Source organism: Parasteatoda tepidariorum, chromosome 1 (genome assembly GCF_043381705.1).
Source record: "Parasteatoda tepidariorum isolate YZ-2023 chromosome 1, CAS_Ptep_4.0, whole genome shotgun sequence".
Classification (NCBI taxonomy): Eukaryota; Metazoa; Arthropoda; class Arachnida; order Araneae; family Theridiidae; genus Parasteatoda; species Parasteatoda tepidariorum.
In genome coordinates, this window is record NC_092204.1 from 86,185,594 (window position 1) to 86,245,910 (window position 60,317).

At 29.4% G+C, this 60,317-nt stretch overlaps 2 protein-coding genes across 2 annotated transcripts; both read left to right on the plus strand.

The window, feature by feature from the left end:
• The first annotated feature begins 965 nt into the window (after positions 1-965).
• On the plus strand, positions 966-10,648 carry LOC107445622 (uncharacterized). The gene is made up of 4 exons (XM_016060053.3): positions 966-1,040; positions 1,119-1,281; positions 5,636-5,887; positions 7,400-10,648. Exons 1-4 carry the CDS (start codon positions 1,038-1,040, stop codon positions 10,291-10,293), a joined length of 3,312 nt encoding a protein of 1,103 aa, XP_015915539.2. The 5' UTR covers positions 966-1,037; the 3' UTR covers positions 10,294-10,648.
• A 6,208-nt stretch (positions 10,649-16,856) lies between these two features.
• On the plus strand, positions 16,857-35,936 carry LOC107445624 (transcription factor SOX-9). The gene is made up of 4 exons (XM_016060055.4): positions 16,857-17,358; positions 28,736-28,912; positions 29,703-29,842; positions 32,431-35,936. Exons 1-4 carry the CDS (start codon positions 17,075-17,077, stop codon positions 32,673-32,675), a joined length of 846 nt encoding a protein of 281 aa, XP_015915541.1. The 5' UTR covers positions 16,857-17,074; the 3' UTR covers positions 32,676-35,936.
• The last annotated feature ends 24,381 nt before the right edge of the window (positions 35,937-60,317 follow it).

Genomic DNA, 60,317 nt, shown 5'->3' on the forward strand with positions numbered 1-60,317 from the left:
TTTTTTGCGGACTGTACATGGTGTTTTCCCAACAAGTTTCACAGTTGTTCACAATGTGTTGTTTTAATTTTAGAACATATTATATCGAATAGTATACTTTTTTTAATTCCATCGTAATTCCTAAACACTTTTCTACACACCTTAGTAAGTTCCAAGTTTCTAAATCTTATAGTTTTTGTTCAGGAAAAGAAAATGTAACGTTTTAAGTTAAACACCCAAAGCGGCTTCAGCTTCGGCCCTTACGATTTTTTAATCTAAACAGATTATTACATATTAATATATTTATATATACAATTATATTTCTATTTATAATTATATTTTTATTTATTATGTATCGAGTTGAATCACTCATAAAGATATTATTAACAGATATGAAGAAGTTAACAATATTAAAAATAACAATATTAAGAATTAAAATTAAGTTTTTTTTTCCTTGAAAAGAAAAAAAAATCAGTAGTCTTTCAAATAATCAAATATTTTTCATTTTAAATATTTTTCATTGATTTGTGTCGAATCAAGGCCTGGAAAAAAAACTTTCAAAATTTGTCATATTTTTTCTTAAGTTTCCATTAATAATACCAAATTTGTTATTTTTTAATATTGGTGAAATTTGATTACATTAATGCCCACATTCTCTAAAAGCATTTGTCCTTTAAGCTAAAATAATGTTTTAGATGAATAATTATGTAATAAAATATCACAGGAACGAAAATCCGCAATTTTCAAGCTTTAATCACGTGGCATCGGAAATAAACTTTAGGTGGAAAACGATGAGCATCTTTTTAGCAATTTTACTTGAATTAATTATCTTATACATTTCTCAGGACGGTATCAATACTGTTTTGCTGGATTTACACAAGATCTATTTTATCGTCTTTTCATTCTTTAGAAGATTTTTAAATTAATGATACGACGTAAGCATTATCATTTTGTGAATATATTCTGAAAACTTGTTTGTATTTTACAAATCTGGCAACCTTCATTTTAAAAACATATAAAAAAATGGAATAAAAACAAAACGAAATAAACGTTTGGAAATGGTAATTATGCATTTAAAATCAAAGCAAACACGCAACTTATTTAATTTTTGAACTGTTGTATTCAATTTGTTCTTTTAGGAGGAAGAATGTAAAGATAGTTTAATCCCGAAGAAACTACGAAGTCTGTTGGTTCCTTTTGTATTAAGTTTCCTTAAGGATCGACCGACGGATTATGTAGATTACTGCGCAGATTACTTCAGTAATCTCTCTGAGGAATGCAAAAAACTAAACCAATCAACAAGTAATATAAAATTGTTTTCCTTAAAATTTAAAATCTTTCAAGTGTTTCTTATTCAAGGAATTTATGTAAAAAGCTGAGAGTGAAATACAGAATTAGGTAACTTTTGATCGATGGCAAATTTTGTTTAATGTTTCTGATACCTGTTCACGATGTTCTAAAACGAAATAATAAATTTGTCTGTTAAATTAACAGCAAAATTAAATGTTTTAATATGCTTTAAAAAAGATATGTAAAAAAATATAACAAAATTTTTTTACTGTTTGACCCTAATTTTGGCGCTAATAAATCGCCAAAAATAAGAGGAGCATCCAATCGTAGATTTGTCTTTAATAAATTTGAATTACTTAATGAATTTCTATTGGCGTAAATGCTTTTGAGGTATTGACAAGAAAGAAAAACTATGTAGTTACCTTACCTTATTATTTAAAGGAAAAAATTATTTGAAGGTCAAAATATTCAACAATAGTGCCGTAATTCCTTGAAACACTTTATTCTTCGTCATATCGCCATTTTTAATAACTTATAAGAGAATTATTTCATAATAGAATTTTATTATATTTATTTTTATATTGTTACATTCATTTTTATGTTATTATATTTATTTTTATATTATTATACTTAATTCTATATTATGATATAAATTTTTATAATATTATTATAGTAATAGGTATATATTTATATATTATAATCATCCATTAGAACTTTTATAGTAGAAACATTGAAACTTATTTTTGGTATCTTTTTATCAGTAAATACATTTAAACATTAACGTTAGCATGAAAAATAAAAAATTTAAATGCGTATTTTCAAAAAAAAATTATAAAGTTTGAGATGAAAAGTGATTTTGTATTTTTATTTTTATGTTTGTGCTACTTACAACAAATTTTAAAAACGTCGAAGCAAGTTTGATTGTCTTAAGAAATTTGATAATTGCCTTTTAACTATTCTCAATTTCCACTATTTATCAAACAAGTTTTGATCTTTTTAATCTCAACTTCCTCAATAGTAATTCTCCACTTTTTGATAATGTATTTTTTTCCTTGCTTACATATTAGTTTGTCCCATCTAATGTACATATTGTTTTAAATTCTATTTTTAAAACGATTTTGAAAACATACATTAAGATCACCTTATAAATCTCTGTAATCAACACTGGGTCAAAATCAAGGTTCTCTCTTTCTATGTTATCCTTTTTTCTTTTCTTTAGAAACCTATAAAAAGAACACTTGAGTTAGACTAAAAAATTAAGAACAAAATCGGCTTAATTCCTAGCAGTTAAAGTTTAAGAAGTATAATAAGTCATATCCTTTGATAAATTTTCTTATAATTCATGTTTGTTTTTTTTTAAGAATTTTATTATATTAATCTTCTTGCGTTAGGAACACTTTCCTGAGCAATAAACTTCGAACACAAATCTGCAAGCTCGAAGACTTGTATGCATTGCTATATTTAATTTAGTAACCTAGTCATTATTCACATGTTGCTTTCATAATGTATAATTTCAACTGCTACGCAGAACCCTAGGGTTCCGTTGAAGAGTTAAAGGGGCTCCGTGATGCAGTACTTTTTATAAGCAGTTTTGAAACCACCGATTATATTTAGATCCAACAATTATTGGTTTAATGTTTCAGTATCCTTTAAGAAATTATTTCAAGTAAAATGCCAATAAAATAGGAAGGACATATTTTAAAATAAAATGTAATATTGAATATATTATGAAAAGAAGAAGGATTTATAAAATATTGCATTAGTATTCCCTACCGCGCTTTACAAATCAAAATAAAATAATTAAATTCGTTAATAAAAGATATGTTTCCCAAATAACCATTTTCAAAGATTATAGCACTTCGTTTAAGTTTTTCTTACGAACAATATCATAATTCGTCTTATTTTATTCATTTTCAGCTTATGTATATACTCTAAAAGCAACTTTATAACTGGACTAGATATAGAACGAGGACTGGAAATTTAACTGTTGGACAGAAAACCTGTTTTAAGTTTACTAATGATAAAAAAAAAATCTTCATTCATCTAATTAAAAAATTTTTAAATAGTCTTCTAGAGGTTTTAACTTTCACAATTACTTTAATTTATTTTATTTATGAAGTAATGATTTCGCTGAAAAAGGGATAATCATGTATGGTTCCGTTGCCGAAAAAAGATTGGGAACCGTTGGATTAGCATGTATTGTTCACGTGATTGTTCCAGTATCACCGTATTGATGGCGAATTATATAGTTGGATTTTTAACACGTTAAATGACGCACGCGTTTACAGTGAAATCTCCATCAGGCCACAATTACCGCTGTATGAAGCGTATTCTGCTAAGTACTCCCCAGGGCTAAAGAGAATAGAAGGGCTGGTTCACTCCTAGTGACGTCACTTTGGCGCAAAGCTCGCACTTTTACTTCAAGAACGGAGCGTTTGGCCTTACTAGCTCTAACTAATATTGGATCATTTCTTTTTGCGAGATATTCTAAGACATTTGTTATTTTCTATAATGACTTTCCTCAGTTTTTGCAGTGAATTTACAAGAATTTAAAACTATTATCGAAATGCCAGTTTGCGCGATTGCAACTTGCAAAAATTCTGATATAAAAACAAAAGGAAAAAGTATAATTTTTCGCGTGTTCCCTAAAGTAAATGAACAACTATGTAAAGAATGGATTCCGAAATGACACAGTTAATATAAAACAGCAATACGTTTATTCTGTCGTAAAGAACTTTTATAAAAATTCATTATCTAAATAGAAACCGCCTCGTTACTTCATAAAGAAAGGCAGGTGAAAAGAATTAAAAAATGGATAAAGTCAAAGAAAATTAAAATGTAAATAAAAAGTATAAATAAAATATATAGTATATAGTTGAAATTCTCCTAATTTCATAACATATTTTTTAATGTAGTTATTCTAAATATTTATGATTTTTTTTAAAAATTATATTCTCTTCAATTTAAATATCTATAAATTATATCATCGTAAATTTAAATGTCTATAAACAATTGTAAAATTTCTAATGTCATTATGAACCTAAATTATTATTTTGTTTCAGTAATTAGCGTTTAAGGTTGATGTTTCCTAATGATTAAGTATGAACAAATTGCTATTAACGACATATTTTAAAATCAGGGATTCTAAATTTAACTTAACTTATCGTTATAAAAGAATATGTAGATAAAAAAAGTGTCGATATATGCCTTCATTTTTCTTAATAGTTAAAGTTAAAACTGAACTTTTTAAAATAAAGTATTTATCGTGTCATTTTCACCAACTAGCAAAACATTTTTATAAGTTTAAAATGGTATTTTTTTAATATAATAACCAAGAAAGTTTTTTTTGAACTATGTTTATGAACGGAAATAATGTGTTAATTACGTAAAGTTTGAAGGCTAATAACCAGAAAAAGTCTAACTTATTTTTACAAAGAGAAAGATGCAAAGTTATCATATATTTGCTTGCGATCTCCGAGATCTGTGGACACAGTGACGTCATGAGGAGGGAAATCGTAGCTTCAGCTCTAAGAGCGGAGTGAACTAGCCCTTCTATTCTCTTTAAGCCCTGGTACTCCCGCCGATATTTTAATAATGCGAGGTTTGTTCCCATGGTATCATGTCTCTTTATTTGTGTCCGCTGCTTCGCATCTGTTTCTCATCTCGCCACATAACACGATCAGTTTGAATCTTTGCCGAGTAAAGAAGAGTATAACTTCAAATTTCTACCCTAATTTCTTGAAATTTAGAAAAGAAAAATGGAAAACTTATTTCTTAGTGAGTCAACTAGCAGTGAACAAGAAAGCTTTTAAGAAGATCACAATAATATTCTTAATAAATCATTTTTATATTACTTTTATAAGAATTCAATAGTTTTGTTACTTCCAGTGAAATATATTTTCAAATGCAGACAAATGTCCTTCGCAAGTAGTGAAATAAGCGTTACCCCAATACGAGTGACGCAGTCCGATTAGAAACTTTGCTGTCACCTGAATATGGGTGACGCTGCAGTCAAAGTGTTAAAGGAAAATGTTTCATGTGACAATTGTTCAATATTTATCAGAGATGGAAATAGGGCTTGTTAATTTAAAAATCTTTAATTTTTTTCGGAAAAAATTTTACATTTTTCCAATTCTGAAACTATTCGGTTACAATTGTTATTATTGTTGTTGTGGTTATTATTATTGCTAATATCATTCTTGTTATCATTATTATTATTATTATTAAATATTAATTTAATACAAACCCATAATTTAAGAAGTTTTAGATTACTCTGTTGCTTGAGATGACGATGAATTATAGCCTAATACAACTTCGATTGTTTTAGATGTGTTAATAAATATTGTTGCATGTTCTATAATTTTAGATTACGCTGTAGAACTTGGTGATGGTGGTTTTACTCAGGGTAGAACACCGCCTTTGCAAGAATCAGATGGTTTATCCGCAGATGAGAATGACAAAATACCATGTGTGAAAGAAACAAGTTCTTCGAATCATTCATTAGAGTCTAAAAATCTGCAGAAACCCATAAGGAATGTGATTTACAACAAGGCGGATTTTTCTCCTCAAATCGGAGACCAACCAGAAGTTACAGCACAAACAAATCAAGATCAGAAAGGTTACCTAATTTTGTGAATTTTTTTTTTTTTTTTTTTTTTTTTTTTTTTTTTTTTTTTTTTTTTTTTTTTTNTTTTTTTTTTGTATTTTCGATGTACAATTTGTATTGAGAAGTGATTACAAATCCACTCCTTCAAAAGAAAATTTTGTGAATGTGGAAACTTAAAAATTGAAGTGAAAAAAGTCGACATATTTTGATCGTTCCAAGTGGTTATTATCACGACATACGTTACCAACGAAGAAATGGAAGGAAAAAAAGTAGAAGAAAATAAAGGGGAAAAGTACACAAAACAAAAAAAAACACGATAGCCGAGGGGTACGATGGTGGCAAATTGGGAAAATATTCATTTTTTTGAGGAATGGTGGGGTAGGAATAAACTGAGGCCATTGACAAGGAAATAGACATTCTAAATTAAACAAAATTCCAGAGCATCAGGGTGGAAAGAATTTTGTCATATAAAAATAAAATTGTAAATAAACAAAATTTTGAAACATAATAAAATTTACGCGACTCTAGATTATTGTAAAAAGAGAAATGAGCTGTTCAAATGAGCTATTTCAGCTCAAAGTAAGTCCTACTGTTTGAAATAAAGAGTTCCCTGTTTTTTTGTTGAAAAAAAAATGAATAACGTCACATTAAACTATCAAGGAAATGTAAAACTTAGTCTTTTTTTCCAAATTGTAAGTCTTTTCCATCTAAAAAAATACTGGCACTACCTGAGAGATTTTTAAACCATCCTCTTGTTTATACGATCAAAGCTACAAAAAACGGAAAGATTATTAACCATTTGAGAAGACATTGTACTTCCTTGAATTTTATCTAGAATATCGGCCAGCAAAATATCACTTATAAAAGCGAGACTTTCTAGACTTACTCAACTGCAAATTAATTTGAATTAGGTTTTTTGTAAGACACTTCACTGCTTTTGTAAAAAATGTCTCGAATTTGGTCTCATAACAAATACATACGTCTGTCTAAAAGAAAGTTTTCGAGGCAGAACTATAACCTTAGAATGGAAATTATTTATTAGCACAACACAAATTTTCAGGTTTATGTCCTTAATTTTGGCTTATAAACCTTTGTTAAGTAGAAGGACAGCACGAAAATACACCCAGGATAACAGCGGAATTCGAACCAGCTACCTTAACGCCAGACACAACGCTTAGGCGGATCATACCACTTAGCAAAGAAAGCTTCATTGAATTTTTTTTAAAGGGAGAAAAAACAGCTTACTTTCAAAATAATTTCTTCAAAAAAAATTTATTTTTTTGAAAAAATTATTCTTTTTAAGTTTGTTTCTTCTTTTTTTTCCATTTTTCTCTTAAATAAAAAAATAGCATTTTGTTCTTATTTTCACACCCGATTTTATGTAATAGTTTTCTTTTATATGAATATTCTAATCTATCAATATTCTTATCAATATTCAGTATTCTTAAATCCTCATTGAAAATTGTTAAAAACATGTTAAATTTTTGTTTTCCTTTTTTAGCTAATTATCAACTTTATTCTTAGATGTCATCAAATTTATCAACGAAGATTTAGAATACATTGAAGACAAGAATGATCATTTAATTTTGAATGATAAAATAATTGAAAATGCTTTAGTTCCTCCACGAAAGGATTCATGTGCTGACCTTTCAAATGAGGAATTAGATTCATATGTTCAAGGATACATAACAGAATTAATATCTTCCCAAACTTCCACTTTTAAGCCAGAGTTCTCAAAAAAGCTGCGAAGGCAAGCGAAATGGCAAAACTGGATAGCTGGAAAGCGTAACTGGATAAAAAAGATGACAGATGCCATTAATAGCCCTAACAGTAGCAATTTAGAGGATTCGGATTTTATCGAATATTACCCTCTGTGCGAAGAAGAATCAGAAATGGCAAATACTCCTATTAGTTTGGAACTAGATTCAGATGTTAAAGAAGCTAGACATAAGGATGCCAGTAAGAGGGATGCAAGTACTGATAACTTATTTGACTATAACAGAATCAATTCAGTGATTGACTCTTTCTCTGCGCAGTCTGAACAGTTACTGAATGAACTAAAAACAACCGAATCACTTTTCTGTGAAACACTTCGAAAAGAATTGGGTTATTACTTTAGAAACGAGCTCGATGAATATGGCCAAAGAGATAGGACATGCGATCCAACCATACATTTTCTCTCTCGGAATAAAGATGTGTCTGCAACTGAAACCCCTGACTGTAGCTCTCCAAGTTCCTGCAATTTAGCTCGTGGTCTGAAGGTTCTTTCCGAAGAAGATACGATCGGAAAAGAGCCTAATTGTGAAGTATTGGATGAAAGATATAATGAAGACAATTACAGAGAGAGGAATGAAATTACGTCCATGAAAGCTAATACCAATAAATCAAAGCAAAGTCATTTCTTGAGATACAATCAAAACACGGTGACTGAATTAAATAGACGTTTGAGTAACGTAACAGTTAAAGACATGCCAAATCGAAATCAAAGATGTCGTAATGGAGCTGAGGAATTTTCAGAAAAATATCCATTCAAAAACTACGCCATTGAACAAGAAGGTAACGAAAATATGGATCAAAGAGTAAAACGGAAGCGATCCTCGGATAACTCTTCACGGGAAAATTTAAGATCACTCCTTAACACACAAAGATTTGCTCAACCAGTTCAGCATATTCGCCCAACAACCTCTTTGCCCACTCGTTTTGTTCGCCCTCTTAGACACACGCAACCAAAACATCCGAGCGTTGCCGCAGTGAGACCAACATTATTGTCATTAATTGGAGAACAAGGCGACGTACCTCCTCGAATGTTGTGGCAGCGACACTCTGAGAGAACTGCAGCAAATACAAGAGGGCATCATATGGTAGCTACATCAGTGCAATTAAATAGAAATAATATGGAAAACGATTCTGAATCTAGTTTTTCGAGTCACGGTAGTCAAACGTTCGAATCGCTTAATCCTCTAAATGAAACAGCTGCAAGATTTAATGGAGAAGAGGAAAATCAAACAAAAACTCTTATACGTGATACTGAAGAAACAGAAGATGAGGATAGATGTACCCCGGGTACAAATGAAGAGAAATTTGATTTAAAAGCGGAGAATTGCAAGTTAGAACTGGAATCGAGTAATAACAACGAACTGGTGATTCTTGTTTCAGTAGAGAACAACAATGATTTAGAAATTGTTACCGATGCTAATGAAGAACCAAAAAATCCCACTTTGGAATCTGTCTTAAATCATGAAGATATTTCTTCAATAGGAAAAGATTCCGAATCTACTTATGCTGACGAAAAGGTAGAGAGTGGCGAAATTTTGTTAAACGGCTGTGTATTTTTTAGCACAAAAAGTGATTTTATGTTAGAAAATGCTAATTTAAATATTGAGACAGAAAATGAAAATTTTAAAATAGAGACCAACATTGTAGAACCGTCGAATGAAACGATGAACAGCAGTACAACCTCTGAACAAAATAAGTCAATTGGCAAAAATAATGATCATGAAATAAGGGAAATTAGATTCAATCTCAATGCTAAAAACAGCAAGATAAAAGTGCAACCAGAAAATGGTAATAGAATAATAATTACCATCTCTGCAAATGATAGCAATGATTTAGAGGTAAATGGCGATTTTTCTGAAATACCAGTACGTCACAATCAGAGAAATAGATTGGAAAATGCCGAAATTATTTCCCCTAAAAATATCGTTGTTGATGGGGAAAATATAAACGGTGGACATAAAGAGAAAAACCCAGTACAGGGTCGTATAACTTTTACCACAAGAAGCAAACTTCTGTTCGAAAACGTAAACTTTCACGCCAGCATAAATGATCAATTGCTAGAAAGAAATGTTGTCCATGAAAGAAATGAAACTCTGTCGTATTCTACAGTTCGTCAAGAAGAGGCATTCAATAACTTGGATGAAGCAGAAAAATCTTTAGTAGAATCAATTTCAGGTTTTTGCGGTAAAGAAAGTCATTTGTCGAACACAGAATGTAAAGACAGTGATCAAAATGGAAAAGTAAAAAGTCTGAAAACGGATATTGATGATCCAAAAATCGCAGAAGGCGATCCATTTAAGAGGGAAATTATTACTGCTACCATCGCCAAGCAAAATATGGAACCTGGACTGACATCAGCTGGTGGTGACTTCGTGGAGGCACCATTGCCAGTTGATTCTAACTCAGAGAACGTTTCTAGAAATGGCACTTCTGATAGTGTCACCTCTCATGCTGATTCTTCATTGAGCAAAGAAAGATTCTCAGCAGAAGACGTCAAAAACGCTGTTATTAAGGCCTTTGAAGAGCAAAGTAAAGCCAATGAATCTGATGATTTTGATTATTTTTTTGATACTGATACTTCTGATTCGAATTCTAGTGAGATGTCTGATGACAGTTACTCTGAAGAAAACAGCGATTGTTAATATTATTTTGGTGAACAATACGGATTCTTCAAAAGTTGTATTTGTTTATTTACTTTTCGCTTCTTTCTAAGATTAAACTATCTATCCTAAATTATTTTATAATATTCAGAAAAGCTTTTTATTTATTGGATTTTATTCTTAAATAATTAGGTAGCCTATTCTTAACGGTTACGTTTATTATGTTATTATGTTTTCCGTTTATTATGTTATTAAAAACTTATTTTTAAGAAGTCTTTTTAAAGAAAATGCTAGTAATAATTTCAATAATTTCGATTCCCGTTTAAAGGAATTGTTATGATAATTTCGGCACTGTATTATTTGTACTAAATTCATAGAAATAAAATTTAAAAAAAAACAATTTCAAGTTAATTCAGTTATTTACAAAGTTAATATACAGCTGAAAAAACTGATAAGTTTCTATCTAAAACAAATAAAACATCACTAAAATACAAATCCTAGTCATCTATCTATTGCAGTCCATTATTCCCTTAAAATTTCTTAGATAGCAAATTTAAATAAAAATTTTCTTGAGAATTTAAATGATGTTATGATAATAACAAAATTTTAATGTTGTTATGATAATAAGAAAATTTTAATGATGTTATGATAATAACAGTATTTTAATGATATTATCATTTAAATGATAATTTCATACTTTACAGAAATACATTTGTATTTGTGTACTTAGAAACGGCACGTATTAAAATCTTGCCAAGACCTTAATTGAGTGTTTTGATGCAATCCAATTTTTTTTCTCGCCTTTACATGCTATATGAGTAATATAAAGCTTCACAAAAACAATTTTAAGTAATAAATATATTAATGAATATTAATATATTTATTACTATATTTTAAGTAATAAATATATTAATAAATATTAATATATTTATTACTATATTTTAAGTAATAAATATATTGCTGGCGTACATTTTTATAGAAGACATTTCTATCCAATTTATTATTTTCATCCATTCAGTTAGTATATAATTCATTTTGCATTTTTTTGTAGATTTGCCGGTGCTTGACCATTTAAGTAAAAATATCGATGCATTTATTAGCTCGCGTCACACCCTTAGTATTTGTGTACTAAGGGTGTGACGATTAAACTATGCTAAGCGACTATTAAACGGCGACTATTAAAACCATGCTAAGACTCCGTTCAAGATTTGACCCAGTTGAAACAAAAAAAATTCTTAATACGTTAAGTACAAACCATGTGGAAATTACAAAGCTATACAAAAAACAATTTCGAGAAAAAAATATTACTGGCGTGTGTGGAATTTATTTTTTATCCCGTAACTCAATATTTCTTTGTAGACGTGGCCCTATTCATACGAACTACTTCATTTAAGTAAGACTATCGATGTATCGATTTAACTTGAAGTTAAATTTAACACTAAAATAATCCTTACACTGAGACAGTTTAATTTCCATTTCTGCTTCTTTTAAGTATTAATTATGAGAAGTTTCACTCTAAAACTATTTAAATTAGGCCATAGGAATGACGTTCATAGTTGCTTTTTCAGAACAGGCATTAATTCTGCAGCAAAGAACTGTTCTCTCTAACACCAGAAGCCGAATTAATGTCGAAAGTGACACTAAAAACAGCAAACAGCTTCCTTGTAATTTTGTTATGCTACCAGTATCTTATAGGTTCCAGAAATTGCAATCGACATTTCTCAGCATGGAATGATGACTTTAGCTTAAATTAAAATTGCTTTTCACAGCTGCTGATCACTTCGACTGCTGTGTTTCCATTTTGTTGTCAGAATCTCTAAATCTGAATAAATTATGTTAACTAGTACATCTTTTTTTTTTTAAATCGGGGTATGTTTAAGCACTAGATGAACACTTCACAATTTTATTTTAAAATGTGTTTTCGGTATTTATCCATTATTTCGCCGGCACAGGTAAATTCAGCTCCTTTATTTATGTTCATTTTTTAATCGAAATAAATTTAAAAAGAATTTTACTTTTTTGTTTATCACTGGCCACTGCTTATGTAAAATGGAGTTTTCATATTTTGAGCATTGTTTTTAAGCAGTTTGTTTATTTAACTATCAAACAATTGTGTTAAGCCAAATCTGACTAGGCCTAATTTTACTCAATAGCTATATTAGGTACCTATATTAGGTATGTCATAGCTATATTAGGTATGTTAAGTACCAGTAACTTAATACCACAATATCAGTCTTAACTATTACCACTGTTGTCACTTGTGTCGTAAATTGTTCAACGGATTTTGATGAACCTTCTCCGAAACGAAATAGAAAGAGTTAGAACTTGCAATCAATATTCCATCCACTTTCTGGCTTGCTAGCTCCCTCAAATCTGTACTAGAACTCCATGCCTGATGACAATCCAATTTTCAATTGTTTTCTTACTACTACAACTAGAACTTATATCGCAACTTTATTGTCAATCAAACTAGCTAGAATGTTTAAATTTCCAAAGGAGCTCTGTGTCTGTTACAAATATATTATTATTCACTTAGCTACGAAGCACTACGAGCAAAATGTATTGTTAAAAGGAATTTATCGTTTATCCCACTAGCTATAGTGTGCTCAGATTTTAGATAGATTGTTTAACTGTATAATAATATATGCTTAGCCTTTTTCTGACCATTACTAGCAGAAATTAAGTCCATATTATCCACACAAAAATTTGAGGAAGATCTATACATATTAACACTTAAAATTACTTTAACATACTTATTACAAGAAGATCTATACATATTAACACTCAAAACTACCTTAACATACTTATCACAAAATATTAGTTTAGAACCAAAATTCATACTCGAAGCTGGTACTTCATAATATCTAAATTAATAGTAATAAAATGCCGTTAAAGTCAATATCATAGTGAAGCATATGTAAAATCAGATCTGGTGCCAATCAGATCTGGTGCAAAATTTCATTTCAATTTAACACGATTTAGGGTTGTTAACCAGAATTTACAGAAATTTGTAGCTCACTAACTTCAAAATGTACTTTGGCATAATAATAGCACAAATATTACAATGACTTGATTATTTTTATTTTGTTAATTTATCTTTTCACAGCAAACAAGATAAAAATAATAGTTTACCTAGTAGTTTTTTTTTGCATCAATCACTGGATAATAAACCAATAATTTTTCATGAAGCTATTTATATGTCTACTTTTTTTTTGCTCCATTATTATTTATTTCTAGTCTTATCTCCATAATTTTTTTTAAAAATAATCTTAACTTTGGGCAGCATGTCAAAAGGTTAGGGGAAAAATTAAATCTCAAACAAATTTAGATGGGGTAAACTAACCAGTGAAGGAACACTTAAGCTTTGCTAGCCTTTTAAAAAATCATATTAATTTCAAAATTCGTAATTTTAGTTAAATGACAGTGTCAACATATTTGTTACTAATTGCAAATTATGTAAAAAAATTGTAGAGAACTTACATAATATTGTTTTAAAGTTTTGGAGGTTCAAATAACAAGTAGTAAGAAGACCAAGTGAAGGAACAGCTCTTACCAGTGAATGAACACCCAGTAAAGGAACACTTAATTTTGGTTATTTTTTAATGCTCTTTATGAATTTATAAGCCATACAAATATTTAAAAACAAGCCTATTCTTGAAATTATAACATATAAATACTTGGAAAATGTTAACTTTTTTTTGTAATCATGAATTGAAAATTAAAGTGTCAACATATTAACACATACTGTTCATTCACTGGGAAATCTATGCCCAGTAAAGGAACATGCCTGTTCCGTCACTGGTTAGAGGTTGTTTTTCGTATTTTTAACATACTTTTGATGCGGAACATCACTAAAGGTACAAGAAAATTTAAGTTTATCTTTTATTCTCATTAACTTAGAAAAAAACCCAGTAAAGGAACACTAGTTCCTTCACTGGTTTTTCATCGATTGGTGATCCAGCGAATAAACACCCCCTTATCTCAGTACTTTATTATGCTATGATGCTTAAAAAAAAAAAACGTAACTTCAATAACTATATTTTGAATTCTCTTTTTCACAGTGAGAAAAATAAAACTATTACATGCAATTAATTCCACTTCAAACATATAAATACAAACACTCACCTTATAATTTTTTCAAAGAAACAAGGTGTTGCAGAGATAATAACAAATTCAAAAATTTTTCCAGAGAAGTCTATTTGACCAGGTAATCCAAAACATTGCTAGATGACTTCCTATTGTTTGGCAGCAAGCTATTGTTACCTATCAATCTACAGAAAAACTTTCAAATTCTTATTTTTAATCAATATATATGAAGTGTTGCTTCACTGGGTAGTGTTCCTTCACTGGTTAGTTTACCCTAGAACAATAGTACAAATTTTGTTTAAGGAAGCAGGCACTGAAGTTCAAACAATGTCATTTCTTCATAGCGGTGCGACATCATTATTAAATTACTTCGCAATAATTACGAAAAATAACAATGTTTTCATTAAAATGTATAATATTTGTATGAAACTAACTAGAAAAATAAATAGAAAAAGTTTGCAAAAAAATAATATTTTAACGTAAAAAGGATATTTTAATTTAAAGAACAATAGGAAAAGAGATATTAATTGATAAAATTTAATTTTTCTCAAGACTGATTTCAGTGCCCAGGACTGAAGAGTGGCACCCAAGCTGGTGCCATAGTCAAATACCGTAATCAAATGGCATAGTTTGGTGTCATAGGTAGGTGGGGTAGACTATATTTGAGGGTGCCCCTTGATTCTCGCCAAATTGTGATCGCGGTTGATCAAAAAGCTGGGCGATGTTGAGACCCAATCGTAATTTCGATTGGTTTAGATTTTAGCGTTATTTTTGTTCAACGGTATATGTAATTTCAGAGATCCGTTAGTTCTTAGATACTGGCTATAAGGTTACTTTTGTTTCTGGTCAATAAGATCGAAGGAATGTGGGCAGTCATAAAAAGGGACTTTAACAAAAAAATGTCACCAGCAGTAGTCCGGTACCACAGACGCCATTTTCGATTCGTATTTCACCGAATTTATGTGGCGATGGAGGTACACAGATTCTATTCATAATAAATTTAGACAGTATCTAACTACTATTAGAGAATTCTGTGCACCTAAATCTGAGGGTATTCAAGCTTAAATGAAGAAGTGAGTTGTTTATTTCCTCTTCTTTCTGTGCTTACTCCGTTAATTTTTCTTTCGATTCAAAATGCATTTTATTGGGTTTATAAATTTTGCTTATATTGGGTTCATTGCAATTTTATAAAGTTTTGACCGTTGTTTTGTTGAAACTTTCCAATGTTTTATTGAAAAATCATTATGTTTTGGCCGCTATTCCTGCTACCACGGTGTTCCGCACAAACAGGAATGGCGCCAAACATAAGTCACCGATTTTGCTAAGGGGCACCCTAAAGTATATTTTTACCGGTAGGTGTTATAGTCAGGTGTCATAAAAGAATATCTTAATCAAGTAAAATTATTAAACGAACCCTCATATTCAATCACCATAATCCAATCAGGCTAATTCACAACTTAGAGATTGCTATCTTGGGTTGCATTTTGTGCCAGTAACATCCTATTCATTCAGACATTTGATAAACATCAAATTGTTGTCCATCTTCTTACATGAATTCTAAAGATTCCTTGCCCCTTCTTCACGATAATTTCAAAAAGAATAACACAAATCTTCAAAAAAAAATCTTATACTTGTTTTAGTTACTCAACGTTAAATTATAGTAAAACGCTCTATAAAAGAAGATTGATTCAATCAACAATCTGGCACCGAATATTTATTTGGAACGATTGAAAAACAAATGAACAATGCGTCTTATACATTGTTACACTGCTGAACAATTAAGCAAAAATGTATTTTTTAAATTATTAAAATTAATCAAATAGTTTGCTTTGTTGAAAATAAGCTAACAGTCAAAATTATGACTATATATAAGTTCTCATTATTGAGAAAATAGAGTTTAGGGACTTTTAGGTGAGCGTTAGGGCATTCTATATGACCAGTTATAGTTTAATGAATAAATCGTAGTCAAATAAATACACTTTAAAATTAATATTTCTTTAATTGTAATGTCATTTACATTTTTATCTCTGCATACAATATTAGTGCTATTTAGGTAATTATTAATCATATTTATTGAGTAAAAGGTTATTAATTATGGCTGTACTAGTTACTGGACCAAATTTTCATAAAATGGGACTAGATGCTTGGCTATGGTTGGGTGAAGTGTGCGCCTTACGATTTTTGTTTCAGGCTCGACAAAAATAAAATTGAATTTTTTTAGCTTATTTAAAAAAACAGAGTTTAATTTTTTTTTCTTCTGAGACACAGTTTCCGAGTCACATTCAATAAATGACAAATAGCGAAAAATAAATTATTAATTAAATTAAATTAAAAAATAAATCTCTTTAATTTGAAAAGTGAATAAAACGCCATGCATTCAATAAGATTCTGTCGTAAAAACTACGCTATGCATAAAAAAACGACAAGCACTCAGAAAATAAAAAGAGAAAAACATTAAATTAAGAAAAAAAATCCACATGTCTCTCAAGTGCACAAAAATGGGGGGAGGGGGGAGATACATACACAGAAGATCAACATTCAACAACCAAACAAATCACACTTCTCCGGGTTGAAAAGATGTGAGGGGGGGATCCATCCCACCAACCACCGAGAGGAACTCTACTCCTCCTAGTATCAGTGTAATAAATCGAGAGGAAGGAGAAGAAATCTCATCATTTTACTCTTTCTACTCCTTTACAATCGGTACTCATACATCCTCCTCTTCTTTTCATTGGGAATGGATCCGTTGATGAATCCAGAAGAGCCGGACGATTCCGGAACGTATCCGGCGTCCATTCGGGCAGCTGTTAGTCGGGTGCTACGGGGTTATGACTGGAGTGTCGTACCGGCCCCGGTAAAAAGTGGTTCAAATGGAGTCGGAGGTGACCGGAGGAAACCGTATGTGAAGAGACCTATGAATGCTTTTATGGTTTGGGCTCAGGCAGCAAGACGGAAGTTAGCGGATCAGTATCCTCATCTCCATAACGCAGAGCTCAGCAAGACACTTGGAAAACTTTGGAGGTAAGAAATTTTTTTTTTTTAAGGCTACAGTGGACCTTTATATTGCCAAAAATTGATAAAAATTTCGGTTTTTTTTTTGTGGACATATTTAGACACTTGTTTCATTGCTTTTTCAACTGAATTTTTTTTTTTTTTAAATTTCGTCATTTTTTGAGAAGTTATAGGGTAGTTTCGTTTTCACATTATGAAGCCACGCCCCTTTTCTTACACAAAAAGCTGTTTTTCTCAAAATTGAAATTTTGTTATGTTTCACGTATTCAAAATGTTCCAGTCGACTTTGTTTTCATCCTATTGAGATGAAATTTTTTTCTAGTTATTTATATGTATATTAGATTAAGTTTATGCATTTGTTTCTGTTTTATAACAAGTAATAAAAGAGTTATCGGGTTTCATGTACCTAACGACCTTTATTTTGAAACAAAAATCTACATAAAATTTGTTTTTTGGTCATAAATTTAAAATAAATTTAGGAAAATTCCTATATAATGCATAAAGCTTTTAACATTTATCTCTAAAAAAAGAATATTAAAAAAAAATAAATAAAAATTTTAATTTAAGCCGCTGGGAGCATTTTAAAATTGATGAAATTTTTTTTAAGAAATTTTAAATTTCTCAAAAATGGTCCAAATATTTTTTACAAAAATTTTTGCAAGGGCATATCTTGATAGAATACATAAGTTATAAAAAAAGTTTTAGTGTAGCATAAAAACTAAAAAAAATTTTTTTGAACGTCCACTGTAGCCTTAAAGGTTTACTGCACTTCCATACCAAAACACGGGAATGGTTAGCGGACTGTGACTAGCCACAGATTTTGCAATAGTGAATTTTTAACATATAACTTTTACTTACTATTGTTTCCAGATAGATAATTTTCATTTCTCTGAAATTTCAACTAGATTATCAAACAATACACGGAAGTTTCTTACTGCCTATAGGGAAATCGTTGCTTTTTTCATCAATAATACTTTTAAAAAACACTCTTCTAAGCAATTTTATAATGCGGCTTATCATTATACCAACATGAGCTCTTCATATAAATTAGATTGAAGCACTGGTCCCAAAATACAGGTCTAATTTCCTTCATCCATTTTCAGAAATTTTATGGAAGATACCTCCACTGAATAAAATTCAGGTATAAAGTATTGGTACTTTAGGTACTTCATCCATAAAATATTACATCGTAATTTTTTATTATTCAATTAAAGTGATTCATTGATTTTACTATATTACCTTAAAAATTACAGTGTATCAGATATTTTGTTCCACAACATGTTCCTATAATAATGTATTTTAAGGTAAAAAGTACCGGCACCGTAAGGGTCGGTACTTTTTACCGTAATTTGATGCTAAATTTTTTACAATGTAAAAAAAATTATTATAGTAATTTAAATTTTGCTTCAAATAAATAAATATAGTTTTATAGTTAAAAACATTTCAGTTTTCGTGTAAATTAAAAGGGTGTAAGCTTTTAGTTTTTATTGTAAGAAGTAACTGATACGATCCAATAATTTTAGATTCATTAATTTTAGACAGTATGAACCAATTGCATCATTTAATAGTTATAATGTTAAAATGATATGACAGCAATAAAATAAGAATAAAATAAAAAGTTGTAAGTCATTACACTTTTTTTTTAAAAAGTAATTTTCTTTCATTTTCTCGTTAAAAAATTCTTTTAAAATATTTTTAGTTTTTCAGTTTCTAAAAAATACCGACTTGGTACAAAATATAAGAAAACAGTAAATTTCGAGAACGCTAAGAAGAAAAGGAGTATCTGTAATAAATGGAAATGGAAAGCGAAAGATTTTAAAACAGACTTAGGATTTGCAAAGAATTGAAATAAGTTGAGTTTGAATAAAGAATAAAAAAGATAAAGCCTATTTTGAAATCAAATATCCTAATGCTTAGTGTTTTAGATAAAAGTCATTATTTAATTATCATAATAGTGCCAATCATTATTCATTAACTCATACATTTTTTTATCTAAAGTGATCACTTTAATGGATAGTTTGATAAATTATTGCCAGCACCTATCATTTACTTAAAAGTTATGCCTAATTTTTTACGAATTCATCAATCTTAGTTTGATCGTATCATCATGTATAAAAATACTGTAATAGTTGATCCATCCTTAGACATGAAGATGACAGGTCAATTTTTTACCACTATATACGAAAATTATATCAAAACTAACAAGTTTCTAAAAAACTGTCTATTTAATAATAAATAAAGCAACTCAAAAGATATGCAAATTCCTTGAGAATTAAATGCAACTCTACAACTTTAAAAATATGGAATTTATTTAATTATTTATTAAGGCTAAGTACAAAAAGTATTTCAGTACAAAGAATATTTTGTCGCCGTAAAAAGCTTAGAATATTTTCGTTTACATGATTAAACCTGTTTAAACTGAATAGATAAGAGGCCTTATTCAAACCATGAAAGTGCTTTTAATAAAAATATTTCATATTAACTTCAAACTAAACTTGTTTCAATACCGAAATATAATGTTTTATATCTTTTAAAGCATTTATATATTTTTTTTTTCATTTTTCCTTCTAAAAGACAAACTTTTTATTGAAAAATACTCCATATTTTAAGAAATAAATGTTTTTTTTCTCTGTCCCCCTTTTTTAATTGCTTAACCATGAACTTTTTTATGAAGGACTCGCCCAGTTTCTGAATTCGCATCTCTCCATTTTGGATAATCTTCATCTGAGAAACATGTGCTATGTGTACCAGTAAAAAGTTTAAAGTTACTTTTACTGTATTTACTCATTCATGGTCTAGCCTAGCTTTACTTCTTAAATATAATTGAGAACACGTTTTGCGAGACCTTAAGTATAATTTAAAACGTCCAGCTAATCTGAGCTATTTGTTTTTGTTACAAGGAGAAGTGAAGATAAATAAGTATGCTTGCATATACTTTTATTTACATTTTAGAACACTGATAAAAAAAAATAATAGTCTAAACTACCTGTGTATGGTAAATTTTACCGTGTTTCTGGCTTTATGCAACGCCAAAAAACACGGAAATTTTTACCGAACCTATTTGGTAATCATTTTTAGTAAAATTAACAATAAAATACAGTTTTATTAACATGCTATTTAGTGGTAAAAGTGGTAAGATTTGTTAATTTTATCATGATACCTTCCTTAGAGTATGGCATAAAAACCATATATTCGGTTAAATTTCAAATTTTGTATTTTTCTTTCAAGTTTTGTATTTTTACTAAATATATGGAATACTACATATACTGAATACTATATATACTGAATATTTTAGTTTTATTACCAGAAATTTCATTCTCTTACAAGTACGGTAAACTAACCTGAATTTTTTTCACTGTGTGATATTTTTCTGAAAATAATTCAATGAAATGAAAACATGTATCAAACTTTTTAAGTTATTAGTGTGATTTATGTTTTAAACTGAGTTTATGTAATTTGCGTCAATTGTGTAATTATAGTAAAGTTACTGACTAGCACATTAACTCAATTTAGTATTCAATTTAAATTGTGAATAATAAAATTAATATTAATTATAATAAATTTAGAAAAGAATTTATTATGAAAACGTAATAATTTTTAAAAAAAACTATAGATTGCCTATCATTTTTAAAATAATTTTAGTTAAATTCCATATGAATTACAAAAATACAGCGTATTTGTATGGATGTAAGTTGACTAAAATAAGACATTTTAAAATGAAATATACGAATTTTAAACTCAGAGAATTTGTTCAAGAACAATTTAAGTAGAGATTCACAAATAACTATTTAAAGATAAATAAAATTTAAAAAATTACAATAGGTTAATATAGTTTTTTCAGCATTATTTACTCCGCAATAGCTGGCTTATGTCTCAATTGTGTCCCTGTTCTTGCACTAAACGAAACAGCTATGTTGTACACATTAAATAAAGAAAAATTGGAAAATATGGACCTGTTTTTGGATTTGCACATTCTCAAGATACAGTTAGTTTTGACTCTAGAGAAATTTCATAAGAAAATTTGTTACTATTTAATAAATAATCCCAACATACTGAAGCTGTAATATATTACTTCATTAAAAAACTTCATTCGCTTCAAAAATATACAAATTGGAAGGAACAGTCAACATATTTCAAACGTTCGAAATAATCTCCCATTTTTAAGTTTAGCCAGACGTGTGAATGAGAAGAAACTAAAGTTATAAAGTGATTGAAAATATAAAACGTTAAGTTGCCAAAAAAAAATGGAAAAATAAAGGTGAGAACAAGACAAGAAAAACTACAGTAACCAAGCGATAAAAAAAAGACAAAAAACAGAACAAGAAAAAAAAAGTGTGGCTTTCGTTTAGTGTTGAAAAGCATTGTCACTATATTGCAATTCAAAGTTATTTTAACTGCTTTAATAAAATTTTACATGCCTGTGTTAATATTCAAATATTTTGCGTGATTATAATTAAAGATATTATCTTAATTTAACATAAATATTAGCAATATCGGTGAAAGGCCAGGTAGATAATAAATCATTAATTTTGAATATTATTAAGTAATTTTGATTTGTTTTTATTATATTTATACCTTGACCTGATAACTAGTGATGTCAAATATCGTTTCTATCAGTTGTTTATGCATTTTGTCAGTAATATTTTAATATTCTTTGCTTGAGAAACTTAAAAATGCAAACAATTATAAAATTTCATAATGTGACAACACTATTGAATCTCTCAGCAATAAAACCTTTAAATTTATGAGTATTTGAAAATTGTTTAACTTAAACAAATTAACGATAATTTTGAAAAGGTTTGAATAGACTTCAATCACGTTTATACATAAAAACAGCATGTTTTAACCTTTTTCACAATATCAAAGTCTCGTCTGTTAAAAAAATTCTTATTAATTGCTATCACATTTCTAATATGCTATAAAATAAAGACCAACGAAAAAGTTATCAGTAAGATTTGCTCAACCTGATTAAGGTATAAAATATTTTCTAGAATGCTAGTAGCACCCCAAACCATTAAATTTTCTGACATGCCATTTCTATTTGAAATAAATTTGGCCTTCATTTGTAAATTCCTTCTGCCATAGGTCAGAATTGTTAAAATCATCAATATTAGCCAATACACCAAATAATTATGATATACTTTTATTGAAATTGCTGCTAAACAAAAGTAAAAGGACAATTACTTTTTTAATAAATTGCATTTATTATTGTAAAGCTTGATTCTTGATTGATTGCGTTCATGGTCAAATCATTTTAAGCTCTTTGTAACAATTTGTGTACTGCAATTTTCGTTTTTCTTTCTCACTGCTTTGCACGCCAATGCTCCCTTCTTGAGAAAATTACGACACCAGTTTTTACATAATATTATGGAATATTTGAACAACTAAAATTTGATATAGAGGTACTGGAATGCTTTATTATTACACAGAATTTTTTATTATTCAAATCACATTCTTCAAAATTCTATCTTGAAAGGTAATATACTCGTTAATTTAATATAAACAAATTTGTTTATTATTGTAATTTTTATTTGGTGAGAAGTTTTAAAATCTTTTTTTTCATACGTCATTTCGAATACTTAAACCTAGCGTCCCCATATATAAAGTCATTAGGTGCAGGGACTCAAGTGAAAAACAAGGTAGCTAACTAGGAAAATTAAAATTTTGCAAAATTTACTCTATAAAAAACAAACAAAGTTAAAATTGTGACACTGCATTCAATATTTTTCTCTCTTTAATTATACAATGTTAATTAGAATGAGTACTATACATATATAACACTATATACGTATAATGATTTGTGTACAAAATATTTAAGAGTTACTATCTTCGGTACTAAATAATAATTCAAGAGCACCTTTAGTTTGAGAAATTGGCTCGTTTTTACTGGCTTGAATTCAAAACTATAACCGGACACTATAAACCATGGGGTCGCATTGTTAATCTTGGAGATTGTAAAAAACATAGAAAGTTCTTTCATACTATGGAACATTTCGTATCAGTTTTTCAAATTTTCAAAATAATTTTTGCTTTTTTTTACAGAAATCTTTAAAAAAGTACTTAAATTATAAAACCTGGGAATATTAACAAGAAAAAATAACCTCGATGCAACATACATATTTAAAATGAGGCAAAGAAAACATTTAAATTTGTTACATCATTTCTAAAATATGACATTTCACAAAATATTGCTTTAAACTGATGCAAAGAAAGTGTGTTGACATAGCTTATAAACAATCTGGATAAATTTAATACTCGTCAAAACTTTAAGATACACAGTAAAAAATTCTGGATTAAATTACGGTAAAAAGCACCGGCACTTAGGTTGCCGGTACTTTTTAGTGTAAAATTCATTTTTAGAAAAACATGTTACGGACCAAAAAAATTTGATATGCCGTAATTTTTATAGTTGTAATTACCGTAAAATCATAGAATAACTCTAATTAAATAAATATTACAGTAAAAATTATGATATAATAATTTACTGTAAAAATAGATTTTACGGTAAAATGTATTTTACGGATGATGCCTCCACAGAGCAGGTACTTTATACCATAATTTGATACAGAATTTTTTACAGTGTAACAAATAGATTTTGCTTCTAAAAACATTAAAATAAAAAAAGAAGAGGTTTTTTTTCTTATGTTTGAACCTTTGAACGAGGCGTATTCCATGGTTATCTGAACTTCCATCGTTGCATCTAAGATGTTGACATAAGTGGATATGTATGTATATATACGCTGTGAAAATTGTTACATCTTTTTTTCTCATAATATTTAGATAATTTGCGTTAAACATGATTTTATCTAAATTATACACCGAAAATTCTTTTTCTCTAGTCCTCGTATGAATTTTTTTTATTCTGAAACAAAAAAGCAGTTTTCTAATGACCACCAATGTTTTTTTTTTTTTTCTAACTTAAATGACCACTAAGATTCACCAATGTTTTCTTCTTAATTAGAAGAATTTTGTTCTCATTTTCACTGATTTTATTTGAGAATTTTTAGTTTAAATTTTAGTGTAGTTATTTTTTGCATGTTACGCCATCTCGAGAACATTTTAAGCGAATTAAAAGAAATAGCACACAATTACAAAATTCGTTTATCCAAAGATAATTACATGCAAAAAAATTTAAGTATTTATTATTTTTTATCATTTTATTTATTAATAAGCGAAACATTTTGAATTGTAAGGTATACAGTTTTTGCAATTATTTAAAGAGAATCGAATCCTGAGAAATTGAAATTTAAACATACGACTTTTTTGTGCGTATAATTTAGCACATAGCTTTATTTTCTTGATTATTTTATTTTCACTTATTATTTCATTTTATTAAATGCATTTATTTAAAAAGGATGCTAAATCTTATATTTTTACTGTGTGAAAATACATCATGCATATAAAATTAACTAAGCGTAACACAAGAAGTAATCATACTTTAAGAGTTAATTTTAATGAACTAAACAAAAATATTGTTATAGTGTGTTCTCTATTTGAAACGTTTATGAAACTGAATTTTTACATATTTACCAGGTTTTTAAACAATCCATAAAAAAAGCTATTACTTTTATTGTTTTCAAGAATATTATATTTAGGAGAATCTTTGTTATAATTATTTTTCACTATTTTAATGAATCATTTTGAGAAGAAAAAAAACTTAAAAAGCTTTTGAAAGCACTCTAGTCATTTTGAATCAATTGTAAACAAACTAATAGCGGTAAAGGATCACCTTTTAAAAATCAAATTAAAATATCAATCTTAATATTTTAGCGAATACTATATTAACAAATAATGTCACCTTATGCAAAGTATGCAAAATGTGCTCTACTTGAACGTTTTTCTATACAAATAATTTAAATGACACTAAAATATCCTTTTTAATCGTAAATTTTTTTGAAGTCATATTACAACACTGTTTTAGAACAAATATCAAAATATTTTGAAGTTTGAAAGCGTTTATATGTGACTGCCCTGATTTTTACAAAAATGACACCTGATTAAAAACAACAATTCAACAAATATTCTTAAAACTAATTTAGTATAAAAATATATTAAAATTTAAAGTTTTGACAACTTACGCACTTTTTTTGTTAAATATGTTTTCTATGTGTGTCCTATTTTATAAAAGGATAACAGTTTAATTTGCAAAGAAAAAAATAATATTTTCTGCAAACAATTCCAATAACAATTCCATTTTTTAATCATTTTCAACTTTTATTTTTAAAACGATTCTATGAAATAGCACGTTTTGGAATTGTTTTCTGATTTTTTTTATTTTAAGCAATTATTTTAGAACAATTAACAAATTTAAAAATTATTTTATTTCTATTTTACAGGGTAGATGACGACATTTTTAAGCTAACAACTTGTACTACGAACAATAATTTGCGAATAGTGAAAAATTTTGAAAACTGAATAGATTAATAGAATAATAAAAAAAATTTAGTTCTTCTGTTCTTACTGTAAAATAAAAACTTATAAGAAAAATTTATAAAACATTCCAATTGTTCCCATCAACAAGTTCTAACCACGTTCATTCTTTTACTCAAAGCTCTATTTTAAAATTAACATTTCTTATTAAATATTCCTTACTATGTGAAATACTGCATAAGATTTTGGTTTCAAAATGGTAAATCAAGTGGGAAAACAAGAGATATTCCATAAAATAAGAACGCGTGAGTATAATAATCTATAATAACAGGATAATTAATCTAAATAATAATACGATTTGCTAACTAAATCTACACTAAAGGGTTTTACTAGACTCAAAGAAAAACATATCCATCTTTGAACTGTAATGTGAGTACCATATTACAATGTGAGAATTTGCTAACAATCTAAATATTAAATTGAATCACTTTTCCGTTAAAGTTGAGCCGTAATATCATATAATCAAGTTTAATCAGTGCGAGAATATTAAACAAGGTAACCTATAAAGGTTGAAGCCCAATTAAACGATATTGAAGTTCAACGAGAGTACTAATTTCGAATTCTGCATTTAATCAAAAAAACGTCGGTTATTTTTTAAATAATAATAATAATTTTTAATTTTCTAAGAGTCTTTGGCTTCTCGTCGCCCACCGCTGTCGCCATCGGCACAAGATTGAGTCAGGAGCCATATGTTGGGAATACTGGACATATTCGAACATTAACGCATAAGATCTCAAACCTTATTCCCGTTTATGTTTCATCCTTCAGAGTAGATTTTTACTTCAATTACTTTTACAGTGAAGGAAAAGAATGAATTTTTCTAAGAAATAGATAACTTTAATAAGATGTTACATTGAATCATATTTCTACTCAATCTGCCCCTTAGTATTATGTAATCAAATGTAAGAGGGATTATATTGCATAACAATATACACCGTAAAAATTACGGTAAAAAAAAAAAAAAAATCCGTTACTTTTAATTAACCTTAAAATATATTTTTACCGGAGATTTTGTTGTTACGGAACAAAAAATCTTATAAACCTTAATTCTTATTGTAATAATTACCGGAAAACCACTGAATTACTCTAATTAAATAAACATTACTGTAAAAATTACACTATAATAGTTTATGGTAAAAATGGATTTTACAGATGATGTACTCAAAATTCTGGTACCGTAGTTTGATCCGGTATTTTTTACCGTGTAGGCAGCTTATAAATGCTGTAGCACATTTGAACAATTTTATTGCATAATACGAACCCCAATTTCTAACAGTGAACGTGTTTAATTTTTTAAAAAAAATAGCCAATTTTGTAGAAAAAATAAAAATTTCTAAAAACTTTGACTTCTCTCCTCGAAGGAATATAAAAACCCAAGTTTGAGTTGGAAACCATATGATGGGAACCCTAAAAATAATGCGGAACATCTCAATCTTCATTCCTCATTTGTATGTCATCCCTAGATGATTATACCATACTTACTTCTACGGTGAAAAAAAAACAATTGATTTTCCTAGGAGATAGTTTTATCACCTATTTCGTTAATCGATGACAGCTGGGTGGATATTAATCTTTTATCGACGATCCCATCCTCGACTAGAATGATTTAAGAGGTCAGAACCTATACCTAATATCTGATAGAAGATAAAAAAGAACCGATTTTTCACATAGTGCATGGACACACCCGGATAAAAATTCTTTAGTGTGAACACCCTCTTATCTTAAATTCTCACTTAGCATTGTTTAAATTCTTTCAACAATGTCAGTTACACAATTTAAGTGAAACTTTAATTAGCATTTAGTTTTGCAATTTCAATTAGTTTTGCAATTTTAAATTAAGAATAAATTAACTCTTCACTGTTATTGTTAATTTTTAGTATTCTACTAAGTTCAATCTTAATATGGTACTAATAAACAAACAAAAGAAATATCAAATAGCTTTCTAATTTTTTTTATGAATTTGTAAAAATAAAAATTAATCTAAGTTATAAATGAATTAATATTTCCATGAACTGGAAAAATCAACTAAAGAATGTAAAAAAACATCAGGAAACTGCTTACGTGACATTTTTATCATTTAAAACCATTTCATTTAAAGACTTAGCAGAAAATTAGTGTTTCTTTTTGCTTACAAATGACCATAACATGTTCTAACAGATAAGAGGTTTTCAAAATATCACTTTACTTGTTATTTTGTTACGTTTTCCTAGTAATATGTATGTTAGATATCAATGTCATAGAACAAACAATTCAATTTGCTGCAGTTTGATAAATTAAGTGTAAATAATTAACATATACGTAAATAATTAACATTTCTACGTTCTTCAAATAATATTGTGAGATAGAAGTTAATGTTATGGAACAAACAATTCATTTCGTTATAGTCCACCAGATAAAGTGTAAATAATTGACATGTTTTTCTAAGTTCTCGAATTAATGTCATAGAACAAGGAACTCAATCCGTTATAACTCAACATATGGAATGTACATGGAACAAACAATTCATTCTGTTACAATCCAACGTATAAAGTGTACATAATTCACAGGTTCTACTAAGTTCTTCAAGAAATATTGGGTGACTGAAATTAAAGCTATAGAACAAGTAACTCAATCAGTTATAATCCAACATATGAAATATAAATAGTTCACATGTTCTGCTATGTATATCGATAAATATTTTGTGATAGTAATTTTTGCCCTAGAACAAACAATTCAATTCTGTACATATAAGAAGCTGTCAGATATATATGTCAGATGTATATTTTCTGAAACCAATAAACTAAGTAGAAACAAAGTTTACTTAATTCATAGGAATTCAATTAGCATTATTAACATATAACTTTGATTTCCTCAAAATCTTATTAATGAACTTGATTAAACTTAGCTCAGGACGTCTCATATTTAACATGTTATGTTTCTGATTACGATTAAATGTGTTTTTTTTTCCTTCTTTAAGATTGCTCAATGAAGATGACAAACGACCATTTGTAGAAGAGGCAGAAAGATTGAGAATTATTCACAAACGGGAACATCCTGATTACAAATACCAACCAAGAAGGAAGAAATCATCCAAATCTGGGAACGAAAAACCACAGCAGCCTGCTGGACAGGCAAACACTGCCATAGTGTTTAGGTAACTAAAAATATTTTAATCGTTGAAAAATTTAGCTGCATTTGCAAAATCTTTTCTTAAAGGGAACAGCACTATGAAATTTTCAAATTCTCTGGTAGTAAAATATTTCATTCTTCTTGGTAGGGTTCAAAATTACAATGTTACGGATATGAAAATTTGTAGCCGTAAGCTCAGAGTTGCGTCGGCTGTTTAACGATGGTTGTAAAATAAAAACCAATTCTCTGAGTTCCTAAAAATATATAAAAATTGAGAATAAGAGAATTATTCATAGAAATTTATGTTTTTCATCTGCCTGAAAAATTCTCGTTTAATTTTCGATTTTTAAAAAAAAGTTTAATGATATTTTTAATTGTTAACCTTTTTCTCCGTTTTAAAATCCAGATAATTCCTTACGGCAAGATAGTTCATGAAGTTTGAAATTATAGTTTTGCTTTGAATTTAAAGCACTTTATATGCTGCTCTTTTTTTCGATTGACGAAACAAATTGACGAAATTATCAAACCCATAGTCCTTAGTTAATACATCTCCGAAGACATATATATATATGTATTAAAAAAATATCTATTTTTTTTCTTTGAAAAATTTAGAACCTTGTGTGTTTAGTTTTTTTCCGAACTTACTACCGGTGACCGGTTAAAAATCCGATTTTTCACACATTCTTCAAAGAGAAAGTAAAGTAGTGCATAGCAAAAAAACTTCAGAACAAATTTGCATAGCTAAATGTAATAATTGATAGATTATTATTTTTATTTATGCATATAGTTAATTGCATTGTTGCATACTTTGATAGGTCATTAAAGTATAGTGATTCTTCTGATTCCAATTCTATGAAAATGGAAAATATCTCAGGAGCTCCATCAAGCCCACCAACCCCTCCCTGTAGTCCACCCCTGGAGGAACTGACTACGCTAAACAGGAGGCTGAAACTAGGTATGTATTTATGTTAAAAATTTTGTTTTCTTGTTTTTTAAAACTTCAAAGGGTAAAAAAAAAGAAGTAATCAATTTATATTATAAACGTGTCTATTCTAAGCAATTAAAAAATGCAGCTATGAATTACTCCCAAAAACAGGCTCTTAAAAATATTCTTACGCTACAGCACGAAAAAAAAAATCTTTTATTTTGTTCTAAAGTAATTTACGAATTTGGCATATAATATTATACAATTACAATTTGATTTTAATATAGGTACGTAGAGCCATAACTTTGATATTTGCTCAATAAATTTAGTATCTTACACATTCGGCAATGTAAACTTTATTTTGATTATTTTTACGCTACCGATATCACTGAAAACACGTGACGCAATATAAACATAAATTTTGAATTAATAATGAACTTTATAATTGGGTACTTACAGCTCGAGAAGAGAAGTATAATCATATTTAAATCAGATTTAATTGGATACCTGTAAGCGACGTCACGCGCGTGTGTGTCGAACCTGATTGGCTTCTGACTCGTATTCGAAATCACGGTAGTCAAAATTTCTCACAATCAAGCGATTTTCTCCTGTATTTATCCCTTGCGTAATTAAATAACCAATTGTTACAGAGCCGACAGCAGTACGATACTTATATTAGCATGCTTGGTACCAATTATAAAAAGAATCAGTTACTAGAATACCCGCAGTTTTAATTACCAAAATTAATTAAGCATCATTTTCTTCAATAAGAGTATGGCGCATTTTCCCCTAAGCTAATCGGTACATTTTCTTTCATTAACTTTGCTTTCTAGTACGTAATTTTTTTTAATTTCCATTAACGTTAATTTTAAATTAGTTAATTTTACAAAAACACGTTTTGAAATTACAGCAAAAAAACACGTGGTTTCGGAATACTTTAGGAATACTAATTTAGTGACGTAACCACGTTAATTATTTATCGTGTAAAAAATATTTAAACATTAAAGAACATGCAATAATCTAAACAGAGTTGTCTACAGTTTAAATAGCAATAACGGCTAATGCTTAAGTAATACGAATAATTGGGTATACTATAGCCTACGTCACAGATCGTGTTATTCCTACTAAATTTAACTAGTAACATTTTCTGCTAACCTGATTTCTAGTAACAAGTAAAAGCATCAAATGAAGTGTCTTGTTTATAAGTCGCTACTCGCCAGGTTGGAATTGTATTAGTCTAGTTCCTTTGGAAATAATTTATATTGTTGTTTTACCGAAGTTTATGAATTAAGTAAACATATTTAAAACTCAGTTTATTAATTAAACTAAAAGGTAAATGTTATTCCTAGTAAGTGGAAGTAGTTGTGCTTTTTTCATATTATACCCAATTCATTCTTCAAGATCTCCCTTGAACTGACAAATTGAAATTTTGAAACTATCTTTGAATCGGGGAGCACAAATGCTTCAAGCTGTTATAGGAAATTAAAGACAGCATTTCGAAACAGGGATAAACAAAAATACTGAATAAACGCAAATAAAAAGAAAAGTTGAATTAAAAAAAATAAACAAATAGTTAAACACGAATTTTTTATAATTCATTGACCTTAAGAAACAGATATTGAATTACAACTTTTAACTATCGTATAAGATAATATTTCGAAAACGAATATCCTATTTCAGCAAATAAGTGCAAAGGTATTAATTTGTATATTTTCCTCAGATGGGTGATAATTATTTAAAACTGTATCGGAAATACGATAACAGATTTATCTGATAGGCAACTCATCAAGTTAGATATTTTCCTAACAAGTCAACTTCCCCAACAAATATGCGACTATGAATATCGAATAGTTTAAGAGCTACAAACAGTCAAGAAGTTCACGATATAGCGAATATGATAAATTTCTAATTTGAATTTTTTTTTAACTCATTACATAAAATAAACCACAGGTGAAAGTAAACTTAATTTTTTCAAAATTAAAACTGTGCTTGAATTATCATTTCTTTGAAATTTAGGTAAAATATTCAAAGGGGTGCCCCTCTAATTTTGAAAGTTTTTTATGTTCTTGTAGAAAACAAGATAAATGACTTAAAATTGAGAAATCAGGGTTGAAATATTGGGTGATTTTAAATTCAGTTAAAACTCCAAATTACAGTGCACCCTATTCTACACTCTAAGTGAAATCATTCATTAGTGCCTAAGATATCATGTCTAATGTCAATGTCTAATTTCGTAATGTCTTTTTAGCGTTTAGTCTGCATACAATTCAACTCTTGCACATGCTTACGTTACATACTTATGTTGTATATTTACGCTTATATAACATTTTATATTTATAATTAATTACGTTTATTTTTAAGATATCGATATTCTTAATTAGCATTTTTTATTTACTTTTTCTTCCGCAATTCTTTTTTTTTTCTTAAATAATTTAGTAATAGTTAGTATACATTATATATAGCAAATAATTTAGTATATATAGCAACAACTGACAATAGAAGGGAAAAACTGTAAAGGTTATTTTAATATAATGCTAGAACATTTTAATTTATACATTTGCATCTTAAAGAATCTATCTTTTAGACATTAAGTTTTTAAGTATACCTATTTTTTCTAGATGGAAATGCTTTTGAACAACAACCGATAGATTTCAGCTACGTAGATGTTGGTCAGCTGACCAGAGAAGCCATGGACAATTTGGATGAATCTGAACTTGACCAATACCTCCCACCAGTCAACCTTAGACAATACACCGGACTAGTCCCACCTTTAATTGATGACTTTTTGGGCCCCTATCCTGTAAATACAGCATCATACGTTGGCGGTGGTAGCCTCATGGACGAACAGTGGACATGCTTCTAAGACTTTTTCATTACTCAAAATTTCGCCAAAAATCTATCATCCATACAGAACATATCAAAATATGTTTAGAACGTGAAATTCAGATATCACGAAGAAAACAATGAACAAAAATTATAACAATGAAATAAAAAAATAACTTATTTTTCAATAGCCAGATTTTATATAAATGTTTATTTTTTAAGGAAAAGAAGTTGCATTTTTAAAGCTGAGTCAAAGAAAACTAATAATATAGGCAGCTAAATATTAAAACAAAATTTTTAAAAAAAGTAATTATTTGTTAGATAATTTAGTTAATAAAAGCGGTTTTTACCAATTCAAGTTGGAGGATGTTATAGATTCAGGTTACATACACCGCAAAAGCAACATTTTTCTGTTTCTAAAACGCAACGTTTTACTTAATTCTCAGCATTCTGTCTATTGCAATGTCAGACTTTATAATGGTAAATGATAAGGTTAAATAAAATTTGATTTCTGTTTTAATATAGAATTAACTAAAACTGACTAAATTACTTTTCGATTACTTAAGTATCTTCAATTTTCGAGTTTTTCATTAAATTTTAAAATTTATGTTTTGAAGAAAAAATATATTTTACAAACAAACTTTATAGTAAATTCCATCAAATTTAGAACACAACATTCAGATAAATTTACAATTTCCTCGCTTCTAAGCTTATTATATTACTGCTATCATCGACTGTTGCAATTATCATTAAGAGTAGTAGTTTTGTAGATGACTTTACAAGACAGATCTATTTTCTATTTGCAATTTATATTCCACTTCCTTTTCTAATTTTAATCGGAATTCTCTGTCTTTCTTTTCTTGTTTTAATTTTAAATCTACTTTATTTAAATTTGGCGTAATCCTTTCGCCTAATAAGACTTATGAGGTTTGTCTTTTTTATTTTTTAAGAAACAAAAACAAATATCCAAAAACGATTATGCAACACTATATCAAAACGAAACTCAAAATAAGCGATATCAATTATTTTTCCATAAACCCCAACTTACAATAAAATATCTCATTATATTTCCCTAATTCATACTAAGTAAATTAGTATGTTTACTATCTTATTTTTTTTAACAGTCAAATAAACAATAATACTTTAATTATAGTAAATCGAAAATACATACAAACAAATTTAAATGAAATCGTAGATGTAATCGTAATGTATCTTTTAATTAGTTAAGTTTAAACTTTACCAATTACTATTTAATCATCCTATTAATAGAAAAGGGATCTGGTCAAATTAAACTTACTATGAGCAGGTTTTTAGTTATTTTCTTTTATTTAACATGCAACAGAATAATACACATACGTAACAACAGGACACTGTTGTATTTGTTGTAGTTCATTTACGTCGCACTAGAGCTGCACAATGGGCTATTGGCGACGTAACAACATAGCACAAAACGCAACTAACTTTTCTAATCTCTAACACAACACAATCAAATGTTTAAAATAGATCTGGCACGTAGCGCCATCTATAAAACTACCACTCTCCGTATGATAATTGCAACCCCCAAAAGATTGAAAATACACATGAAAATACAAGTACAATAATAGGTGCTGATTATTTAGGGCAGCAAAAATCTGATGCAAGATTTGATCATTTTATATGGTTAAATTGTTTCTCTTTTTTTTCAAACTTGCACCATTATTAGACGTGTTTTCTTTTTGTTATGTCTAAATGACAGTTCTGAATTAAACTCAATTTTCACCAGTAGAGATACTCGAGTTACTGCTATCTCTTAAGAGGACACTGTATACAACGGGAGAAACTTTTCGTGGAAAATTCTGTTCTCTATCAGTATTTTAAAATTTAAAGTTAAGAGAAAAGTGAGTTCAATGTAAATCTTAAGTAAACCACGAAATTTTAAATACTGGAAAATTATTTTGAAAGTATCAAAATGCAAACAAATTATTGCAGGATAACTTTCTCATTGTGTAAGTCAAGTTATCCTGCCATAATCTGTTAGTATCTAAGTTTAACCTGAACTTCTATACTTTAAATTACTTATGTATCCGGGAGCAGAAATCCTCCAGCACGGCAGCAGGTGCTTGAAGATTATCAGAGTACCCGAAGATAAATTTAAATCTCAGAATTTAAAAAAAAAATATCACAGCACTTGAAGATAATTTCTCATCTCAGATTCAAAAAAAAAAAACCTAGAAATTACAAAAAGGTATTATTTGTTTCAAGTCCTTTTACAAAACTTGTTTACCAATCTGCAGAGATACAAACAAACGAGATTTTTAAATTTTTCAAATCATTGACAGGAATTTCGAAACATAAAAAATTTAGTTGACAAGGAAAAAATTTAAAAATCAAATCTTAATTGGTGGAAACTTCAGTTGCTTGTTTTTAGACTGTATAGGAACTTAATCTACTTTTTAACTTTCATTTATTCCATTAATGTAAAAGCGTACAAACATTTTATTTAAAATAGGTTTTTCAACGACATTTTTTTGTGTACAACTTTTTTCTGCCTTATTTTGCTCTACACAGGCTTGATTAAGCCTAATGTTTACGATAATAGTCTCCAATTATGTTTTGGCATACAAATTTAAAATCATGAAGATTGCACTGCAGATTGGCTTGATAAATTCTGCTACTGGGCTTAAGAGATTAAAAAGAATTTGCCATGAAGCATCTCTCCAGTGGTTTAGCGTCCTCTTAATTTTTTCAGACGATTTTTTTTTTAAAAGAACTTTTTAGTTGATAAATAAAAATAATTAATCATAACTACTAATGGATAACTAATATCCGTTAAGATCTGCAAGCAACATGACATATGTAATGAATAGTCTGTGAATGATTTATGTCCCATGCTTAAAAGAATCTAGATTTTAAAGGTGGTGGGAAGAGAAAAAAAAAGAACTTAACGAGACAGTTTTTTCTTCTCACATTTGAATCATGGATTGAATCCTTGGTGTGTGCCAAACAATCTACGCAATTTTTTCCAGAGATTATCAAGTGGTGTCTTATATCACGTGACAATTCGAGACAGCTGTGCTGTGGGAATGTTTGTTACGATGTAGAAGAACACTGTTGCAGTGCGGTAGAATGAAAAGAGAGGTTATTTTGATATCTATTTTGTTTACACGTTTTTTTTATACCCTGTTTACAAAGTGTAGCAAATATTTTGTATATGTATTGTTTACAAAGTGTAGCAAATATTTTGTACATGCACTGTTTTATTGTCGTTTTGTTTCTTAAAGCCTGGAGCTATTTTGGAACAATAAAATTTGTATAAAATGAATTTCGTTTCTGTGTCGCTGATTTTAAAAATAACACTGGGCAACAGATTTTCAAATAGTTCCTGCTTCTCAGATGAATATATCAATCAATTCCTATTGAATTCAATGTGCTGAACACGGGGGGAAAAAACCCCAGATCAATTGGGGTTTTTTTCATAATGGTTACTTATTGTTGGGAGACGTGTATATATGTGCATATACACAGCAAAAAATTCTGGATCATATTATGGTTAAAAGTATTGGCAACCTGAGTGCAGCATTCATAAAATCTATTTTACCGTAAAATATTTTTTACCGTAAAATTTATACCTTAATTTTTCCAGTAATATTTAATTACAGTGATTCAATGTTTGTACAGTAAATATTACTGTAAAAATTAAGGTATATCAGTTTTTTTTTGTTCCATAAAATTTTACAATAAAGAGTACCGCCACTCGGGGGTCAGTACTTTTTACCGTAATTTGATCCGAAATTTTTTACACAGTATTCATTATTTAATACATCCTAGGAATACCTTTACCCGATTTGAACTTCCTACGCAAAATTTCAGAGTTCGTGCTTCCGAAATCAATCTAAACTATTCCTGTTCTAATTCAATATGTTAAACAAAAACAAAAAACCCACATAAATTAAGTTTTTTCTTCTTTTTTCATAATGCATTGTTTAGAAACGTGTATATTCTTAATGCGTATACTATAAAATATATTTTACGAATACGTTAATTTGTTTAGGACACATTCAAACTTCTGATTTTCCCCCCTTTACTTCAAATGGACAGGCGAGTATTTCTATGAACGTCTAACATCAGTTAACCCTTTGGTATAAATGAGATCAAAATTAACAAAAAAAAAATATGTTTTGGTATTTTTTAGGTATAAAAAACAGTTTAATAGTTACTAAAAAATCTGCTCGATTATCGGAATTATATTTGTACTTAGTTATATAATATCCGAAAAAAGTTTATCAATAATTGAGTTAGAATATAATTTTTAACACAATCGCGAAGGCAAGGAAACTCCTAGATCAACTATTGGGAGAAATATGCTTTCGTGGTGAAGGAAATATAATATACTTGCATTTGCATTACAAGGGGAGAAAAACCACGGAAACCTTCTACGGCTAGACTAACGGCAAGGAAACTCAAACCCATGATCCGTCTACTACTAATGATATTTTACGTCACCACTGTGGTTGGTGAAGGTTTAACTTAATACCGATTCACTTACTCAATTTATTTAACGTTTTTCATAGAATTTTTAATTATTTTCTCGCAATTTGCAACTAGGCACTTACGCAGCTTCATCAATTTAGGATTGTCATTGTAATAAATTTATTTCAAACTCGCAATTCTCTCTCTTCTTTCAGTGTGAAGTCAATATTAAATTTAATCCCCAAAAAAATATCATTTTAATATTTTGCATTTTATACTTAATAATTGGCTGTGAAACAATTATGTAATATTTTTTAAAAATAATGTTGAATTATTATATGTCCAAGGCTATCAGATTTCCCCTTTTCAACAGTTTTTATTATTTTTCTTGCTTTTACGATTAAGTTTGAAACAGTTACTAAATTTTGGTAAATTCAATTTTCACTCACTAAATTCTGATAAGTGTCGCTAGAGTAATTTTTGTACTTCAAGCTTAGTCTTTGCACACTTAGCTAAACTTAAGAGTTTTACAATCAATTTCTTATTATTATTTTAATATTATTATTATTTGCAGAAAAAAATCACCGATCTTCAAAAAATACCTTTTTTTGTCACTCTTACAGTGATACACTTTTTAACGATGTTTTTTTTGTGAACTTTTTACATAATTGTAAAACTTTTTCATAACTATTTGCGTTTCTAAACTAAATAGATACAAAACCTTCAACTAACAGCTAACATCCAACAGTATAATGGTAATATTTTCTCTTTCTACTTATACTAAAATTACTAATATACTAAATACTAAAATTACTGATAAAATTACTAAATACTAAAATTACTGATAACAATTATTTTGTCAATTTTTGCACAGTTTTCGACACAGCTGAAACTATAAAATATGCAGCGTAATATTTTTTGATGATACCTTTGATATACAACAACTTGATACCTTTTTTTACAAGATCATCGAAATTTATCTCAAAATTTCCTTTTCTCAATATACTTTTTACAGTATTTTGTAAACCCAGCGTGATGTAAGCACTTCCTTTACAGCATGTAGCAAACACCTCCGTCAAAATAAAGGAAAACAAATAGAATATCATTGCATTATATAATTTCAAATCGTTACAAATCGATTCATACACAAACCTGTTTGTTCATATTTTTTCACGATTTGTGTTTAAGGAAAATTTGATAAAATTGCAAAAATGGTGTAAGCAGGAGAAAACTCTGAATCCTTGTAACTACGATTTGAACTTTCAAAAGTTATGTAAAAATCATTTTACGAAATAAATACAAATTCCTTCAGATTGTACAATAAAAAGTAAATTTTATAATTACTAAATTGAATAAACGATGAAAATTAATGTCTTGGGTGCAATACTTAACATGGAGTTTAAAAAATCTCTTTTGTTAAATGTAAAAAATTTACTTAAGTAATTAATAAAATTTTATAATTACTAAATTAAATAAACACTGAAAATTAATGTCTTGGATGTAATACTTAACATGGAGTTTAAAAAATCTCTTTTTTTAAATGTAAAAAATTTACTTAAGTAATTAATAAAATTTTAATTAATAAAATTTAGTAAGCAAATTTTATTAATTAAAATTTACTTACTAAATTTTATAATTATTAAATTAAGTAAACAATGAAAATTAATGTCTTGGTTGTAATACTTAACATGGAGTTTAAAAAATCTCTTTTTTAAATGTGAAAAATTTTCTTAAGTAATTTATAAAATTTTAATTGATAAAATTTAGTAAGTAAATTTTAATAATTAAAATTTACTTACAAAATTTTATAATTACTAAATTAAATAAACACTGAAAATTATTGTCTTGGATGTAATACTTAACATGGAGTTTAAAAAATCTCTTTTTTTAAATGTAAAAAATTTACTTAGGTAATTAATAAAATTTTATAATTACTAAATTAAATAAACACTGTAAATTAATGTCTTGGATGTAATACTTAACATGGAGTTTAAAAAATCTCTTTTTTTAAATGTAAAAAATTTACTTAAGTAATTAATAAAATTTCAATTAATAAAATTTAGTAAGCAAATTTTATTATTTAAAATTTACTTACTAAATTTTATAATTATTAAATTAAGTAAACAATGAAAATTAATGTCTTGGTTGTAATACTGAACATGGAGTTTAAAAAATCTCTTTTTTAAATGTGAAAAATTTTCTTAAGTAATTTATAAAATTTTAATTGATAAAATTTAGTAAGTAAATTTTAATAATTAAAATTTACTTACTAAATTTTATAATTACTGAATTAAATAAACACTGAAAATTATTGTCTTGGATGTAATACTTAACATGGAGTTTAAAAAATCATTTTTTTTTAAATGTGTAAAACTTACTTAAAACCGTTAAAAGTTTATTTCCAACCGAATTCATTCATTTTTGAAAGTTGATGGGAATCTGTTGTGCAGACATCTGATGATTTGTGAAGACATTTGTTAATAACTTCAGAAAATGGGGGAAAAATTAGCAATGAATTTAAAGGTTGGCGTGGGGGGGGCAAGAAGTGTCACTGGAGGCTATTTTCTCTTGTGTATTATGCAATTTTTTATTTGATTATTTCTCATCGAATTAATTTGAGTTCATAATCACAGAATTTAAAAATATAAAATAAAATTTATAAAAAATTTATAAATTATTGCTTATAAGTACAGAAATACAAGTTTATAGTTGATTCTTTAGAGTAAGTAAAATTTTGAAAAATCTGCACCCTTTTTCTCAGTAAAAAATGCTCTTAAAAATCAAACTAATTTTAGGTAATAAGGTAAACGAATTTCTTTTCATAAATCAGTCTCAATTCGAAAATATTGTAATAAAACATTGCTAAAAAATTATAGTATAAAATATAAGGAGTTAAATAGACATGCTAATTAAGAGTTACCCAAAATTGACTTAATAGCTAAAAATTTTAGTTATACATATAGAAATAGATCCCATACCTGTTGGATATTTCTAACTTTAAATTTATCATAAAAAGAAAAAAATAATAATTATCCGTATTTGTATTATCCTTATCAATTCTTATGTATGGGATCTTTAATAAATCATAATCATCGTTGTATCCTTTATTAATTCGCACTTGCTGGGTTTTTTTTCAATCTGTATATGTAGCATCCTTTATCAATCTGTATTCGTAACCTCCTTTATTAATCCATATTCCAACCATCCTTTATTAATCCATATTTAAAGCAACCTTTATGTTCCATATTCGTGACAATCTTTGTCTACTGTTGCATTTCAGAAAAATTATCAACTTTTCTTTTTATTTTATAGAAACTATCTTCTTTTCTTAGCAACTCACGAGGATTATCTGCAATGAAAAAGCAAAGAGTATAATCATTCAAGCAAAATCATGATTGATTTTATAAGTTTATTCCTCAAATTTTTATTTTGTTATTACTTGCAGAATTTTTTTTTCAGAAACATTTATTTCTACAAAAAATTTTAAAACAATTTTAGTACATTTTATTATAAGCACAGAAAATTTTACAAATTAAAAAAACGAACATATTCTTCGTTAAAAAAAAGAATGGGTAAAAATCATTGTTTTACCGTGGATAGTTTTTTATAATAATGGTAAAATGACTTTTTATTATCAATTTTCAACACAGTTATTAATTAATTAATCTATAACATATACGGTACCTTATTATAAATTTTATTATCATTTTCATTTAATTCCTATATAATCAATATTGTTAATGATTGAAAATTAGAAACCGCTTTATGTATCGGAGGAAACACATTCGAACACTACTTTTTCAACCTACTATTAACGTTTGAAAAACCTGAAAATTAACTACCCGTTATTTGCATTTAATTCATTTTATCAGATAAGTATAAGTCAGCTATACGTGGATGGCATGTGTTTGAAAAATCTGAAAATTTATGCATTCTTTAATAATTACTTACCTTTACTTATTATTTACCTTTAATTATTATTCACCCTTAATTATTACTTACAATTAATTCATTATATCAAATAAGCATAAGTCATCTACGTGGATATCATGGGTTTGAAAAACCTAAAAATTTATTACCCATTCTTCACTTATTATTTACCTTTAATTATTACTTACAATTGATTCTTTATATCAGATAAGTATAAGTCAGCTACGTGGATGACATGTGTTTGAAAAATGTGAACATTTATCCAATCTTTAATAATTACTTACCTTTACTTATTATTTACCTTTAATTATTATTCACCCTTAATTATTACTTACAATTAATTCATTATATCAAATAAGCATAAGTCAGCTACGTGGATGGCATGTGTTTGAAAAATCTGAAAATGTATGCATTCTTTAATAATTGCTTACCTTTAATTATTATTTACCTTTACTTACAATTAATTCATTACATGAAGTAGGCATAAGTCATATACGTGGATATCATGGGTTTGAAAAACCTAAAAATTTATTACCCATTCTTCAATTATTATTTACCTTTAATTATTATTTACATTTAATTTTTATTCACCATTAATTATTATTAACGTTTAATTCTTTACATCAGATAAGCACAAATCAGCTAAGTGGATGGCTTGTGAGTGTATGGATGAAAAAACCGAATTATTATTTTATAAGTCGAATTATTATTATTATTATTATTTTATAAGAAGCTACATGGTGTTTTTTTTTCATAATTGCGCTTCAAAATTATGTTTCTTTACAAGTAAAAGTCAAATATAAGGAACAATGTATAGAAGGAAGGTAAATGAAATTTTAAAAAATAAAATATTGTAAATAATTTTAAATGATTTACTGCTACAACGTGAAACATTTCCGAAATGTGATAAAACATGACGTTCACGTGTCGGCCATGCTCAAGAGCATGACTTTTGGAGCCAAACTGGTTGATCTTACTAGTATTTCGAATTAATAGTTAATCTTTCATTTGGTGAGTTGAACTTCTAAAAAACAGGTTTCACTCAATCTAATAACTTGAAGTCACCGGTAAAGGCTACAAATAATAAAACAAAACTAAATTAATTAAAAAATTTAAATTGTGTCAGTATCTGCCTTTCAATTATTTGCTAGATTGCTCAATATTAATTAATACCTATTTACCAACTCTGATTCATGGATTATACTGGGAAACAAATATTTTGTTGCATTTATACAAATACTTATATAAATATTGTCTAATTCGGGTGAAGGGATTTCAAATATAAAATTAGTATTCCTCCCAATTCTATAGATTTTCTTAAATGACATTTTAGTCTATTTTCTTGTCGAAATGTACAAGTTTAAAACGTTATATATACCACGAGGTAGCGTAAATGTCGCAACAAACTTCTACAAGAGTTAGGGCATCAGGATTACTGGAAATGTCATTGTACGCGACTAGGGGCGCTTCCCTATAATGACGTGTTTAGAAGCACAAGAAAAAACAGTTCCTAATAGGGAAGCGCTTTTAGCGTATGAGGAAATTTTCGGGCATGGGTTCCAAGGCAGCCCCCATGTTATATATAACTTTTTCTAACTTCTTTGCAACAAAAAATAGACTAAAGTTGCAGGTTGAAAAAAATTGTAGCTTGGAGAAAGAAATCGAGAGCATGTTTTGAATCGGCGATAGAAAAATATTTGAGATCTGTTTCAAAAATCCAATGCAACAGGAACAAAAAAAAATTGTTCCTTATTCATCATTTATTACACTCTAAAAAATCCGGATCAAATTATGATAAAAAAAAAAGTATCAGCACTTAGGGTGTCGGTACATTTTACTGTAAAATCCATTTCTACCGGAACATGTTGCAAAAGAAAAGTTCCTATATTCCGTAATTTTTACTTTAATAATTACCGCAAAATCACTGAATCACTCTAATTAAATAAAGATTATTGTAAAAATTACGGTATAATATTTTACGGTAAAAATAGATTTTACGGATGATGCTACCAATACAGTGATTTGATCCGGAATTTTTTACAGTGTATTTCTTTTCACCCTTTACGAAGGATTTTCAGCTATTAAAGAATGAAACAAAAAATCTAAACCTAATTTAAAAAATCACAGAATAAAACCAAAATTGGAAAATTAGCATTTGATCCAAGCTCTCCGGTTGTAGTAACGGCCTTAGTGAAGAACAGTAGAAATTCTCTTCCGGCTTCTTCCGCTGTGGTTGTCTTGGCAAGAGGTGGAAGGTGCAACAAAATCAGCTTTCACAATGATCTCAGATTTCATATATTCCTCTGGATGATCATTGGGAAAACCAGTTTCGTCTAATCTTGAGCTTCCTTCTTTCATCCATCCGGACACTCCTTTTCTGATTCTTCATCCCTTCATCATACTCCTTCCAGGTACTGATGCGCGATTTTGCATTCGTGAGACATTTTTGTACTCAACGTAACAATGAATAGCAGAAAGTTTTGTTGCATAAAATAAACTCACCGTACAATTTATATATATGTATGTATAAAAAGCCGTTCACTTCACAAATACTCACAACTATTTCACAAATACTTCACAAACTTCCTAAAACAAAAGGTAATAAATGCGGCGAAATAATGTTTTTTTAAATTAAAATTCCCTTCATATTACCAGTCATGCCAATAGAGGTATTAATTTTTATTATTTGAGAAATTTAAAATATATATACGCATTGATAAAGCTATAACTGAACCAAGTGCTTTGACACTTTAAATATCGATTTGCGCAGTGAACAATTCCATAAAATATTTATTCAATAAAATATTCACTGCTACATGAACTATCTTTCAGCAATTATAAGGTCCGATTTTCGTATATTAAATATCACTTACTACACACGCATCTTTCCCCAGGTTTCTTGAACTAAAGATCTATTAATTTACAAGTTCAATATCATTACAACCATCTGAAAAAAAAATAAGTTGAAATTGAAAAGCAATTTTTATAATTAAATAATTTATAAGGTTAAATGGTATAAAGTTAAACAAAACAACTATAAAAAAACGTGGAAAAATTTTACTAAAGAATTTATGAAAATATTAGTCAGGTTATTAATTAATATTATATTTTATAGCTATTATAATATATTAGGTTATTTAACATAGTATATAAGGTAGAATAATATCAACTTTAATAAAAGAAGAAAGCTCAGAAAAATCTGGAAAATTTAACTTTTGAATGAATATAAACATTTTTTTTCCAATGCCCACCTGAGTTAACATCCATCAATTCAGGCATATACAGGGCGATTTTGTTGGCCTCTCTTTCAGGGGCACCATATTAGGTGGGTCAACGTCGCTCCCACAGTGAGGACAGATAGTTCAGAGAAGGAAAGAACACCCATGCCTTTCCCGGGATTCGAACCCAGAACCTTTCTGATGAATATAAACATTAGCCAGGTTATTAATTTATATTATATTTTACAGTTATATATTGGGTTATTTAACATATGGTATAAAGTTTAATGAAAAAAACATAGAAATCCCAGGAAAATCAGGAATATTTTGATTTTGAATGAATGAAAACATTGGTCTGGTAATTAATTTATATTATATTTAGCAGTTATTATATGTACTAAATTGTTCAACAAAGTTTATTCGATAAATGGTATTAAATTTGATCTAAAAACCTCAGAAAAATAAAACTGGAAAATGTTGATTCTGACTGAATGAAAACATTAGTCAAGATTAAATTACGTTCATTTCTTTCTTTTTCTTATGTTTTCTTTGAATTTCCCAATCTCTACGCTCTGTGGCAACATTTTCAAGAGCTTCAGCGTAACTCGTGACGAATTCCATTCCCATCCCACCCTTTTCTTAATAAAAAAAAATACCAAAAAACCTCATTTTTTTTCTTTGTTTTTCTGGCATCCTTAATGACACAAAATTGTAGAAAATTTCGCCAAACCGCGGAAACCTTCTTCAAGTAGTTCCAACTAAACTCTACATCAGTATTATCCTCAAATCCGAATATCTTCCAACCCCCCATCCTGGTGTTCAGTATCCGATACGTCACACCAGGACCCCAGAAAAGGTCACACACGAGTTCGGTGTTCGCCAAGAAGAAAAACATAATCAAACGCATAGAACAGTTGTGAAGGAAGCACATTGTTTCTTTGGCGGAGATTTCTTTTTCATTTTTTTGGCGAATGTGTATTTGTGACATCATTAGTTGTTGTAGATCGTCTCATTTGCTTTCCGATACGCGCAAAAGAAGACGTTTAAAAAATAATTAGACGGAGTTTGGTCTCAGATAAGTGTAGAAGGACGTCGTAGGGGGATAGCGTAAAAAAATTCATATCCTTGTCTAGGTATCCAATTTACAATCGCTAATAAGACAAACAATAACTTTATTTATTACCAAGGTCGTGTTTTTGGTGATTTCTTTATAATCGCCAGAGAGAACACTGGAAGAAAATATCAATTGGCTTATAAAAAATTATTCATGGTTCAGTGAAATCTGCAAAATGATATCTCCGTTTGTAATTGTTTTTTTTTTAATAAATATTACTTGGCTACTTAAACAATACTGTTCAAAAATATGAAGCATTTTATTTAAATTTCCAAGTGCAAAAAGTAGCAAATTATTTTAATATTAAAGGAGGATAATTTTTTGCATTCTAATTTAGACCATTTATATACTTCATACAAGAATTATTTGCACTCATAAAAAATATCTTGTACAAAAGGGAGTAATTAAAAAAAATTGTGCATTCATAAATATATTGTTTCATAAAGTTAATTGAATACCCGCGCTGTAAAAAAGGGTTTCTCAAAATTGAGCAAAAATATCTCTGAAACAAATAATAGTCGATTTTGAAAACCCCATACATCCAAAATTACAACAGCATACTCATTTTCGAGCAAACTATAAGTGGAATGGAAAATGTGTGAACGAGATATTCGTTGGCTGCCTGCAGGATTCGAGCCAAGAACCTCCGAATGCGTCGCAGGATGCTCAAACCAGCATAGTTGTATTGCCCCAGTCCAAAGATAGTTGGGAAGCTTTATATAGTGGCCGCAGTGATGACACATCATAAAATATTCATGAAATATTAATTTCCACTATATGAAACTTCCTAACTCTCCCTGGACAGGGATGTACAACTATGGGGATTAGAGAGCATCTTGCTACGCACTCGGAGGTTCTTGGTTCAAAACCCTTAATGCAGCCACTCACATATTTCTTCCTCCAGATGCATTTTGATCAAAATGAGTAAATGTTGTTTCAACGCATGGGTTTTTCCCCAATTGGACTATTGATTGTTTTTTACCTATTTTAACACATTTTTTCTAAATTTTTAGAAACCTTGTTTTACAGTATGCAAGCAACGTCACGAGTGAGTAAATCGTGGCATTTGTTTATGACACGATTCAGCAGCCAATCAGATTCGACACACTCTTGCAGGCATCCGACTGAATTGATTCTATGTGATAGTAAACCAAGCCTAATAGCAGTAACTTAAACATGCCACGCACAACCACGTGATTAGACACAATCATGTGATTTCAGACGTATTCTTGTTTTCGAGTTGCAAATACCCAATTGCTCAAAGAAGTGGCCGTTATCTGGACTTAAATTTGGGTACTATTAACTGTGATAAAAAAAATCTTGCTTCAATAACAAATATATTGATAGAAAGAGGTGATAATTACTTGCACTCTAATTTGAATCCTATTAACTTCTAGAGAATAATAATAATTTGCACTCATAACAAACATATTGTAAGAAATCTATGATATTGCCTGAAAAGTATACTTAAAGCAAATGTATTGCATGAGAGATGTAGTAGCTATTTGCACTCTAGTTTAAATCCTATTAACCTAATAATAATTTGCGCTCATAACAAACATATTGTAAGAAATATATAATATTGTCTGAAAAGTATGCTTAAAGCAAATGTATCGTATGAGAGATGTAATTGTTATTTGTACTCTAATTTAAATCCTATTAACTTGATAATAATTTGCACTCATAACAAACATAATGTAAGAAATGATATTGCATGAATAACGCATTGCCCAAAAAGTATACGCATAATAAATATATTGCATGAAATAGGTAGTAGTTATTAGCAATCTAGTTTGGAACACTAAAAATGGAAAGTAATGTTCTTTAAATAATTATTATTATTTTGCGAAAAAGGTAGTAGTTATTTTCATCTTATTCGATATTAATTCACTATTATATAGAAAACATGTGTAAAAATATATTATGCGAAAATTACTAATAATTGTTTGCACTCGAATTCACCAAATAGTTTGTCAGATTGTTTTTTAATCAACATGTCCTAAGAAAAAAAATATTAATTAAAAATTTAACAGAAATCAATCAAAATTTGAAAGATTTGAGGAAATTTAGAGATATGCCCACTTTTTCCAAAGAAGATATCTTTACACGAAACTGTTACTTAGTACTGTTTCCAAATAAGTACTTCACAAGCTTCCGGATTTCACTACAATGCACAGAAACACTATATTTTATACAGGAAATCGTGGTATTTATCACCAAAAAAGCGCTTAACAATTCATTCATGAAAATTTTAAAAATGTGATTTATATTTCCAAAAGCCATGGATAGCACATAGCAAAATTGGGTCAACATTTACATAAACTTCAGATTAAGCTTCCTATTTCAAATTTTTTTTTTGATGTCAAAATAATTCTTAATCTTCAAAAATAAGAAGTTTTTTATTGGTTATATTATTTTATCGCATGTATAAACGGCAGAATGTTAAAACGTGACTTCCGAACGAAAAAAGTTTTAAAATAATACTTAAAAAAGAGAAATTTAAGATCTAATTCCAAAGAAATATGCCAACAAGCCAACGACCTTAAAAATGTTGTACACTTCTTCGTATTGTTCGTCAGATTGTTATCTTTGAAAAGCCGCCAAAACTCTCAAATTACAAATCCATTTTTTTTCCTTCTCTCTAATCACTCTCGTACTCTTTATTCTAATCTTCAAAAAATACAAGCTCTAAACTTTTTTTTTACAATGTTTGAGACTTTAAAGCGCAATTAATGTATACGAAACATATTAGTCTTGCGCCGGACTCTTCTTATCTATGTATATGTTGAATGCGAAAAAACCTGTATCTCTATTTCAAAATACTTTTTTAAACATATATGTTAATGTAATTTGATACATTTACGAAGAGGATTTGCCATTTTAATCAGAAAAAATAGCTGACATTCATTTTAAAAAAAAAGGTCCTCCTATTATTCATTATATAAAAATTAAAAAGAAACAATTTAACATTAAGAACAAAAAACTTTTCAATATTCAATTTACCAAGCATATGAAAAGAAAGAAATTCCGCTTTAAATAATGTGAAATACCACGACATAAACTTTTTCTTTTGAAAAAAACGTTATTTAGTTAGTTGGTAATCTAGGTAAAAAAATAAGTATTTTTTCTTTTCATTTTAAATCTTTTATTCATTTATTTGACTAGGTAAAACTTTCTAACCATTTATTTATGAAAATATTGTTTATACAGCAAAAGAAATCAATTAATTTAAGGGAAAAAAACATTAAAAATCAATTAAGAAAAAAAGTGTGCTATTTTTAATCAAAATACATTAAAAATGTATTTTTTCCATAACAGAAATAATTCGATTGAAGGGATTGGAGCAATATGCTATTATTGATTTTAACATCAAACGGCTTATTGATAGTTTTCAGATTGATATTTCGCAAATTATCTGGATTTCCGCAAAATAACAGCATAATAGGAAGGAACGTAATATTTCCCAATTGGAAATCACGTGCTTTTTACAAATAACGCTTTTTAAAAAAAACACTCGCCTTAGCAATTGAAAATGTGGCTTATCATTTTATATTGCCCGACGCTCTTCAATTGAGGAAAGATGAAGTAAGTATTCATCATATAAGGAGAAAATTGATTCTATTCTATTATTCTACATTTAGGTATTATTATTCAATAAACAAGGCATATTTTGATTTTTTTCGGGTTATAAATTATTCAAAAGCAACAGTTTTTAAATTGCTCAAATAAGTATGAGCTACATTAAAATATTTCTTACAGACAATGTGTGAGTAAAGTTTTCTCAGACTTTAACAGTGAAAGACGTTGCCTGAAAATAAAAATGGGCGAAATCTGTAATTCGTTACTCTCAAGATCATTGACTTGAAGTCATTTTTTTTAGATTATTTGATGAATTTGTTTGATTAACGTTGCTGTTTTAAAAAAAAATTCATTTTAATTTTAAAAGTATAGCATTGCAGATTTACGTCTCTAAAATAAGCGATATTATGAATGTTTCTAAATATAGCCTCAGAATATAGAAAGAAAAGAAAGCAGAGAGAAATCAATCGATTCGAAACATTAATGAATCATCCAATAGACAAGTAGGGGATTAGCGTGTCATTGAATTGGTGAATTATCATACTAATAAATCGACGTACCTGTGAAGTTGTCAATTAGTGAACTAGTTGATCGTTGGTAGCGAATGGGACAATTAGTTGGTGAATGTATTAAAAAATTATAAACCTATTCATTATGTTACTTACTACTATTCACCACCATTATTTTTTACTTCATGAAATGCTTTATTCTATACTTCACCATCTGCCGACCAGGTGACCGAGTGGTTAGCGTGTCTGACTGCGGAGCCATTGGCCACGGGTTCGGATCCTGCTCAAGGCATGGATGTCCTTTCGATTGTGTGAATGTGACCCGCCCTATAAACGGGTTTGTGGTTGTGTGACGTGGGAGACGCTGCTCCATCGCCGTGGCTTCGCCACAGGTGCCCACTGGGTAACGAGAAGAGAGTAACAGTTCTGGCATTCCTATGGCCAATGGGACAATCCCCAAGTGCCCGCCATTAAAATTTTTTAAATAAAATACTTCACCATCTAATTCTAAAACATGTTTTATGTTCTGCAATTTAGGTTCTAGAAACCGAAATAACTAACCCAACCATCTAATTATAAGACATGTTTCATGTTCTGCAATTCGGATTCCAATCCTACCACTTAATTCTAAAAACAAGTTTCTGCAATTTGGGTTCAATAAACTGAAGTAACTATATCCCACCATCTAATTCTAAAACATATTTTATGTTCTGCAATTTAGGTTAACAAACTGAATACCAAACAGTCTAATTCTTTAACATGTTTTATGTTCTGAAATTTGGGTTCTATAAATTGAAATAACTATATCCCACCACCTAATTCTAGAACATGTTTCTGCAATTTTGGTTTTATAAACTGAAATATCTCAACCACCATGTAATTCTAAAACATGTTTATGTGTTCTGCAATTTGGATTCCATAAACAGAAATATTTTAAATATAAAATTTGAATTACTTTCTATAAGTGTTTGGAGAGGGTTTTAGAGAGGCGCCTCACAGAACACTAAAAGAGACACCAATGATTTGACACAAAACACGTGGACACTCAAACAAATAAAACTGACATTAGTTGTGTGCGCTCCTCACTTTTTTTCTTCTTTTTAATCCAGTTCCATAATTCTGATCTTTTATTATTTCTTCTACGAGCTTCTCTCTTTTTTTTTCCCTCTTCAGAGACACCAGTTGAAATATTACAGAGGCTGCGTGTGGCAACAGCATCTTCTCAAAGAGGTCACATGACCTCTAGTGGGCGTGGCCGAAGCAACCACCTGATGGATGACGTCACATAGATGACAGAATGCAGATTAGTCAGCAATGGCTCCAGTTACATATTTTTACAATTTTTCCACAACTACTTTATACTTCTTTTCGAGCGTCGAAATATTAATCCTTTAAAATAATGTCTTTTCTTTCATCGTCAGTTGACCTTCACTTTAATCTAAGTAAATATGCCTACTTCTTGATATCCTAATTATATAAATAACAGATATTCATCAAAGTAGAAAAACTTTGTTATTACTACCTTTAACTAATTGGTAAAATGGTAAATCAAATTGAAGTAATTAATAGGACCAAAATGGAGGTAATATGTTTGTCCTCCAAAAGCGAGATTGGATCAATCTCTTAACTTTCCTCATCTATTTAAGCGAGATACTTAATGATAGTATTTTCAACGAAAATTGTACAGGCTGCAACCCTAAAACATATATTGTTTAGAAACACGAATCAAAAATGAAATTACGATACCAAGTCAGAATACAAAACGAATTCTGGTCAAGTTTTAAAGAATCTCTAAAACGAATTTTCGAGAAGTAATCTGATTAATAGAGCTAAACAACGCGAATAAAGTATAAATAACGGCATAAAAATTAGCAAAGTATAGTTTTGATTTTAAAAACAAAATCTTTCTCAATGCCGAAATGCAAAATAATTTTAAAAAATAATAATACGAGACAAACCCAGTTGCATTAATCAAAAAAGTATTTTAACCAATAGGGGAAGAGGAGAAAGAGTGAACAAGATAATCATTTCAATACTTATGGCCCGATAGTGATAGAACACAAGTAGAACACTTTTATATGATTAGTCAAGAGTAGGATAGTATCAGGATCTGTATTTTCGAGTTGTTGTGGAAACCTGTCGAATTAAAAAGAAACATTAGGATGTTTTATACCTTCTTGGCTCTCTAAATGCAGATAATAATACAAAAAAAAGTGTTTAAATCGATAAAGATCTAAAAAACCTCTTCTGGCTTACATATAAGTTGAATTATTTATAACTACTGACATTTCGCAAGAAAATTTCTAAACTTAAAATAAAGTCTTAAGCTCACAGTGATCGGTGACGTCCATGTTTCGACACATTGCACCCTCTGCGCAAGCGCTGAACGTAGATTTTCAAACATCAAGTTGAGTGCGCTTGCGCACAGAACGTAATAGGCTAAAAAGTTAACGTCGGCGCTCACTGTGAGTTCATTCTGAAACATAAGTATTCAAAATTTAATTAACGAGGAAGAGACAAACATTAAATCATTCATATTCGATTATTATTTAACTATGTGAGATATTACAGCATATATATCATAAACGTAAGATGTATTTAAGATAGCATATAGATTTCTTAGGTTTTAAATGCACTGAAATTTACATTTGTTCCCAAAATCTTACTAATACTATGATGGTGTAAGGCATAAAGTATTTGCTACCCATATAAGCGACCCAAGTTTGAATCCCAATGCTTTTTGGCCCATTCGTATACTGGATCCAGTCTTGCAGACTACAGTGATACTGTAAAATATCATTATAATAAAATTAGTTCATTTGCGGTCACGCTAACTATTGGTCGTTTTCTTCGCCATGAAATGTAAATACAAATTTGTCCAAATGTCCTTACTCCGGCAGTTTTATTGTAGTATGAGTTGCGTTTGAAATGGAAGGCTACTAAGTTTAACAGTATTAGTGGCAAATTCGAGATTGGTCAGATGGTCACTTCACGTGATCAAATAGGCTTGCTTAATTTTTTTTTTAATTTATCAAGATTTTATTGGTTTTTAACGCATATTTTGAACTAACTTTATTTCTCATTTCTGTAATTCATTGTGTTCCATTAACTTTTCGAATGCAGAAATAAACTACCGTGAAAAAACATAAATGTATCATATTTTTGACCGATTATTCAACTACCGTTGACTGATAAATAAAAATAAGAAAATGTCAAAAAATCAATATGCTATTGAATTAAAAATAAATTTACTGATGCTTTAAATTTGTGAACGAGTATGAAGTGATTTTTTTTAATTGAGAACATTCTGAACTAAAAAGTTAATCAACTTCGGGAGAGAAAAAAAAACCTAAAGGTCACCTCCTCTGTTAAAATCCTTGATTCAGGCGAAACATAAACATAAAAATGTTTTAGTAGGGTCGACATCAAAACGAATAATTCACTTTATCATCGAGCCATGTTAATCCACTTGAGTCTTTAAAACACAAATATGGAGGAAAAGAAAGCAAACTACATGATGCCACTAAGAAAAGAAAAAAAAGATAAAAAGATGGGTCGGCGAGGCAGACGATAGATCTGTCCGTACCATCTATCTCAAGTAGTACATGTACGCATTCCCAGAACTCGTTAATACGCGGCGTTCATCCATCAAATAAAAAGAAGTGGTGGAATACCTAAGAGAGGAGTGAAGTTTGTCCTCTCGTGTTTCCGGGTGATGAAAATGTGGAGGTTTCCGAGCACATAAATCCGACTACAAAACTATAACAAAAACATAAATAGAACAGAATGAAAATAATAACAAATGGAAGAAGAAAAAAAAAGTCGTTTATCTTTCAGACCTTCACATAGAAGAAAAAACAAATACGAGTTCGAATCGCAAATATTCGATAAAGAGTTATGTAAAAGAATCAAGTCTTCAGAAAGATAAAAAAAAATTCTAATCATGGGTGAATTCTGCAAGTCTGGACCCAATAAATCATCAACAGAACTGTTATAATTGTTAATGTTACGAAAAAAGATGTACAAAGGGTAACTCGGAACCAATGAAAAGCAATCTGAATTGTTACGATTGTAATTGTTACTAAAGAAACGTAACTCTTACAGAAAGTGAAATGAGATAATGAAATGTCAAATATATGAGTGAAGATAAATTTTTAACAATAAGCGAGCTCTGTAACCGGGAACAAATGAAATTCAAGCAGAATTGTTAAAATTGTAATTGTTACGTAAGAGATGTACAAAGGGGGACAAAAATTTTTTATAATGGACGAGTTATGTAATTCGGAACCAATGAAAAGCAATCTGAATTGTTAAAATCGTAATTGTTGCTAAAGAAACGCAACTCTTTTAGAAAGTGAAATAAGATAATGAAATGTCTAGTATATGAGTGAAGATAAAATTTTAATACCAAGCTCTGAAACTGAGAACAAAAGAAAGACAACCTGAATTAAAATTGATAATTGTTACGAAAAACGGCTCCATGTTACGACTTTGTAACATGGAGCACTAAATTGTTAAAAATGTAATAGTTATTGTTACAGAAGATAATATCGTTAATAATAATTGTTACATTTGTATAATTGTTACATTAAAGACGGTACTCGTAAAGCAAATAATCTTAATTTTAACAATCGACGAGTTCTGCAAATCCGAATTGTAAAAATTTTAATTGTTAAATTTTTGTTTCTACAGAATAAATGAAATTCTTCTGTTTAAAATGATAATAATAAATAAAAAAAAAAACTTTAACAATGAACGAGTTGTGTAACAAGGAGTCAGTGGAGCAAGCTAATGATTGTTAAGATGTTTTCGTAGAAAAGAGTTGGAAAAGTTCAATCAGTTTAAAAGACAGAGAGTGGAGGTAACCCCCTTCTCTCTTTTTAAACTTACGATTAAGTAACAAATAAAATGTTATGACAACAAACTTTTATTTGCAATGAAAATTTTAGTGAGATTTAAAATTTTTACATACGCCTGCGTATATCCATTACAAGCTACACACAGAACCGATATTATTCTAGCGTTCCGCAAAGCTTACGTAAGCGTGAGGGATGTTATGTGAAAGTGGTAAATTTTTCTTTTATTTAGCACTTTACGGACTGTATTTCTTGTTGCAGCTTGCTCATAAAAATAAAATTCATTGCGTTCGGAAATCGAGAATATGATTGGCAAAATTTCGGCAAACCGTCAATAAAAGCACTACTTTTTTTTATATAAAAATTATTCAGAATAAATGTTCGTATAGTCTACTGTCGGGCGAATGCTCTTAATTTGAAAGCCTGAGCGATGAGGAGCGCTATCCACTGGGCAATTGTCACAAAACTCATCTTTTGTTTAAAGCAAGAATATAAGTATCTTATGTTTATACTGCAAAATTGATTTCTACATTTGGCTACTACTTTAGAACTCAAAATTGATGATAAATGGAAGAAATTTGCATGCATTCAATCTGTAAAATAATATTCTACATCAGTGATGAATACTTAATTATTTTAATAAATTTAATGAATACTTAATACTTTGCAATTTCATGGGAAACTGTCTAGGGAATCAGGTTAGGTATTTGCTACGTATTTGCTTTCTTCCTTCTTTCTTTTTTAAAAAAGTGGGGCATTAGAATGATGAAATGAACAAAATTCAACAGAGAAACGAAGAGACTTTATACACACTCGTATAAATAAGGATTTTAGAAGGTTTAAAAATTAGATGAACTATTCGTAAACCATATACACGTTGAGTATAAGGTAGTAGACAATGAAGTAGTAGTCGATGTAAGAACCATAACTTATGGGTTTTTCTTTGCTTAAAGATTTCATAAATATTTAACCATTAACTTTAAAAAAAAGATCTTGTAAGTTGTCCTTTGGAAATGAATGCAATAGAAAATCGCACCTAAGGTCAGTTTCCGCAAGTAATAAGAGTCTACTTCTCTTCAAATGAGTCCTTGCACGATTTAAAAACGTGGCATTATATTGCTGTAAACACTTCCTTGGTTCTGGCACCTTTTCATAATTCCGTTTTCAGCCAACTACCAGCAAATAATTTTTTAACTACAAAAAAAATTCATAAGTTATAAAAACGAGTGTAGAGATATTTTTCAATGATTCTAATAATGAATGTTAAGACAAATGGCAAATTAAATTTACAATATAAAATAATGTGGGAAAAAACATGTGAATGAACAGCCTTACGCACTCAGCTGTTTCAAGTGCCTATTGAGAATAAGAGGAATGGGTTTCCAATTACCTCAAGAAATTCCGTCACTAATTCAAGTCCATTACTATTCAATTACACTTGTTACTCGAAATCTCTCTTTGAAAAGGGAACTGCAAATTTCTTCATAATAAAGGGAAGAAAAATTTATTAGACTTTAAATTCATATTTTCACTTCAATAAATTTCTTTATATTTTATAACCGTTGTTGAAAAGCCGACCCAATTTTATGGGTTTACGACTACTAATGTTTAACTCCGTAGCCATGTAATTTTGTTCCCAATTACGAAGACAAGGAGTTCCTGGATCGAGTATTGGGAGACATTTGCCTCCTTGGAGGACTTTTTGATGGAGCTAATCCACATTTGCGTTAAATGGAGAGAAAGACCACGAGAACCTCTCACGGTTAGCCTGACAGCAAGGGGACTCTAACCTGTGATCCGTCTACCACTGAGGATAATTCACTTCAGCCCTGTGGTCGGTGCAAGACGGGTGCGGAATTCGTATTGACTGGGATTCGAACCCGGTTAGCCGCATTGGAAGGCGAACGCTCTATCCCCTGAGCCACCGCAGCTACTTCAATAAATTTACATATAAGACATATGTTTGACGCTTTATATTTTAAATCTCTCTTGTTTCCTTTCATTCACCAAGTATTGAAAATGGGCGCCCATTTTTGAGCGCTTGAAACATGTCGACTATTTTTCCCAATTTGTATATTTTTGAAGCGAATCAAGTTTTCAACCATATAAAACTGCTTTTCGCTTACGTAAAAAAAAAAAAAAAAAAAAAAAAAAAGCAGGAACATTTTGTTATTGCAGTTCGAACATGTAGATTAAATATATTACAATATATAAGTCAAATAATTGTATAACCCTTAAAAAAGTCATATTACATACATAAAATGGAAGAAAAAAAACTTCTTTTGCTACATAGTTAAAATCTGAAGCGTCCAAAACAAGGCTCTCCTCTTCAATACGAAAAGGAATAAATGATGAAGACTTAGAAACAGTTGGAAACAAGAAAAGGCACAGCTAATAAAAAAAAAATTATCGTTGGCAACTGAGCCATCTCGTTTCTAAGTTTTCGTCATTTACGAGTTATTGTCCTAGCTAAAAGCGTCATATTTTGGGAGCTCGGAACATGTCGATCTTCCTTCCATTTCAGCTAAGATGCATTTCCAAGTATATTTTTCCTGCAGTTTTCTTGGGATTACTTTTTTTTTTTATAGTCATAATAAGTCTTAACTAAAATTTATTATGATTTCACTTATTTCTCATTCCTCCCACGGCTAGCCTGACTGCAAGAGGACTTCAACCCATGAGCCATCTACCACTGAGATATTTTACGTCAGCACTGTGGTCGGTGCAAGCCGGATGCGGAATTCATATCAACCAGCCATCGCAAGGATTCGAACCCGGTTTTCCTCAATGGACGGCGGACCCTCTATCCCCTGAGCCATCACGACTTAATAAAATAGAAAAAATATATATGCATATATACATAAAACTTAAAATAAACGAACAGCTTTCTGTATGCTCACGCATGCCCACGTTCAAACAATAATTGTTCAAATTTGCCCTTATTTGCAGTTGTTTAGATCTAAGAGAAACAGTTATTCATTATTGAAATTTTTCTCAATTTACAAAATTATTGATAAATTTTTGAACGTGAGTGAAAAAAGTTTTTTATATTTTAGTACAAATATAATTACGATAATCTAAAAGATTTTTTTAGTTATAATTAAATAGAAACCTGCAATTAGAGCGTCAGAAAAAAAAATTAAATAAAAGGAACACCAGTGTAGTATTTTTCATCAAAGGATTTAACACTTTTGAGATGTTCAACAAATTTTCGAGGTTTCAAATTTGAAGTAGCACGACGTGAATTATGGCCGTTATTAATTTTTTGTTTACATCCCGATGAAAATCACAGTTTTAAGTATTCACCAAGGCCAACATTTTGAGTTACGAGAACACGAGCTGAAAGACATTAGACTTGGTGGCCGTTATGCGACGCGGTGTTCACTTCTCTTAACCAAGCATTCCGATCTTGTCACTTTTTTACGAGATCTCTGAGAGAAGGTCACATCTTCCACACACCGACAGCCCCAAAGTGTATTTTCAGAAGGAAATGTTTGCATAGCTGCGTAGATATTTTCTTTCAAGAAAGTTGATGAGCATTACAGCCTTAACAGATCAGCCGTCACACTGTTCGGATGATATAGTCTTTCTAAAAAACAACTATCCTCGGAAAAATATCAACGACTTCGCTAATGTTCCAATAACAAATCATTTCAATTAAGAAACAAAAACGCACCCATCTCTTTCAGTCCTTTAATGCGTCAAGAATACGTAGCGCTTAGTTTTGTCGGGTGTTAAGTTGTCCAAATTTCTCTTAATCTTCCAGAGTTCTAGAATTGAAATAACTAAATTGCTTAACTAATATCAAGTTATATAAAATTGTTGAACATAGAAGTTTCACAAATATAATATGCTTGGGCCGGGAAAGCCTGGTTGGTAGGGCACTGGGCTCATGTCCAAGAGTTCGTGGGTTCGATCCCGGGCCGGACAAAGACTCCCCATGTAGTAATTGGAGACTGATGCAAGTTAAATCTGTCAAGTCGCAAAGTCCTTCGTGTTCCCTTAACAAATCAATACCTCTGGGGGTACTGATCCAAGAGTTTCCTTGTCTTCTGGATTGGTTCAAAACTACAAGGCTACGGAGTTGAACATTAGTAGTCCTAAACCCAAAAATTGGGTCGGCTGTTCAACGACGGATATATAAAATATATACTATGTTTGAGCCGCTTTGGCTCAGGGGATAGAGCTATTCCAAAGAAGTGAACCGGGTTCTATTTCCAGCGATGCCTAATTGGTATGAATTCTGCACCCAGCTAGAAACCAACCACAAAGTTGACGTAAAAATATCCTCAGTGGTAGACAGATCCTGGGTTAGAATACCCTTCCCGTATGGCTAACCGTGGGAGGTTTTCTTGGTTTTCCTCTTCAAGTAATGCAAATGCGGAGAAGTTCCAATAAAAAGTCCTTCACGAAGACAAATTTTTCCAAATGCTTGATCCAAGAGTTCCCTTGTCTTCTAGATTGGGTTCAAAATGACAAGGCTACGGAGATGAACATTAGTAGTCGTAAACCGAAAATTGGATCGGCTGTTCGACGACGGTTATAAAATAAAATATATTATGTTTTAAATTACTACATCATCTAATTCAAGTGGAACTATGAAAACTAAAGCATTATTTCAAAAACAAATCACCATTTTACAGTCATGCTTAAGATAAAAAGGGAAAGTACGACATTTTTTAGCCATGTAACGTAAAAAAATTAATGTTTTATATATGATTAACAAACAATATAGATCATTTGCATGGATCACTTGCGTCATTCTATAACTATACTCTAGGCGTATATATATATTGGAGAAAGATTAGTACGCCATGGCTACACTAATGAGTTATGAAGTCGGTTTAGAAAAGCTCTAAAAATAGACAAAATTCAACGCGCAATGAAAAAAAAATAATAATAGCTCCGTTTTATAATTTTAATTGTTTCAAATATGACAATGTTTTATAAATCTAATGAAAACTGCCTCAATGCTTAGAAAATATTATTTTCTCAGAAAAAAATCTTGATAATTACCAAACATTTTGTTTTTTCAATTCCAAATAAAAAGACAATATTGAACAAATCTTTATTATTACAAAGCTATCAATTTTATTTTGTGTCGTCTAATCATTTATGAAGTCCATAAATAACTTCCACTCCCTTCTAGAAATTTGTATTGAATTACAAAATCATTAATCAGATTTAAAATAATCAATGAAAATTCCAAAGACAAAAAAAAAATATTAGCGTGGGTGGACAAACAAAAAAGAACAAAGGTCTCCAACCATATCGCCAAGCAAACTTCACTGGCGTCAAACTCAAGCACCAACAAACGAAATTAGGCATCTAATAAACATTAATAATATATAATCTCCGCACAGAATCAACGTTCCATCACAGGGCGGGGTAAGTTACGTCACAGGCGCCCAGGGGCACACGTCATTAGGGCGCAACCAGAGAAGGGGGCCCTATTTGATTGTGTCAGACTCAAGTCCGGGGTAATCTGATAACTAAGGTCGGGGGTCAATCGACTTGAAAAAAGATTTTTTTTTCCCCTTTGAAAATGAAAACATATTTTTTTTCTTCCATGCCAGCAGTTTCCGACTATGTCAGAGTAGTTTAGGGTAAATCGCCAAGTGGTCGCATGAAGGTTTTGAGTTTCAAATTAGTGTGCCTTTGTGTTAATCTGCCGCTTAGGTCTCGAAGGAAAATTAACTTCTCTTTTTTCTTTTCTTTTTTCAATTGCACTTTCAAAATGGTGGCGCAATACTCTACCTCGAGAAAAAATTTTATTTTCATAACCTAAATGACGATTTATCTTTTACTTCAGTACGTTAAATATACAGATATTTTATTTTATAACCAGCGTTGAACAGCCGACTCAATTCTGAGTTTACTACCATCGATGTACAACTACATGCCCTTGTAATTTTGAACCCAACCCAGAAGACAAGGGAAGTCCTGAATGAAGCATAAGAGCTAATTAACCCTTCGTGGAGGACTTTATAATGGAACTAACACGTATTTGCGATTAACAGAAAGGAA

What these genes read in the sequence shown, in the direction of transcription:
- LOC107445622 (XM_016060053.3), top strand. An exon ending in AAAACTAAACCAATCAACAA is followed by an intron (nt 1,282 to 5,635) that starts GTAATATAAAAT and finishes CTATAATTTTAG; the next exon opens with ATTACGCTGTAGAACTTGGT. An exon ending in AACAAATCAAGATCAGAAAG is followed by an intron (nt 5,888 to 7,399) that starts GTTACCTAATTT and finishes CTTTATTCTTAG; the next exon opens with ATGTCATCAAATTTATCAAC.
- LOC107445624 (XM_016060055.4), top strand. Translation starts at nt 17,075, where the DNA reads ATGGATCCGTTGATGAATCCAGAAGAGCCGGACGATTCCGGAACGTAT. An exon ending in AACACTGCCATAGTGTTTAG is followed by an intron (nt 28,913 to 29,702) that starts GTAACTAAAAAT and finishes ATACTTTGATAG; the next exon opens with GTCATTAAAGTATAGTGATT. An exon ending in AAACAGGAGGCTGAAACTAG is followed by an intron (nt 29,843 to 32,430) that starts GTATGTATTTAT and finishes TATTTTTTCTAG; the next exon opens with ATGGAAATGCTTTTGAACAA.